The sequence below is a fragment of the Nicotiana tabacum genome, chromosome 16 (genome assembly GCF_000715075.1).
Source record: "Nicotiana tabacum cultivar K326 chromosome 16, ASM71507v2, whole genome shotgun sequence".
NCBI lineage: Eukaryota > Viridiplantae > Streptophyta > Magnoliopsida > Solanales > Solanaceae > Nicotiana > Nicotiana tabacum.
Genome location: NC_134095.1, coordinates 154,080,925 through 154,153,013, shown reverse-complemented (window position 1 = coordinate 154,153,013; position 72,089 = coordinate 154,080,925). Strand labels below are relative to the sequence as shown.

The window sequence follows — 72,089 nt, the reverse complement described above, 5'->3', positions numbered from 1 at the left end:
TTAATTGTAATTGTGACGACTTGGCTGGTCGTCTTAAGAATTAATACCCCGATCCCCTATTAACTGCTTTCCCCTAAGTTTATTTCTAATATTTTGATTGGCCAAGATATTTGGTGTCGAGTTTCGGAGAGTTTTGGGACACTTAGTCCCTAAATGAGAGCTTAAGTGTTGGAAGTTGACCGTAGTCAGAACAGTGTAAAGACGACATCAGAATAGAAATATGATGGTTCTGTTAGCTCTATTGGGTGATTTCGGGTTTAGGAGCGTGTTCGGATTGTGTTTGGGAGGTCTACAACTAATTTAGGCTTGAAATACCGAAAGGTCGAATTTTGAAGTTCCCGGTTCGATAGTGAGATTTTGTCCAAGGGTCAGAATGGAATTCCGGAAGTTGGAGTAGCTCCGTAGTGTTAAATATGACGTGTGTGCAAAATGTTAGGTCATTCGGACGAGGTTTGATAGAATTTTTTATCAAAAGCATATTTATAGAGTTTTTGGAATTCTTAGGCTTGAATCCTATGAAAAATAGGTGTTTTGATGTTGTTTTGAGCGTTCCGGAGGTTGGAACAAGTTTGAATGATATTTTAGGATTGGTTGGCATGTTTGGTTTAGGTTTCCGGGGCCTCGGGGTGATTTCGGATGGTTAACGAAAAGATTTTTGGAGTTTGAAGTTTGCAGCTTCAGCTGTTATCTATCATAACTGCACCTGCGGTTTGGGTCCCGCAGGTGTGGCACCGCAGAAGCAACTCAGAGGTCGCAGAAGCGGAAATGAGAAAGGGGGCCAGGAACCGCAGAAGCAGCATAAGGAACCGCATCTGCATGACCGCAGATGCAGAATTTGAGGTCGCAGGTGCGAGATTGGGATTTTAAGTAAGAACCGCAGAAGCGGTATCACAAATGCGATTATTTGACAGCAGATGCAAAAATAGCTGGGCAGAAATATGAAATTTCGAGGGTTTAGTTTCAAAAGTTGGAAATTCAACTTGGAGTTCGGGAGAGGGCGATTTTGGGAGGAAATTGAAGAGGAGATCATTGGTAACAATTCTTTAACCCTTTCTAGTTTTATTCCATCAATCTATAGTTATTTTTATCATTTAATTTCGGATTGAAGATAAAAATTGGGAGGAAATGGAAGAAAGTTCTTAAACTTTGAATTCAACTTTTGATTAAGAATTTGACCTTCGATTTGGATAATCGTGGTATGCATGAACTTGTGAGAGCATGAGGATTCTGAAAATATTAATTTTACCCGATTCCGAGACGTGGGCCCGAGGGGCATTTTGGTCATTTTACCTAATTGCGCGTATTAGCGTAGAATTTAATTGCAGAATCAGTTACTTGAAATGATATTTATATTATGAAATTGAATTGAATAGATTTGGGCTATTTGGAGTCTAGTACTCGTGGCAAGAGCGTGGTTTCAGATTGATTTTTGAGCCGGTTCGAGATAAATGGCTTGTCTAACCTTGGGGGGGACCTTCCCCTTAGGATTGGTATATTTAGTAATTGAAATGCCTTGTAAGTGAGGTGACGAGTGCGCACTTGTACTAATTGTTGGAAATTCGATTTTCTTTAAGTAATTACTAGCATGTTTTCCTTTCCTGTCTCTATTACTTGCACTATTAATCATGTTATTAACTTAGGAAAGCATGTCTAAGAGACTTAATTGTCTTATTTGCTCAACCTGCCTTACCTGAATTCTGTGCAGCAGAATCACTTGTTGCCTTAATATCAAATTTTACCATTTCTGTATATTTTCCTGTTGCTGCTATGTATTTATTTTGGGACTACGGATATGGGATTCCGGTAGCTCCCCCTTGTCTATTTATTTTGGGACTACGGATATGGGATTCTGGTAGATCCCCCTGCACAATTATATGGAACTACGGGAATGCACCCGGTAGATTTCCCCAGTACTAGGTATTTACATTTAGGACTATGGAACGGGATTTTCGGTAGATCCCCGCGCACTATGAGTTGGACTACGGGACGGGATCCCGGGATATCCATTGGATATGTACATATGGGACTGTAGGACGGTATCCTGGGAGATCCCCGATTGTTATTATTGGTGCTGAGTTGTATTTCTTTTCCGTGTTTACCTTGCTTCGGTATAGTTGTTGTTGTCCTGTACATCCTGTTTTATTTTACTGTTGTACTATTTATACCGTTCTGTTCTATACTGTTGATATTTATATTTTATTTAACCTCAGTAGGGCTCTGACCTTCCTCGTCACTACCCGACCGAGGTTAGGCTTGACACCTACTGAGTACCGCTGTGGTGTACTTATGCCCCTTCTGCACATGTTTTTCATGTGCAGATCCAGGTACTGTGACTCAGTCTTATCACCCATAAGGCGAGGCGACTACTCTAGAGACTTTGAGGTACATCTGCCGCGTTCGCTGGTCGAGGAGTCCCTTTCTATTCTAGCTTTTAAACATTTGCCCTTCTGTATTTCTTTCCCTTGTTAGATATTCTAGAGTTAGACATTGTAGATATCCAAAGGCTTGTGGTTCCGTGAGTTTCCAGGTTTTGGGATAGTGTACTTAATTTTGAGAATGTTGTGTTGTAATGCCGAGCGGCACTTTTAAACACTATTTTTATCACTCTTCATTCTCTTTTAATTTGTTTTTATTCCGCGTTTTGGTTACCTTCCACAATTTATGCTTACCTAGTCGTAGAGGACTAGGTGTTGTCACGATGCTTCACGGAGGGCGAACCGGGGTCGTGACAAGTTGGTATCAGAGCTCTAGGTTCATAGGAGTCATATATCACAAGTCGGTTTATTAGAGTCTCGTTGATCGGTATGGAGACGTCTATACTTATCTACGAGAGGATATGTAACTGTTAGGAAAATTTCACTTCATTTGATTTCCTTGTCGTGCGATATTTTGACGTCACAATTCTAAATTTATGTCTTCTATTCTCTCACAGATGGTGAGGAAATGTGCTACTTGAGATGATCAGGCACCCACGCCCCCTACTGTAGCCGTTAGAGGCCGGGGCCAGGGTAGAGGCCAAGGACGCGCACGTGGTGTAGCCAGAGCACCTACGCGAGCTGCCGCCGAGGTACCACCAGCAGTTCCAGTCGGAGTCCAGGCACCTGACACGCCTACTGCTACCACTACTCCAGCTTTTCAGGAGACTTTGGAATAGTTCATGAGCATGTACACTACTCTAGCTCAGGCAGGGTTGTTTCCCCTTGCTGCAGCTATATCTCAGGCCAGGGAAAGAGCACAGACTCCCGCCACCCGCACTCTTGATCAGTGAGTACATGTTGAGCAGGTCCTTGTGATTATTCCTGTACCGCTTGCAATGCCAGTTCAGCCTGAGGGCAGGGCAGCAGCTTTCGAGGAGGAGGAGCTAAGGTTTGAGAGGTTCAAGAGGTACAAGCCTCATGTATTCATCAGTCTAGCATCAGAGGATGCTCTAGGATTTCTAGATGAGAGTTACCGCATTCTCCATACCATAGGTATATCAGGATCGAGCGGGGTTTCCTTCACTACTTTCCAGCTTCGAGGAGCTGCCTATGAGTGGTGGTGCACCTATGGGTTAGATAGTCCGGATGAGGCTGCTTCACTGACTTGGACATAGTTTTTAGATTTGTTCCTGAGAGAGTATGTTCCTCAGAGCCTCAAGGACGCATAGTGCGCAGAGTTTGAGCATTTGCGCCAGGGTGCTATGACTGTCTCAGAGTATGCTGTCTGTTACACTAGTTTGGCTAGGCATGTACCAGCCTTGGCTTCTATTGTTCGCGAGAGGGTTCTCCAGTTTATTGAGGGCCTTATTCCCAGCATCAGGTCTAGCATGGCTCGTGAGTTGGAGATGGATATTTCTTATCAGCAGGTGGTGAGCATTGCTAGGAGGATTGAGGGTATGCATGCTAGGGAGAGAGAGGAGAGGGAGGCCAAGAGGTCTCGAGAGTCAGGCCATTTCTCTGGTGCCCATGCCGCAGCAGCAGGTCGTCATGGTAGGGGTTATATGAGTCGGCCTGTTCATTTAGCTCTTCCATCAACCAGTAGTATCCTAGCTCCTCCTAGGCCTCAGGAGCCTTATTATGCACCACCGGTATCTAGCGCGCCTCCTGCAGGGTGCTTTCATAGGTCAGTCCAGCAGACCTGGCCCGAGCCAGTCACAACCACCACATCCTCCCAAAACTTGTTTTGAGTGTGGTGACACACGCCATATAGTGAGGGATTGACCCAGACTTGGGAGGGGTGCACCTCTATAGACTTCTCAACCACAGCGTGCCCCGCAGAGTTCTCAGGTTATGATTACAGCTCCAATTGCTACCCCACCTGCTCAGCCAGCTAGAGGTGGAGGTCGGGGAGGTAGAGGTTTCCCTAAAGGGGGAGGCCAGACCCGATACTATGCCCTTTCCTGCCCATACTGAGGCTGTTGCCTCCGATTCTGTCATCACAGGTATTATACTGGTTTGTCACAGAGATGCATTGGTTCTATTCGATCCAGGCTCCACTTACTCTTATGTGTCTTCTTATTTTGCTCCGTATTTGGGTGTATCTCGGGATTCTTTGAGTTCCCCTGTTTATGTTTCTACTCCTGTGAGAGATTCTCTTATTGTGGACCGCATTTATCGGTCATGTTTGGTTGCTCTTAATGGTTTTGAGACCAGAGCCAATCTATTGTTCCTAAGCATGGTAGATTTTGACATTATCTTGGCCATGGACTGGTTGTTGCCCCATTATGCTATTCTTGATTGTCACACCAAAACTGTGATACTATGTCAGGTGTACCGCCTATTGAGTGGCGGGATACTTTAGATCACACTCCCAGTAGAGTTATTTCTTTTCTTAAAGTTTAACATATGGTTGAGAAGGGGTGTGACGCGTATTTAGCTTATGTGAGAGATGTCAGTATTGATACCCCTTCAGTTGATTCCCAGTAGTACGGGATTTTTCCGATGTGTTTCCAGCTGATCTTCTAGGCATGCCGCCTAATAGAGATATTAATGTTGGCATTGGTCTATTGCCGGGAACTCAGCCCATTTCTATTCCTCCGTATTGTATGGCTCTTCCTGAGTTGAAGGAGTTGAAAGATCAGTTACAAGAATTGCTTGATAAGGGTTTTATTTGGCCCAGTGTATCACCTTGGGGTGCTTCTGTCTTGTTTGTGAAGAAAAAAGATGGTTCTATGCGTATGTGTATTGATTATCGCCAGTTAAACAAGGTTACAGTGAAGAACCATTATCCTCTGCCTCGTATTGATGATCTGTTTGACCAGCTTCAGGGCACACATGTGTTTTCTAAGATAGATTTGCGCTCAGGTTACCATCAGTTGAAGATTCGAGAGCCAGATATCCCAAAGACTGCTTTCAGGACTTGGTACGGTCATTATGAGTTCCTTGTTATGTCATTTGGGCTGACCAATGCCCCAACAACCTTTATGCATCTGATGCACAGTGTGTTCCGGCCGTATCTTGACTCGTTCATCATTGTCTTTATTGATGATATTCTGGTGTATTCCCGGAGTTGGGAAGATCATGAGCAGTACCTGAGGACTGTGCTTCAGACTCTGAGGGAGAAGAAGTTATATGCTAAGTTCTCGAAATGTGAGTTCTGGTTGGGTTTAGTGGTATTCTTAGGCCACGTGGTATCGAGTGAGGGTATTCAGGTGGATCCGAAAAAGATAGAGGTTGTGCAGAGTTGGCCCAGACCATGTTCAGCTACAGAGATCCACAGTTTCCTTGGCTTGGCGGGTTACTACCGTCGTTTTGTGGATGGGTTTTCATCGATTGAAGCCCCTATGACCAGGATGACCCAGAAGGGTGCTCCGTTTCAGTGGATGAAGGAGTGTAAGGCGAGCTTCTAGAAGCTCAAGACAGCTTTGAATACAACCCTAGTTTTGATATTGCCTACAGGTTCGGGGTCTTATACGGTCTATTGTGATGCCTCGAGTGTTGGCCTCGGAGAGGCGTTGATGCAGGATGGTAGGGTGATTGCCTACGCGTCCAGACAGTTGAAGATACATGAGAAGAACTAGCTTGTTCACGACCTTGAGTTAGCTGCCATTGTTCACGCCCTGAAGATTTGGCACCATTATTTATACGGGGTTCCCTATGAGATTTATACTGACCATCGGAGCTTGCAGCACCTGTTCAAGCAAAAGGATCTAACGCCAGATGAGGTGGTTAGAGTTGTTGAAGGACTATGATATCACTATTTTGTATCACCCGGGAAAGGCCAATGTGGTGGACGATGCTTTGAGTCGCCGGGCAGAGAGTTTGGGGAGTTTGGCTTATTTACCAGTATCAGAGAGGCCTATGGCTATGGATGTTCAGGCCTTAGCCAGCCAGTTTGTGAGATTGGATCTTTCGGAGACCAGTCGGGTTCTAGCTTACATGGTTTCTCGGTCTTCCTTATTTGATCGTATCAGGGAGCGGTAGTATGATGACCCTCATTTACTTGTTCTCAAGGACAAGGTTCAGCACGGTGATGCTAAAGATGTGACTATTGGTGATGATGGGGTATTGATAATGCATGGCCGAATTTGTGTTCCCAATGTTGATGGGCTTCGGGAGTTGATTATGGAGGAGGCTCATAGCTCGCGTATTCCATTCATCTGGGTATCGCAAAGATGTATCAAGATTTGAGGCAGCACTATTGGTGGAGGCAGATGAAGAAAGATATAGTTGGATTTATAGCTCGGTGCCTTAACTGTTAGCAGATGAAGTATGAGCACCAGAGACCGAGTGGGTTGCTTCAGCAGATAGAGATTCCGGGGTAGAAGTGGGAGCGGATCACCATGGACTTTGTAGTTGGGCTCCCACAGACTTTGAGAAAGTTCGATGCTATTTAGGTGATTGTGGATCGGCTGACCAAGTCCACTCACTTTATTCCTGTGTGTACTACTTATTCCTCGGAGCATTTGGCGGAGATCTATATCTGGGAGATTGTTCGTCTGCATGGTATTCCGGTTTCGATCATTTTAGATAGAGGTACTCAGTTCACATCACGGTTCTGGAGAGCCCTTCAGTATGAGTGGGGTACTCGGGTGGAGTTGAGTACAACATTTCACCCTTAGACGGACGGACAGTCAGAGCGCACTATTCATATTCTTGAGGATATGCTCTGTGCGTGTGTGATTGAGTTTGGAGGGTCTTGGGATCAGTTCTTGCCATTGGCGGAGTTTTCTTACAACAACAGCTATCAGTCCAGCATTCAGATAGCACCGTATGAGGCTTTATATGGGAGACGGTGTAGATCCCCGATGGGTTGGTTTGAGCTGGGTGAGGCTAGATTGTTGGGCAAAGACCTGGTTTAGGATGCTTTGAAGAAGGTTAAGGTGATTCAGGATAGACTAGGTACAGCCCAATCCAAACAGAAGAGTTACGCGGATCGGAAGGTTCGTGATGTTTCCTATATGGTTGGAGAGCGGGTCCTGCTTCGGGTTTCGCCTATGAAGGGAGATATGAGATTCAGGAAGAAAGGAAAGTTGAGTCCGAGATTTTTTGGCCCTTTTGAGATATTGAGGCATGTTGGAGAGGTTGCTTATGAGCTTGCCTTACCTCCCAGCTTTTCCGGAGTTCATCCGGTATTCCATGTTTCGATGCTCCGGAGGTATCACGGTGATCTGTCACACGTGTTGGATTTCAGTTCAGTCCAGTTGGACAAGGATCTATCTTATGTTGAAGAGCCAGTAGCAATATTGGACAGATAGGTTAGAAAGCTAAGGTCAAAGAACATTGCATCGGTAAAGGTTAAATGGCGGGGTTAGTCGATCGAGGAGGCGACCTGGGAGACTGAGCAGGATATGCGCAGCCGTTACCCTCATCTTTTCACTACTTCAGGTATGTCTCTATGCTCGTTCGAGGATGAACGAATGTTTAAGTGTAGGAGGATGTGACGACCCGGCTGGTCGTCTTAAGAATTAACGCCCCGATCCCCTATTAGCTGCTTTCCCCAAGTTTATTTCTGCTATTTTGATTGGCCGGGATGTTCGGTTTTGAGTTTCGGAGAGTTTTGGGAACTTAGTCCCTAAATGAGAGCTTAAGTGTTGGAAGTTGACCGTAGTCAGAACAGCGTAAAGACGACATCGGAATGGAAATATGATGGTTCTGTTAGCTCTGTTGGGTGATTTCGGGTTTAGGAGCGTGTTTGGATTGTGTTTTGGAGGTCCATAACTAATTTAGGCTTGAAATACAGAAAGGCCGAATTTTGAAGTTTTCGGTTCGATAGTGAGATTTTGATTCGAGGGTCGTAATAGAATTCTAGAAGTTGGAGTAGCTCCGTAGTGTTGAATGTGATATGTGTGCAAAATTTCAGGTCATTCGGACGAGGTTTGATAGACTTTTTGATCCAAAGCGTATTTTTAGAGTTTTTGAAATTCTTAGGCTTGAATCCGATGAAAAATAGGTGTTTTGATGTTGTTTTGAGCGTTCCGAAGGTTGGAACAAGTTTGAATGATGTTTTAGGATTGGTTGGCATGTTTGGTTGAGGTCTCGGGGGCCTCGGGGTGATTTCAGATGGTTAACGGAAAAAATTTTGGAGTTTGAAGTTTGCAGCTTCAGCTGTTATCTGTCATAACCTCACCTGTTGTTTGGGTCCCGCAGGTGCGGAGCCGCAGAAGAGGCTCAGAGGTCGCAGAAGTGGAAATGAGAAAGGGGCCAGGAACCGCAGAAGTGGCATAAGGAACCGCATCTGCGTGACCGCAGATGAGGAATTTGAGGTCGCAGGTGCAAGATTAGGCTTTTAAGTGAGAACAGCAGAAGCGGTTCCCCAATCGCAGAAGCGGTATCGCAGATGCGATTATTTGGCCGCAGATTCAGAAATAGTTGGGCATAAATATGAAATTTCGAGAGTTTAATTTCAAAGGTTGGAAATTTAACTTGGAGTTCGGGAGAGGGAGATTTTGGGAGGTAATTGAAGAGAAGATCATTGGGTAACAATTCTTTAACCCTTTCTAGTTTTATTCCATCAATCTATAGTTAGTTTTATTATTTAATTTCGGGATTGGAGATGAATATTGGGGAAAAATTGGAAGAAAGTTCTTAGACCTTGAATTCGACTCTTAATTGGGAAATTGACCTTGAATTTGGATAATCTTGGTATGCATGAACTCGTGAGAGCGTGAGGATTCTGAAAATATTAATTTTACCCGATTCTGAGACGTGGGCCCGAGGGGCGTTTTGGTCATTTTACCTAATTTCACGTATTAGCTTAGAATTTAATTGTAGAATCAGTTACTCGAAGTGATATTTACATTATGAAATTGAATTGAATAGATTTGGGCCATTTGGAGTCGAGTACTCGTGGCAAGAGCATGGTTTCAGATTGATTTTTGAGTCGGTTCGAGGTAAGTGGCTTGTCTAATTTTGTGTGGGGGACCTTCCCCTTAGGATTGGTATATTTGACATTTAAAATCCCTTGTACGTGAGGTGACGAGTGCGTACTTGTGCTAATTGTTGGAAATCCGGTTTTCTTTAAGTAATTACTAGCATGTTTTCCTTTCCTGCCTCTATTACTTGCACTATTAAGCCTGTTGTTAGCTTAGGAAAGCATGTCTAAGTGACTTAATTGCCTTATTTGCTCAACCTGCCTTACCTAAATTCTGTGCAGCATGCTAGGCTAGAATCACTTGTTGCCTTAATATGAAATTTTGCCATTTCTGTATATTTTCCTGTTGCTGCTGTTTATTTATTTTGGGACTATGGATGTGGGATTCTGGTAGATCCCCCTGCACAGTTATATGGAACTACGGGAATGCACCTGATAGATTCTCCCAATACTTGGTATTTATATTTGGGACTACCAAACGGGATTTTCGGTAGATCCCTGCGCACTATGAGTTGGACTACGGGACGGGATCCCAGGAGATCCATTGGATATGTACATATGGGACTACAAGATGGTATCCTGGGAGATCCCTGATTGTTATTATTGGTGCTGAGCTGTATTTCCTTTCCGTGTTTACCTTACTTCGGTATAGTTGTTGTTGTCTTGTACATCCTGTGTTATTTTACTGCTGTACTTATTTATACTGTTCTGTTCTATACTGTTGATCTTTATATTTTATTTAACCTCAGCAGGGCCCTAACCTTCCTCGTCACTACCCGGTCGAGGTTAGGCTTGGCACTTACTGAGTACCGTTGTGGTGTACTCATGCCCCTTCTGTGCATATTTTTCATGTACAAATCCAGATACTATGACTCAGTTTTATCACCCGTGAGGCGAGGCGACTGTTCTAGAGACTTTGAGGTACATGTGCCGCGTCCGCAGACCGAGGAGTCCCTTTCTATTCTAGCTTTTAAACATTAGCCCTTCTGTATTTCTTTCCCTTGTTAGATATTCTAGAGTTAGACATTGTAGATATCCAAAGGCTTGTGGTTCCGTGAGTTTCCAGGTTTTGGGATAGTGTACTTGATTCTGAGAATGTTGTGTTGTATATGCCGAGCGACACTTTTAAACACTGTTTTTATCGCTCTTCATTCTGTTTTAATTTGTTTTTATTCCGCATTTTGGTTACCTTCCGCAATATAGGCTTACCTAGTCGTAGAGGACTAGGTGCCATCACGATGGTTCACGGAGGGTGAACCGGGGTCGTGACAGTAATAGGCATTCTAAGAATGATAGTACTCACTGTGGGATGAGTATCATTATCAGCACTTTCTTTGTTTTTTAAAGCACTAGAATTTCTGGAAGAAGAGGCGATTGTTATCAGAAGAGAGGAAGAGTCTTTTCTCTGAAGAAGAAGGTTAGAAGAAGTGGAAAATGAGTATGAGTTAAGTAACAAGAGTTTGAAAAATTATGAAGTGTAAAACGAGAAGGTTGATGCGGATAAGTAAAGAAATAAACGACTAAAATCGTGGCCATAATTACCTTGATAACCGGCAAAAGTTTTGCTAAATCGAGGATGACGCATGTTCGGGGCATTAAATACGGAGAGACGTGTGTCTAATCAACTGTCAAAAACTTTTCAGAGGGAGTTAGAGAATTTTCCGCCAAGCAAGGTATCTTTACCAACGTTCCGATGACACAAGGTTATGCCACAGGAAAGCAGATGTATTGTCTATATAAGGTAAAATATGTTCATATTAAATGCTCACATGATAAAGTGACACATGGAGCCGAAGACAGAAGTCGATCGGGTCCGAAGGCAATTATCTTGTTTGTTCCCGAAGAAAGTGGTGTTCATGAAGGTGAAATAAATGCTTGCCACCCGATAACATTTAATGGATAATATTTTATAGCATTACGTACATAGTATGTTACAGAGAATATGGCATTTATAGCCGACCATTACACATTCTTTAATGTCCCTCATAATTGTCATTTAAGAAGGGCTTGATCCTAGGACCTTGTTCCTTAGGCACCATTATAAATAGAGAATTCAACAACTATTATAAGGACACGAATTTTTTGACAAGCTAATACTATACTTTGCTCAAAAGCTCAATACTATTTTGTCACATTGCTTATTAATATTGTTCTTACTGCCTCCGGGAACCGAAATTTCTATTGTTTTATTTCAATTTCAATGCTAAGTCTTACATTCTTGTTTAATTCATTTATCATTTTAGGATCAAATCGATTCACTTTTCTATAAATCACGTATAAATTTAATTGTATCGTTTTACGGATAAACACTTCTACAATTATCGAATGTAAATTATTCGCATTTTATATACTTTTACGGTTATCAAATATGGATTATTCGTGGGCTAAAAATGATCTTTGCGCTAATAGAACATATGAGAGCTTCTTGCATTTGTTTATTAGTTTTTTCCTCTTCCAATATGGGACAATGTCCCTTTATCAAGGAGAGAATCTCAAATGAAACTCAAATATTTCATTTTTTCTCCATTCCACATTTACCCTCTTTTAAGCTACATTAAGCTTAAAACCCCAACAATGTTTAGTTTGTCTTGTCACTCTATATTTGATAAAAATAGTATAAATGTAAAACACTTCCTACATAGAGGGATCAAAGACACACGTTTTAATGAATTAAAGAATAAATATTTTTAATCATATATTACAAGGACAAAGTTACAAATTATTAAAGTGAGGGACCAAAAGTGTTATTGTTCCTTATTTTATTTGTATTTCAGTGCTACGTCAGTGTAAACTTCACGAGTTTAAGATAATGTTTATCAGCATTTCTAAAAATAGGAAGTATCACCGTTTTGATTTTATATTGGTTTTTCATTATTATTTTTCCAGGTTTCTTAAGGAGTCGTTTATATTTTTTTATTTGTCGACAATTTGGTTACGCCTTTAAACATATTGTTGTTAAATTAAACTTATAAAAAAACTAAAATAAGAATATTATAATTCATAGTAGATCATAAGTCCGTCCATCTGTTCAATTCTTTAGTTCACAAGCTATTAACTTATGGAAATTAAATTTCATCTACAGCTCTAGTAAATTAAATAGAGTAAATTTGTGTTTCATGTGACAAAAAATTCTCAAAATATAGCATAATTGGTATAGTTCATTTTAGATAAAAACCAAATCAAATTGAACCATAAATACTTATTTGGGAAGCAGGCAACATGCCGAATAACTAAGTAGAAAGGATGATTTCGTATGATTGCTTACAATATTGGTAGTGAACACTTGATGGGAAGAAGCTAACAAGGGGATTGTTACACATATCTGACGCGAGACAAATAAATATGTTGATTTTTTGGCAAATAAAAATTATCGACATAAAGAAGATTTGCTTGTATGCGACAATACGATAAAAAAAATAAACTTTTTGCTTTTAAATATTGATTTAACTAATGTAATTTATAAGAAAATATAATCTTACTAGTTTTGATGTAAAAAAACACTATAGGAGCAATGATAAAGACATAAAAGTTTCATTCAATGGTTCTGATTTAAGGGCCCGTTTGGCCCTAAAAAAAATCACTTTTTTGGCAATTTTTTTTTTCCTTTTTCAGAATTAGTATTTGACCATTAAAATTTCAATTCTCACTTGAAGTTGAATTTCAGATTTTTTTGAAAATTTAAAAAAATTCAAAAAACTATTTTTCAAAATTTTCACTTCAATCACTCACAAAAATTCAAAAACAGCTCCAAATTATATTCATATCCCAACACAACTCTAATTTTCAAATATCATTTTTATTTAAAAAATAATATTTTTTTAAAAAAAAATCCCAATTCTTATGTCCAAACGCCCACCAAGTATGATCCAGTCAACTTCGTTGCTGGATAAGAGTATGAACTTGTTTTACTTAAACGAGGGCTGGTCAAACAAATGGTGATTTAAACATTTTTTAATTCAAACTTAGCTTTTGGGTTTAGGGGGCGGACGACTTTTGGCCGTGGCTCTTGCCCGTTGGTATAACCTTTAGGTTCAACTAGAAAATATAAATATATATGGGGTATTTGTATCTATACACGCTTTTTGTGTCACGTTTTAACTTGTGCCGGCTTTGCAAAAAAAATTGCAAGCGTACCCGCTTTTCGCATAACTTCAGCATACGAGGCTGAAGTAGCAAAGGCAATCACGCAAAACTTCAGTATTCTAGTAGACGAGCCTGAAGTAGCAAGTGTGCTGAAGTTTTTATTTTGTAACTCGCGAAGTTTTTGTTTTTGTAACTGGCGAAGTTTTTGTTTTGTAACTCGCGAACTTCAGCTCTAGAGCTGAAGTTATTTAGTTCATTTGTAAAAATTTCAGCACTATTTATGTTTGTTTGGGATCTTGGTCATCTGTATTTTGTTTGTAATTATGCAACAAGAAAAGAAAACGAAAGTATGCACAAATCTAATAACTCATCATCATTCACTGATCAGTAAAGTCACCAATTTCAACAAAAATCTTGCAACTAAAATTAACGTGCCTCTGAACTAATTGGTTACATCAACAAGTAACGCAGTATAAATTTACTATTACATAGCTTTGAAAGAAGAAAAAAGGGAATGATAATACAAGGGTCAAAATACAGATGACCAAGATCCCAAACAAATATATACACCAAGAATCTACTCATCTAATATAGTTACAACTAGTTATTTAGTTCATTTGTAATTATTTATAATTTGTTTTTAAATAGTCTGATAAACATATTTATGGCAATAATCACATGAACTGAAGTTCCATAGCAGCACCAACAGCAGCAGAAGAAAGAAGAAGAAAACGAAGTAGGAGAAGGAGGAGGAGAAAAGGGGGCTGAAGTTATTTAAAAAGTGGGTACAAGTTAAAAGTTTTTAAAAAAATGGGTATAGGTTAAATGAGGGCGACCAAATAGGACGCCCCGTGCAATTTTTACAAATATATGTAAGAAATTATTAAACATTTAGCTAAATCTCGAACTTATCTATACTATATTAAAAGCACGAAGGCCCTTAGAAATATTGTTCGCCTTTTTTACCCTTTAAAAATAGATTTCACATTGAATTAAATTGTAATTTAATTATATTTCCTAATATTTAGGAATTTAAAATTATCTAAAATTATGGTTATTAAATTTTTCCTTATTTGAGTTAAATAGAAACTCCTAATATTTAGGACCATAAATTCTATTAAGATTTTACCTTGATATTTTTCATAATATTTATGTTATTTTTAGCAAAATATATTAGTAATACCGAAGAATCATGAACCTACTATACCTTATATACTTCTAATAAATACGAAGGAGTCCTTCAATAACCACTTTTTATTTTTACAAAAATAGAAATAAGTAGCGAATTCACAACTATAGTCAAGGTACAAATTGTGGACTTCAAAATTTGGATTTTAAGTCCTTGATACTAACAGGAAAAAAGTCCTTGACTTTTGGTATAATATTTCTCTCTCTCTCCCCTCTCTCTATATATATATCAGAGAATCATACTAGTTATCATTTTATCCAATTTGAAAGTAAAAAGTTAATCAAACATATTGTTTAAATCTTCCTAAGTTTACAGTATATAGATAAAATGTATTCATCGAGACAGGTAAGACACAATTTTTTTGTATATCATATTATAAGATACGTATAATTGCAAAACAATGTACAATTAATTTAACTGAAGTTATTATCTGTGCATATTCAGAATATATTAAATTCAACTGTTGTGTAATGTGATAACATTTACTTTCATCATTTAAACAAATATTGCATTTCATTTTTACGTTAATGTGCTTTAGCGAAATATCGTTCTTCTTTTTACCCCTTTAAAATAGATTTTATACTGAACAAAATAGTCATTTAATTATGTTTATAATATTTAGAAATATTCATTTAAGAAACTTTTTACTATTTATAAATAGTCATTTAATTATTCTTCTAATGTTTAAAACGTTGGTTTGCAATCAACTCCTTATTTGAACTATATAAAAAATTTAAATATTTGAAACTTGAAATACTTAAATCTGAAAATCAATTCAATTTTTACTTTGTGCACATATATAACTTTTTTTAACATAAAAGCACGATAATTATATTACTTAAAATATATTATAATAAGAGGACATAGTCTTTAGGGCATTACTATTGCCCATACTTTCTAAGTAAGTACAAACATCGCTAGAGATAGTTTTAACACTATTACAAACTGAATAAGTATGAATTCAAACAAATATTTTTTCTTCCTACCGAACTCAAGTAATTAATCTAAACAATTATATTTTTTTAGTATTTTTATGTAATATAGTGAAAAGATGAATTACCATCGTGATCGTGAATCCAAAACTTAAATTGTTGGCTCGAACTTTTAATCTCTTATTAATTTAGAAAACTATAACCCTTCTTATATTAATTATTTTTTACCATTAAAAAAAGAAATAATTGGATAAAATAGTAATTACTAAATATTTAAAATTTGGTACGAGGTAGCATTAACGATTCGAATCAACAAGAAAATAAAGTATTTTCTTATGTGAGAACAAATATTGAGAATTAACTAATTAGCAAAATAATCCAATTCAATTCTTCTAGAATTGATCATACAAGTAAAATTATTTTTTTAAATTAACATGATAAGATCCGTAAATTGTGCCCCTAAGAAGAGATTCAGTAGCAAAATAAATCAAAAAATAAGAGAAATATCATTTTTAGTATAATATTAAGAGTCAAATTAATAAATTGCTATGCATTTAACTGAATTAACCTTCTTCACTTAGTTTCTTATCTTTTATTTTATAACTTAAGTACGGAATATAATTTTTTGACACAATATTTTGATATTTTAAAAAAATCTATATTTATTAAGTTGGGTACACGCGCAACGCGCGTAGCCTAAAACTAGTAGTTTTAAAAGTAAAAAATGAGTTTAATTGTTAAAATTGAATTTAAATGTTATACTCGTTTTAATACGCTATCAACCCTATCTTCCAAGTTCTATCTACTATTCTTGTAACAACAAAGGAATGGTTGGCCAAACACACAATTAAGTGGACAATTGCCTTACAGTTTTAAGAAATACTTAAGGGCGTTTGGTTCAAAACAAGGTTATCATGAGACTATAACTAAAATTATAACTCTGAGATTAAGATTATCTATTCCATCTTTTATATGTAATACATAATCTTGTTAATATGGTATAAAAATTATCCTGATTTTAACTAATACCCTCAACTAAATAAATGGTAAATTTAATTTTAAATTTTATAACAGGATAATCCACTTAGTAAAGGTATTATTCGAAGTACGCGTAAGCTAGCTAAGGCTGAACATTTATAAATAAAATGAACATGTTCAAATTAACTTAATAGAAATGTGTAAAATCTTCTAAAATTATTTTTATATTAAATAATATATAAGATTAGAATCATTGTAAATAAGGTAACTAGATTATCTTGTATTAATTATGTTATTCCTGCATATATCTTTGTAAAAAGAACTTAATTACACTAGGATAGGCATAGGCAAAACTCTTATACAAAGAGCCATAAGATTAACTATTGAAATAGTTTTATCTTTTCTCATTTCTCTTTATCTCTTAACAAATGTAATTAAATAAGAAATATTTTGTGACTTTATGCCGCATATCTTAATTTATTTTTCCCTAAATTCTTATAATGAGAATTTTGTACCTATTGCCAAATCCACCTAACACCTAAACAGTAGACAGTGTGATAGTTGTATTAGTTAATGGATTATTATAATTCCAAGATCACCTTCTTTTCTTGGCTTTTACCTACCACCTAAAGCCAACCCCAATCTGAAAACAACCCTTTATCTTTTCTTTATTAATATAATTTTTCTGAACATTATCAAACGCAAAGCCTAAGGGATTGTTTTTTGTTTCTAGCTCGGTGTTTGGTATCCACATTGGAGTCCGACTATATCTGGATTCATGTGCGTATGACTCCATTCATGGGGACGCGTTCCATACCAAGAATTTTTTCATACCCAGAGGTCGAATCCAAGACCTCTGGTTAAGAAAAACAGTCTCATCCATTGCACCACATACTTTGGTGGTAAGTCTAAGGATCGTTTGGTTACTTGATTAGAGATATTATTTCAGCGTAAAATGTCACATACCTGATATAAAATGTTTGGGAGGAAATGGTACAAAATACAAGATTATAATTTGAATAGAAAAAATAATCAGGCAAATATTTTATGTGTTTTATATTATTAATATCAAGCATAAAAGATAAAGTTTCATTGAAAATAAATCATATAATTAAAATAACATTTACAATGGACAAATATATAACCACTAAACTCCAATGTTTGGTTGGAGGAATTAGAAAGAAAAAAAAAGAACCTGCATAATTATTGCGGTGTTTCATTAGCCATATAATAAAAATTTAGCTCAACATAACTAATGCAACATTTGATTGACAATATTAACAGTATTTGTATTAAGTTATACGAATATTTATGTGTCAGTTTGTATGTAATAGTATATATGTATTACCACCAAAGATTGTGGTGAAATAGTAAGTATTTCTTCATCCATAATTATAAATATCGGGTTCGTATCCTGAAACAAAGTTACATTTAGCTCTACCACCTAAAATGTTTTCGGTGGAACACAGATTAGTCGGGCTCTAAAGTATGTATTGAATATTAAGTAAAAAGATCCAAAAAAATGCATCCACTCCTTATTAGTTTTTTTTTAAAAAAAAAAATAAGAATAATTTTATCAATTATTATTCAAGATATAACAATCCTTTTATTATTAAATTAAATATAAAAACACATATTCTAACCAAACAACCCCTAACCAGCCGCACCAACCTTTCCCCTTAAACCCACATTTCATCTTCGTTTATATCGTCCATCGTCAAAACTATAAACACTCACCAACCCATTTTCGTAAACCCTCTCCTTTTCTCTTTTCTCTCAGCTCAAATATGGCTACTATTTCTAAGCTCTCAAATCCAGCCCTCAACTACTCTTCCTCCACTTCTTTTACGACCAGATCTTCATCTGCACCCAAATCCTTTCTTGATCTTCGTACCAACAAAACCACCTCCTTTGACCATAGATTTTCTGCTTCTAAATTGTCACTCGTTTTCAACCCTTCGATCAGAGGCTCGTTGTGGTAATTTTTTTTCTCTATTTATTCATAGGATTCATTAAAATTAGATCATTTCATTTGGATCATATTTTTTTTTAATTACACATAGCAGAGTTTTAGTTATTGTTACTTGTCTTATTTTATTCATTCACTTGTTTCTATTTACTATGCTTCTATTTTCTATGTTTCGATTTGATCTCGGCTATATTCTTTCTATAAAAATGGTTTCTTGCCCATGTTTTTTAGACTGCCTTTGACGTAAAAAGCTTGCTGCTTTTCATTTTCATGTGATATGCATATTTATCAATTTTTTCTGCAAGGGTGCAGAAACTAGAAAAGTTAATTGAATAGTCCGTTGGTTTTTTATTTCTAAAAAAATTAAATTCTTGATTGCGTAGAGCTCGTTTATGCCAAAAAAGTGATTTTTCTCCACACACACACACTAAAAAAAAAACACAGTTTAAAAAAAAAAATTATATTCAACTCTAACTTTGGTGCTAGTGGTGCTTGGATGAATGACCCTTCAAACTCTTGCTTTTTGTATCCCTATTTAAACTTATCAAAAAAAAATCTCTAATTAGATTGAAGTTAGAAATATATAGTCAGATATTTCAAATCTTTACAAATGTGCAGAGAGGCGGATCTAGGATTTCTAGAATATGGGTTCACCACTAAAGCAAAGAGGAAAAAAAAGTAGAGAATCAATTCTTGTTCCTTTGGATATACTCCCTCCGGTTCACAATAAGTGACCAGTTTCCTTTTAGCACGCCCATCAAGAAAATGCTAAATCCTATGCAAAAATACCTAGTATGACTAAACTATCTTTATTAAATATTGGTCACATAGTTATAGTGAGGAGTGAGAAAACATTTTAGGTATATGCACATGAGAGTAAAAGAGTAAAAACAAATTGAATTTTTTCTTGATTACCTAACTGAACACTTATTTTGAACCAAAATGAAAAAGTAAACTGGTCACTTATTGTGAACCGGAAGGAGTATAACTCAGTATTCAACCAAGTCCACCATTTAGCCTCTTTGGTGCATGGGGGCAGCAGATAATATTAGACCAATTCTCAAAATACATACATAAATACCTAGTTTAACGGAGAGACCATGAGTTCACGTGCCCCATAATTTGGGCTATAAATCTGCCCCTGCAGATGCACATAATTGTTACCATGTAGAGGCCATGCCAATTATTAGCTCTCTACATAATCTTGGAAACTTTATTAGCTCTCTACATAATCTTTGGAAACTGTTTCTGTTGTACTCAATTGTTCGTAACAGCATGCCAATTCTGCTGATAAATTTCTACAATGTCGCTTAATATTAAAAAAAGAAGATATTTCAAATCCTTATGTGTACCCTTCTGCCTTAGTTTAGTTTGTCTTTCTAACACATGTTATGCATTACTTTGTCTTTCTAACGCATGTTTTGCATTTGTACTGGCACAAATTGGGTAATATTTAATCATCAATTTATTTGACAGTGTCAAATGCTCTCAAGCTGATGGAAATGGAAGCACAGTGAAGAGAACAACTCTCCATGATCTCTACGAGAGGCAAGGCCAAAGCCCATGGTATGACAATCTCTGCCGTCCTGTTACGGATTTGCTTCCACTGATTGAAAGTGGTGTCAGAGGTGTAACCAGCAATCCTGCGGTAAACTATTAACCCCTTGTCGTTATTTCTGTGCTGTTCTCTTATTTGAATAAAATTTCTACTTTTTTTAGTTTCTAGTTGTTAGTCTACAATTCCATCAACCTACCTAACTGTTAGTTTGATGATTGCAGATTTTCCAGAAAGCGATATCAACATCAAATGCATACAATGAACAGTTTAGGTAATGTAGATTTTGAAATGTTTCTCATTAGCAGTTGTGCTTTTTTGGCAATAGTTTGTTGTTGAATGCTAGGGGTTTAGAAACCATTTTATTTGATTTAACGTGAATGCCAAAATTGAAGAGTAAAGGAGGAGAGGAGGCACAATTTGAGGAAAGTTATGAGCATTGGATCTTGGGAAAGTAAAGATAAATATTTTTGTTTTCCAAATGAATGTTGTTTGATCAAATACCCATTTAAAGGTTGGGTTTGTTATGTGTATTACACCCTCTGACTCTTCCTTGGAGCTTTATATCAATGCCATTTTCAGTGTTTATCACATTGTAATAGTGTTTGATGGACTTGCGGTAATATAAGATGTTGTTTACCTTTTTCTTTTTAAAGGGTCCTTTCAACAACATATTACAGGAAATGAATATATGATTTCTTCACCTGTGACTATTCGTTTTGCCTGTTTTCCACTCTGCGTATCTTCATTCGCTGCTATTTTTAGGGAACTTGTTCAAGCTGGAAAAGATATAGAGAGCGTATACTGGGAACTTGTGGTAAAGGACATCCAAGATGCATGCAAACTCTTTGAGTCAATCTACGATAAAACAGATGGTGGCGATGGGTACGTTTCCGTTGAAGTCTCACCTAGACTTGCTGAGGATACAGAGGGCACTGTAGACGCAGCAAAGTGGCTTCATAAGAAGGTTGAGCGGTCCAATGTGTATATAAAAATTCCAGCTACTGCTCCATGCATTCCTTCCATCAAGGAAGTCATTTCACTTGGAATAAGTGTTAATGTCACGGTGAGTTGATTCCTTGTTGCCTTTTTGACAACTTGACGTTTCATGCATGAGATTAAAGATTGCTTGTCTTCTCTTGCTTATAAGAGAGATAATTGTATGGCACTGGATTAGTAAGTGATGAAGGGAATTATTTAATTAAATAAGGATTTATTACTACTGAACAATAAAAAAAAACACAAAAATCCATTACTACTTAAGGTCCATGTTTGTTTATTTAAGAAACTGCTTAAAATAGTATGATGTTTCATGTGATTTTCTTCCATTTCCTGTTTGTACTTTAGTGGCTTCTGAATACTGAAGTAGCTCCTATGTCTATGCACAGCTCATCTTCTCTCTTGCAAGATATGAAGCAGTCATTGATGCTTACCTCGATGGCCTTGAGGCTTCTGGGCTAAGTGATCTCTCCAGAGTCACAAGTGTTGCTTCATTTTTCGTCAGTCGAGTAGACACACTTGTCGACAAGATGCTTGAGAAAATTGGAACTCCAGAGGCTCTTGATCTTCGCGGGAAGGTAGCTAATACAGCTATGAATTTGTCTATTCTTTTTGGGATGTTAGAGAAATACAAGTGACAGATAACCTCATGTTGTCTTACTTCCATTACAGGCTGCAAATGCGCAGGCAGCTCTTGCTTATAAGCTTTACCAGAAGAAATTTTCTGGTCCTAGATGGGAAGCTTTGGTAAAGAAAGGTGCCAAGAAACAGAGGCTATTGTGGGCATCAACTAGCGTTAAGAACCCAGCATATCCTGACACTTTATATGTGGATCCTCTCATTGGACCAGACACGGTGAGTCATCTTATTGCCTTCTTGTTTGTGGTGATTGTGGCGCTGTAGCGTTGACGTCAAATCACTTTCTTGAATGGTGTTTTTGAGGCCACTATGTAAGTTCTCTCCTGTTAGCCTAGTGGGCTATATTTCTCTGCAAAAAGAATAATTCATCAAATCACTTTTCTTGGAGTGACCTCTAATGAAATATTACTCGAGGCATTTGCACAAATGGCCTTTTTTGAGGCAACTATTTTAATTATGTCTTTAGCCCAATGGGCTATATTTATCTGCAAGAGGAATAATGAATGCAATTACTTTTAAAAGGCAAATTGAACCCACTGGGCTAATGGGGACACAAATTTAAGAGATGGCCTCCGAAAATGCCATGCGAATAATCCATATTACCTTGTGTTTGCCTGATGGTTGACCTCTAATTAAATGTCTGTTAGGTTTCAACGATGCCCGATCAAGCTCTTCAAGCATTTATCGATCACGGTTCTGTTGCAAGGACGATTGATTCAAACGTATCTGAAGCCGAGGGTATTTACAGTGCCCTTGAGAAGTTGGGGATTGACTGGAGCTTTGTTGGGTCTCAACTTGAATTGGAGGGTGTGGACTCTTTCAAGAAGAGTTTCGATAGCTTGCTCGACAGTCTGCAGGAGAAGGCAAACACCCTCAAGTTAGTGAGTCTGTAAAACAAGTTTTATTGCTAGGGACTGAATAAATGTTAAGTCCAGTTGACTGAGTTTGCTGGATTTTGTAATGTATAATCTAAAAATGTTTGGTGGTAATACTATTTCGTGATAAGGAATTTGATATTGATTTTGGATTTTGTGGTGGTTGTCACTTGTCAGCATTCTTGGTTGATTGCTCCAGTTGCAAGGATATGAGAATACAAAATGGGTATCATAGTCGAATTGGGGTTGACTATATAAATTTTCTATTTTTATTTTGTTTTATTTGGATTCATTTCACTCTAAGTAGGCGTTTGGACAGGAATTCCATTTTTTTTTTCAAATTTGAAATTTCACTAAAATTTGAATTGAAGATGAAGTTGTGTTTGATTATAATTTTTGCAACATATTAAAATTTTTTTTTTTCAAAACCATGAAACATGATTTATACCCCACAACTTGTAAAAAATAACAAAACCATCCCAATTTGATTATCCTATTCAAAATTTAAAAATATGGGGTAAATTTGTAAAACTAAAAACTAACAAATTCCCATTTTCAAGTGAAATTGGAAAAAGTGATAAGATTTTGATAACCAAATATTGTTTTCAAAAAAAATTCAAAAGAGGAAATTTTTTGTATGTCCAAACGAGCTCTAATACAGTCAGACCTCTCTATAACAATATCGTTATATAATAGTCATTCACTATAAAAATTAATTTTTTTCGAAATTGATTTTCATTATGTTATATTATATGTCCTTAATACAACACTTCACTATAGCAACCAAAAAATTTCCACCGGTATAAAGAAGTTTGACTGCGCTGCATAATTTTTCTTTCAAGGGAAATTAATGGTTTTAGTTTACTTTTGTGAATCTCATTCTTGTCACTGCACGGACGTCCAAATTTCTTATCAGATTAAAGAAAAACTTTCGCAAATATGGATTTCTTAGGTTAGTCTTTTAATTCTATTGGTCAAGCACATATTAACACATATTCTTGTTAATCCAGCTACAACTATTTAAATGGTAATGGTTTGTATCACTAGAGCATTCACAAGTGAGAGGGTATAGGGATTAGAAACAAAACCATGATTTTTTTATGTATTCGGTATGATGAAAGTTTTATAGTATTTTCATCTTAGTTTTTATTCTGGTATTTTCATACCTATTTTCAAAATACTCTTTTGAGCCGAGAGTCCATCAAATATAACCTTTTTGATATTTGGTATAACAAATTTATTTTTCAAGAAAAATATTTTGCATCAAAGGAGGAAAAATGACTTTTCGCTTGTGGGCGAACGTCATATCATTTACACCTATCTTATCTTAGTATTTCATATTACTTATTCCAACTAATACCTATACATTCTTATAAATATCTAATACTTACAATTATCATCAAACACTCGAATTTTGCTATATTTAATATTTTTTTTCCTTCGAAAAATATTTTTCACTCACCAATTAAAAAAAAATTCTTACCTTGAAAAGGGGCTTCTTTGCATTAGAAGGGTAAGATGGTCAAATGAAGGGCAAAAGAAGAAGAAAATCTGAGGCCGTTATTTCCTTCCCGCGAAGCTTCTCTCTCCTTCTACTATCAATCAATCCATATCCGATAGCATCAGCTGCTAGTTTTGAGCTGATTTTACTAAAATGGCGACGGCGTCGTTTTCATCTCTGGGATCATTCCCAAATTCATTAATCTTTAGCAAGATTTCTTCTTCTAGTTCTTCATCCACGGTAACACTTACTAACTACTATCTCAGTTTTCAATTTCTTCTTCTTTTTCTTTTTACTCAAATTGTACTACTAATTTATTGGTTTTATTAGTTGGGGCAACGGCAAATTGTATGTACAGCATTTAGGGAGCCAAATGTTGACTTACCCAGTTCCTCTGGTTGGTGTAATATTTTTAGTTTTCTTGTTCTTTTTCTTTCTTTTATTGTAAAATTTTAATTAATTCAATTCTTTTTAATTGGCCTCAGATGGTAATGAAATCTCGGATTGTAGAGCTGTAGTCGATCGAAGGGAAGTGTTGTTATCATCAGTGGGATTTTTAGCAGTAGCCATTTGTAATGCTGGGAAGGCGGCTGAATTTGCTGACAGTAATGTCCTCTCCTATATATCTACATTTTATTTTATTTCTATTTTTTCATATTTATCAGAGGCGGAAGCAAGATTTAAACTCGATAGCTTTAACCTTTAAGATTCTTAGGATCGAACTAATTATACGTAGGAGTTGTTGAAAATGTCAAAAGTCCCACATCGGTGGGTGACATATTTGGTTGGGATTTTTTCCCTATAAAAGGAGGCCTAATGTTTAGGATCCAAAACACCTCTCATTTGCCTTCTTCTTAAGGTATTTGTATCTTCTCTCTTTAGTATTATTTCACTTGTATTTTTGGAGTGGAATAAAATATTGGTTGTGTCCGAGTAGGTAGGCAAAATTGGCCGAACCTCGTAAATTCTGGTGTTCTTTTATTGTTGTCTTATTGTCTTATTTATTATTTGGTGACTGTCATAATTTTTGGGGTAGTAGTTGTGACTCATTCACACTATATACATTTGGCTTCCGCAACAGTTGGTATCAGAGCCAAGGTACTGTCTAAGTATGCTCTGTGGTTGCAGCATAGTCTGATCTTCCACATCAGAAAAGATTTATCTTGGTAATTGAGTCAAAGTTCTGTCTGAGTATGCTCTGTGGTTACAGCTTAGTCTGATATCTCACACCAGAAAGGAAATAATTTTGATTTGTGTCGTCAGCTATTAAATAATATTTGTGTCAAAGATGGGAGACAATAAACAAGAAGAATCTACATCAAGTGTCAACAATACGTCATCATTGACATCTTCGCTTATGACAAGAATTGTGTCAAATGCGAAATTTGCAGTAGAAATTTTTTACGGGTCAGGACATTTTGGGATGTGGCAAGGCGAGGTTCTAGATATCCTTTTTCAACAAGGGCTAGATCTTGCTATTGAAGAAAAGAGACCAAATGTTATTGGAGAAGAAGATTGGAGAATTATCAACCGTGTTGCTTGCGGTACCATTCGATCCTACCTTGCTAGAGAGCAGAAATATTCATACACAAAGGAAACTTCTGCAAGTAAATTATGGAAAACACTGAAGGATAAATTTTTAAAGAAAAACAGTCAAAATAAATTGTACATGAAGAAGAGACTGTTTCACTTCATCTATGTTTCTGGTACCACGATGAATGAACATATCACCAGTTTCAATAAGTTGGTCACAGATTTGCAAAATATGGATGCAACTTTTGATGATGGTGACTTGGCCTTGATGTTGTTGGGGTCACTTCCTGATGAGTACGAGCACCTTGAAACTACTCTACTCCATGAGAATGACGAAATTTCTCTCAGAGAAGTTTGTTCGGCTTTGTATAGCTATGAACAAAGAAAGGGAGAAAAACAGAAGGGCGGAGAAGGAGAAGCACTGGTTGTGAGGGGTCGTCCTCAAAATCAAAGAGGACAAAGAAGGGAAGATCCAAGTCAAGATCTAGACCCAGCAAAGATGAATGTGCCTTTTGTCGAGAAAAGAGGCACTGGAAGAAAGACTATCCGAAGTGGAAGAATAAGGCCAAACATAACAATAGAAAGGTCATTATGGATTCAAATGTAGCTGATGGTGATGATTCAGACTTCTCATTAGTTACAACAGAGTCATCAACATCATCAGACATATGGTTGATGGACTGGGCTTGTAGCTATCATATGTGTCCCAACAAGGACTGGTTCGTGGAATTTCAAGAAGGAGAATATGGAGTCGTCCACACAGTGGATAACAGCCCTCTTACCTCATATGGCATTGGTTCAATACGATTAAGGAACCATGATGGAATGATCAGAACATTAACAGATGTTCGATATGTACCAGGTTTGAAGAAAAATCTCATCTCTGTGGGGGCCCTAGAATCAAAAGGGTTCAAAATCATTGCAGAAAATGGAGTGATGAGAGTATGCTCTGGTGCACTAGCGGTAATGAAGGCTAATCGGAAGAACAATAACATGTACCGTTATCGCGGTAGCACAGCTATTGAGACAGCGACAGTAACATCCAGTAACGAAAAAGAGGCAGAAGCAACCAGGCTATGGCACATGTGCTCATGACATGCTGGAGGAAAATACTTGAAAACTCTATCAGATCAAGGATTGTTAAAATGAGTAAAGGTTGCAACTTGGAGTTTTGCGAGCATTGTGTCAAAGGAAAACAGACAAGGGTTAAATTTGGTACAACGTCCATAATACTAAAGGCATTTTGGATTATGTACACTCTGATGTTTGGGGTCCTTCCAAAACACCTTCATTTGGGTGGGAAGCACTATTTTGTAACCTTTGTTGATGATTTTTCCCGAAGAGTGTGGGTGTATACAATGAAGAGCAAAGATGAAGTGTTGGAAATTTTTCTCAAATGGAAGACGATGGTGGAGAATCAAATAGGCAGGATGATCAAGTGTATTCGTACGGACAATGGAGGTGAATACAAAAATGATCATTTCAATAAGGTCTGTGAAAAAGATGGCATCGTCCGACACTTCACTGTCAGACATACACCACAACAGAATGGAGTGGCAGAACGTATGAACCGGACCTTGCTGGAGAAGGTACGGTGTATGTTGTCCAATGCTGGCTTGGGCAAAGAATTTTGGGCTGAGGCAGTTACATATGCATGCCACCTCATTAATCATCTACCATCTGCTGCTATTGACGGCAAGACACCATTTGAAAAATGGTATGGAAAGCCTGCTGTAGATTATGACTCTTTGCACGTGTTTGGGTCAACCGCATATTATCATGTGACAGAGTCAAAATTAAATCCAAGGCAAAGAAGGCTATTTTTATGGAGATTACTTCTGGAGTCAAAGGATATTGCTTATGGTGTCCTATGACAAAGAAAGTAATATTCAGTAGGGATGTTACCTTTGATGAATCTGCTATGATAAATAAGGTAACAGAAGATACCAAACAAAATGATGGTGCTTCTAAGCAGGTGGAGTTTGAGGGAAAATTTATTTTTCCTACACAAGAAGCAGAGGAGGAAACAAATGAAGATTATCCTCTGGAAGAAGAGCCAGTAGAGAGGGAGATTCCAACTCAGGAACCTCAATAACAACTTGAATCAATTGCAACTAGCAGGCCAAAAAGGACAATAACAAAACCTGTTCGTCTTATAGAGACGGTTGCTTGTGCCGCTTCAATTGTAGCTGATGGTGTTCCTACCACTTATATAGACGCAGTCCAAAGTTCAGAAGAAGATAATTGGAGGATTGCCATGAATGATGAAATACAATCCCTTCATCAGAATCATACATGGAGATTGGCCAATCTCCCAAAGGGAAAGAAAGCAATTGGGTGCAAATGGGTATTTGCAAAGAAATAAGGATTTCCTAACAAAGAAGATGTTCGCTACAAAGCAAGATTGGTGGCCAAAGGATATGCTCAAAAGGAGGGAATTGATTACAATGAAGCGTTTTATCCAGTTGTAAAACATTCCTCCATTAGAATTATGTTGGCTTTGGTAGCACAGTTGGATTTGGAACTAGTTCAGATGGATGTAAAAACTGCGTTTTTACATGGAAACTTGGAGGAGGAAATCTACATGACTCAGCCAGAAGGATTCAAAGTTGCTGGAAAGGAAAATATGGTGTGCAAACTTGAAAAATTATTGTACGGATTGAAACAATCTTCTAGACAATGGTACAAACGATTTGACAAGTTTATGTTGCGGCAAGGGTACAAGAGAAGCAAATACGATCATTGTGTGTATTTGCGCAAGCTTGAAGATGGTTCCTTTGTATATCTTCTCCTATATGTTGATGATATGTTGATAGCTTCCAAGAATTCAGAAGAAATTGATAAGTTGAAGATTCAACTGAAGAAGGAGTTCGAGATGAAGGATCTGGGTGAGGCAAAGAAAATTCTTGGCATGGAGATAATAAGAGATAGACATTCAAAGAAACTCTGTTTATCTCAAAAGGAATATTTGAAGAGAGTACTACAACGTTTTGGCATATATGAGAAGACTAAGTCAGTTAGTACTCCACTTGCTCCCCATTTTAAGCTAAGTACTACTATATCGCCAAAAGATGAAGCCGAACAGGAGTATATGTCAAGGGTACCATACGCAAATGCTGTTGGTAGCTTGATGTATGCAATGGTCTGTACGAGACCTGACATTTCACAAGCTGTTGGAGTTATTAGCAGATATATGCATAATCCAAGAAAGGAGCATTGGCAAGCTGTGAAGTGGATTCTACGGTATATTCATAATACTGTAGATGTTGGGTTAGTTTTTTGAGCAGGAAGGCAATCAATGTGTAGTTGGATATTGTGACTCAGATTTTGCGGGTGATCTGGACAAAAGAAGATCAACTACTAGTTATGTGTTTACTTTTGCAAAGGCACCAGTTAGTTGGAAGTCTACTTTGCAGTCAACAGTTGCTTTGTCTACAACAGAGGCAGAGTACATGGCTATTACGGAGGCTGTGAAGGAGGCAATTTGGCTTCAGGGGTTGATAAAAGAGCTTGGCATTGGACAAAAAAATATCACAATTTTTTGTGATAGTCAAAGTGCTATTCAATTAGCAAAGAACCAAGTTTATCATGCAAGGACGAAGCACATTGATGTTCGGTATCATTTCGTACGAGAAATCATAGAAGAAGGTGGAGTCACGGTGAAGAAAATTCATACTACAGAGAATCCTGCTGATATGCTGACAAAGGTGGTGACTGCGGTCAAGTTTCAACATTGTTTGGATTTGATCAACATTGTTGAACACTGAAGATTGAAGATGAAGACACAACCAAAATTTGTTATTGAGAGAAAATTGAAGATGTGGAATTTTGCCAAGGTGGAGATTTGTTGAAAATGTCAAAAGTCCCACATCGGTGGGTGACATATTTGGTTGGGATTTTTTCCCTATAAAAGGAGGCCTAATGTTTAGGATCCAAAACACCTCTCGTTTGCCTTCTTCTTAAGGCATTTGTATCTTCTTTCTTTAGTATTATTTCACTTGTATTTTTGGAGTGGAATAAAATATTGGTTGTGTCCGAGGAAGTAGGCAAAATTGGCCGAACCTCGTAAATTCTGGTGTTCTTTTATTGTTGTCTTATTGTCTTATTTATTATTTGGTGGCTGTCATAATTTTGGTATAGTAATTGTGACTCATTCACACTATATACATTTGGCTTCCGCAACAGGAGTTGTCGCCATGTGACCAGGAGGTCACGGGTTCAAGCCTTGGAAACAACCTCTTATAGAAATACAAGCTAAGGTAGCATAAAGTAAAATAGACTCAATGTGGTTCGACACTTCCCGGACCCCACTTATAGAGGGAGCTTAGTGCATTGAACCCCTTTTCACACACACACACACACATATGCTCCACATTGAAAATGCTCGTTCTGATGAACCATTTTGCCCATGGGGGGTATCGGACTCTGCATATTGTCAATAAAGTTTCTATGGACCTACCCCCAAGCCTTTTTAATCTATTGGCGGGGGAGCGTGTCGTCAGTATTCAATCCTTCAATCTACTGTGACTCAATACCAAGCTGGTTGAGTTTGATTATATGAATCCTCTGAATCCATTCCTCTCTATTTGGGATTATTTTCATATTAATATTAAATAACTTGATTTATTTTGGCCATGGGACGTGGCGACTCAGAGGCAGATGGCGCCTATTTTAATGGGTTCAACTGAGCAAATATTTTTGAAACTTAGTATAGATGCATATGCGAACGGGAGCCTTGCGTAACCGGTAAAATTGCTGCCATGTGACTAGGAGGTCACGGGTTCAAACCGGGAAACAACCTCTTGCAGAAATGCAGGTTAAGGTTACGTACAATAAACCCTTATAGTCCAGCTCTTCCCGGACCCCGCACATAGAGGATGCTTAGTGCACTGGGCTGCCCTTTTTTTTTTTTTAAGTTATAGATGCATATGTGAAAACACACTAAAATTTCAACAAATATTAAATTCTAAACCCCATAATTTAAAAGTACATCGTGTTTAGTGCTAAGAACCTTAAAAGTTGAACACATCAAGCTTAAATCTTAGATCTGTATTTGCATGGCGTCAATAAGTGCACATGAATTTGAAGTAAAATATGAGCTGTTGAGAAAGATTTCTCTGTTTTTTTTCCTTTCCTTTTCCAATTGTACATCTGGCAATTGGAGAGAAGAAACTCGGCTTTGCCGATATTTACAACAACTCCTGATTTAAGATGCTCTAGATATGTTGTAGTTTTTCCTTTTTTTTTTCTCTTCACTTCACAAATTATTTGTCTAGTAGATTGGCTATTACTAACTTGATATGGTTTTGTACTGTAGACATAGAGTGCTAGTCATTTTGAGGTTGCCATTATACCGATTGTAGTGCTTAGCTTGTAATTATTCAGCCAGTAGCTTGACCTTCTATGGTTGTTCTTAAGGAAGAGCTGGGACATTTTAGCTCTAAATTTAGGGGGGACATTAACATTTTTTTGATTTGTTTCATAATATAAAATGCCTACATTGAGAGGATACGACTGTAATTCATCGATTTTTTTTGAACATACAGTGCCTGCATTGAGAGGAAAGGACTACGGAAAGACAAAAATGCGGTATCCGGACTATAATGAAACTCAATCAGGTCTCCAATATAAGGTTACTAATATGATAGTATTCATAAACGAGCTCAGTCTTGTTTTTTCATGTATAGGTTGCACTGGATTTTGACTGAGTCTGACAAAACATGCAGGATTTGAGAGTTGGAAGTGGGCCCACACCAAAGATTGGAGAGACAGTGGTGGTAAGCCTGTGATGGCTCACTCTAATTTATCTTTCGCGCCAAATTAGTTGTTTAGTAGCCAGTTTTTAGGGAGAAATTTTGCAGAGAAAAGATAAGGTTTATTAATCAAGTGACTTGGATTTACCTTTATAGAAGCAATTTAGAGAACTGCAGTTCCAAGCTGACATTAATCTAAGTATTGTTTGGAGTTAAATTTTCGTTTCTTTTTTGGTCAACCATCATTTTTATCCATTGGATGCTTTAATTTATGTATCTTTAACAACTGAATTTAGGTTGACTGGGATGGTTACACGATAGGTTATTATGGTCGCATATTTGAAGCTCGTAACAAGACAAAAGGTGGTTCTTTTGAGGTACTAATCTGGATTGAATTTAGTTAAATATGGGGTTCTTGCACAGTCTTAGGAACATTATTTGCTGTATTTTATGGTACAATGTTCGTCATGTTTCATTATGCTGCAGGGAGATGATAAGGACTTCTTCAAATTCAGAGTAGGATCCCAAGAGGTGAGTTTCTTCGACAAACATCCAATGCTTTCCGGACAAGGCGATTTAATAGTAATGCTATATGCCTAAAATATCTCTGGTGTAAAAACCATGTTCTGAAATTGCATTATTATCAGTACGATAAACAAATTATACTGATTCTACCACACTTTGTCGGTTACGCTTGATCTTTTTCTTGTCACTTTTTAAATCTGTTAGAAAGGTTTCCAACAGCATTGCTGTTTATCATATATTCAGGTAATACCGGCATTCGAGGAAGCTATTACTGGCATGGCAATTGGTGGTATCAGAAGGTAATATAGGTGTATTTTACTGAGAACAGATCCATTTACCTTTAGTTTACGATCATTGTATCCTTAAATAGAAGATTGGACTCTTGTAACGTCAAGTTTTGCTAAATTTTGGAATTTTTGCACTTGTAAGACCAAGAGTGTCGAATGCAAAAGAGAAAATCCACCTCTCGCCACTTCAATCTAGGATATGACTGGTGGGATTAGACATAACTGGTCTGACTTAAATGATTCTGTATTCTCATTAATAAGGGCTCGACTTGAATACAGTTACCTGATGAGCAGCAGTGCCTCAGAGAATGGTAGTTGAGTCTTCACAGGTTATACTGATCTCCTATTTATATGGTCAGTGTGGTTGTAGTCGGCCGCCCAAAATGCCTATGTTCTTTATTAAAATACTATTTTGGTTGAATTGATTCTTTTTTACATGCTGCATTTGTTCGTAGTCAACTGAGACCTTATTTAGGTAGGGGCGGATGTAGCCTTATAGCTACGGGTTCATATGAACCCATAACTTTCCACACAGAGTATAGATATATATGTAAAAACCTATTAAACCCATAAATTTTAATAGTATAATGAGTTAAATACCGAAAATCCTAAAAGTTGAATTCATTACATTTAAATTCTGTATCCGCCTCTGTATTTAGGGGTTTTCAAAAATTAGCTATATTTTATCCACTTGTTCCTAGGAACAGCACCTGACAACAATGTTGCATCTCACTGTCACTTCTACTACATAGCTTCTTTATTACTATCTTTGCAATGACTAGTGAGGACTATATCATGTATTCTCTGTTTCATTTTCTCCTCGCAATAGTGCAGGATCATAGTTCCTCCGGAGCTGGGATACCCTGATAATGACTACAACAAGAAAGGTCCAAGACCAACGACATTTTCGGTAAAATCTCAATTCCTTATAAAGCTGTGTTCTATGGCACACATCCGTTTTCTCTTAAAAAGTTCCATTTTTTATATTTTACAGGGACAAAGAGCTTTAGATTTTGTGCTGAGGAACCAAGGATTAATTGATAAGACTCTCCTGTTTGATATTGAGCTCCTCAAAATCGTACCAAAATGAAGTTGCATGTTCAACTTTTACTACGACACCCTGTTTAGCTGCATCAGCAAGTTTAACTTCCACTTGGACAAAAGGAATATCAGCTTAATGAACGACTGATTCGTCCCTTATAGAGACTTTACTGTCTTGTTTGAACGCATTAAATTGTCGATAGATTCATTTTGAAAATCAATGTAAACAATGATGGGTCTAGGTACTGTTGTTGTAATGATGTAACGACATCTCTTATGTTCATAAATTTGACTATTTCTTGTGAAGTTGATATTTCAGGACAGCATTGGTTTGTGAATAAGATTGTTGATTACTGTGTATTTCGGAGACTAGTTGTTTGAATTTTTATGTTGATAGTGGACTAGTAGTTGTTTGAAATTTTACTGTTCCAACCATAGCTCCATATTGTTTTTATCTGCAGATATGCAAATGGTTCCTCTAAGCAACTAGGTTGCATATTTATGGCTGATGTGCGAACAAAGTGAAAATAGCATGGGCTAGCCAGTTTTCGGATTGGTAATCGAAAAATAGCCAGCATTTGCAAAGTCATTGAAAAATAAACATTATCTTAGCTGAAACACGAAAAGTTCTAGCATAATATGGTAGATTATGGACCCACGAGCAAACCAAGCTTTAGTGTCTGAATCATTTGTGGTAGACCACAGCGGAACCTCATTAATATTCTATTAATTGACTACAGAGCAAATGTATTAGCCTGGAATAACATTGAGGAAGTAATTATTCCTGTATTCATGGTAGAATCTCAGAACTGTTTTTTAAAAAAAAAAAAAAAAAACTCATTATTTAATTGGAATCCAATGCGATTTCCGGTTCTTTGAACAAAAAAAAGTGCTGTAAGTTTGTTCAAAAGACTCACTCCCCAAGTATATTTATTTTTGCAATTTCTTGGATATACATAATAGTCAAGATGTTACCTTACTACAGATATCAGTAACTCTGTCTACCAGAAAATAGTAGCATGAGAATACAAGGTTCTCTACAAAGTGAAACCATTGATTTCGCCAACTGCTATTTACACAAAGAGTTGTGATGACCCCAATGAAAAAAACTGGAAAAGCCACTGAAAAGCTTATGTAGAATATCTCCATATCTATGAATCCATCTTCTCCTTCTTCTTCGTTTCCATCGTTTGATTGAATCGGATGTTCCAATTGAGCATTGGTGCAATTGATATGCAATGGTGGTCCGCAAAGAAAAGGATTGCCCTCATAGCTGCTTTCGTCAAATGTACTGAACTGACCTTTAAGCTCGGGTACAGCACCTGATAAATTGTTGTGTGCTACGCTGAAGACTGCCAACGAATGTAGCTCTAGTAACTCATCAGGAATTCTTCCACTCAACTTGTTGTAGGAGAGATCTATGCATCCAATTTCGTGCAAATTGGAGAATGTCTTTGGAATTGATCCAATGAGATTGTTATGCGAAAAGTTTAGTACTTGTATCTCACTTAAGTTGCCAAGCTCAATAGGAACTTCACCGCTTAAGTGATTTGAAGAAAGATCAATTCCAGACATGTAAAGTAGGGGGCCGCCTTCATAATTAAAGGAAGAGCTCTTTGTTGTAAACTCTACCTTCATTCTTACCGCGTCAAACATAGTGTATACACTCGTAAATGCTACACTTTGAAAGGCAAAACTTTTCAGTGCTGGTAAGCGAAACATTTGTTGAGAAGTCACCTCTTGACTTATGTTACTCAAGCAGCTAGGAATTGATTCTGTGAGATGATTATGAGACAAGTCGAGCATTCTCAATCTTTGTAGATGACATAGGTGGTTTGGAATTTCACCTTCAAATTTGTTGTTTTTAAGAAGAAGAATGTTGAGTGCAGGAAGGTTGCCAATCCATTGTGGAATGGTTCCTACAATATTATTATCACTGAGATCTAGAGTGAGCAAAGCTGAGTTGTTCGTCGATCCATGGGTAAGGTTTCCACTCAGGTGATTCTTGTTGAGAAAAAGGTGTTCCAAGTGGCTGAAACAAGATGGAACCAATCCGGAGAACTGGTTCTCCGACAAGTCTAAGAACCTAAGACGATCAAGATTGCACAATTCCACGGGAATAGGACCTCGAAGATGATTATGAGACATGGCAAGTAGGACTAATCCTGACATCTGACCCATCCACTGCGGAATCATGCCAGACAAACTATTGTTGCTGAGTTCGAGCACTGCCAAATTAGTGGAAGAAAGTGACTTCGGAATTTCGCCTGTGAAGTTGTTTCCATTCAAATGCAAATATTGCATTGACTGTGGAATGACAACTTCGGTTGGTAATTCTCCTGAAAAGTGGTTGTTTGCCAAATCTAGTGCTTCAAGACGTTTCATTTGCCAAACGCTAGCAGGTATTTGTCCCTCGAGATAATTTCCACTCATTTTCAAAAGTACGAGATTTGGAATCACTGAACTTATATTTGCTTGAAGTTGCCCACTTAATCGATTCTCTGATATACCGATGTACTTGACACTAGGATGGGCATGTAAAGGCAGGTTGAAGGATCCAATGAAAGCATTACCACCCAGAGACAATCCTGTAAGTTGTGTGTTATTTTGGAAAAGCCAATTCGGGAAACTTCCTCTTAAATGGTTCAATGAAAAATCAAGGAACGTCAACTGATTTTGGTAGTGAAGAAATCTAGGCAGCGTTTGAAGGTGAGTACAATTCGACATGGAAAAGATTTTCAGTTGGAACGTTGGAACCCAAGCACGACTTTCAGTTTCTGGAACACCGATATTTCCATCAGTATATACCTCTATAAGGCTAGAATGATTAGCAAAGGCCTCAAAGGAAACCGGGACTTCTAAGTTGTTATTCAAAACGTTTAGAGATACGAGAGATGTGAGTTTAGAAAGTGGAGAAGACGCAATATTTCCAGTGAACCGATTGTTAGAGATATCGACACTTTGAAGAAAGGTTAAGTTTGCAAGACAAGAGGGAAGCATTCCATCAAAGTTATTACTACCAACTCTGAGCTCTTGGAGGTTTTTAAAATGGCACCAGTCTGCAGAAGAGCAATCGACGAATATAAATCAAAGAAATGAAATCAGACTAATTAAGCTAATGTAGAGAAAACTTGAAACCAACATACCGTAATCAAATGATCCAAAAGTATGTAAATGATTCCCGGATATATCCAGATACTTCAATCTGGTGAAATCATTTAAATCTGCTTAAATGAAGAACGATGTCACTATACATTAACAACTCCATTTGTACTTCACATACCACAAAACATATTTCTATAACAACATCTCTATATAACAATCATTTGCCAGAAAAATCAAATGTTTCTCGAAATCAATTATTATGTTATATTATAGTATATGTCCTCTATATATAACAGTACTTCACTGTAACAACCAAAAAATATCAGAATAAACGAGATTGTTATAGAGAGATTTCACTGTATAATATTTCGGATGTAAATCGAGAAACTCACTTAAGATTGATTGCAGATCGTTGTGATTTCTGAGAGTATATCCTAAGTCAAGGACTTCCAAGTTGCTCAAATTTGTGAGTTTGTCAAAGCCTGTGAGAAGTATACAAAGATACTACTAGTGCAAATTAGGCAGCAATTAATATAATATGGACTTATAGATATATTCAACAGCAAAAAAAAGCAGCCCGATGCACTAATTTCACGCTATGCATGGGGTCCAGAGAAGGGTCGGACCACAAGGGTCTATATTCGTAATCTTATCCTACATTTCTGCAAGAGACTGTTTCCACGGCTTGAACCCGTGACCTTCTGGTCACATGACAACTTTACCAGTTACGCTAACTTTTTCGGTGCACTAAGCTCACGCTATGCGTAAGGTCCGGGGAAGGGCCGGACCACAAGGGTCTATTGTACGCAACCTTACTCTGCATTTTTGCAAGAGACTGCTTACACGTCTCGAACCCGTGACCTCCTGGTTCATGACAACAACTTTACCAATTACGCCAACTTTACCGGCGTACTAAGCTCTCGCTATGCATGGGGTCCGGGAAAGAGTCGGACCATAAGGGTCTATTGTACACAACCTTAACCTGCATTTCTGCAAGATGTTGTTTCCACGGCTCGAACCTGTGACCTCGTAATCACATGAAAACAACTTTACGAGTTAGGCAATAGCTCCCCTTCTATAGATATATTCAACAACTTTCGGGAAAACAAACTATAACACTCAAGCATTTAAATTAAAGTAATCAAGAATTGTGAATTGAGAAAGAAATTACTGTAGGTACATACTAGGTTTAGTAGGCACACTGTCCAAAGGATTGCCGCTGAGAATTAAAGACTTGAGAGATGTAAGCTGACTGAGAGACGAGAGAACACCAAGATTGAACTTATTACCACTTAAATCAAGAACCTTCAAATTCCTTAACTCAGACAACTTATCAAAACCTGTCAAATAATCTCGAACATGTGAGTTAAGTTGAAATAGATTGACTAAAATAAGTATTCCACTAAAAAAAAAATTAATCCGATGCACTAAGCTCCTGCTATGTGCGGGGTCGGGATGGGCCGGACCGCAGGGGTCTATTGTATGTAACATTTCCGCAAGAGGCTGTTTCCACAATTCGAACCTGTGACCTTTTTGTCACATGGTAGCCCGGTGCACTAAGCTCCCGCTATGTGCGAGGTCCGGGGAAGAGCCGGACCACAAGGATTTATTGTACGCAGTCTTACCCTGCATTTCTGCAAGAGGCTGTTTTCACAGCTCGAACCCGTGACCTCCTGGTCACATAGCAGCATGGTGCACTAAGCTACCGCTATGCGCGGGATCCGGGGAAGAGCCGGACGACAAGGGTATATTGTACGTAGCCTTATCCTGCATTTCTGCAAGAGGCTGTTTCCATAGCTTAAACCCGTGACCTCCTGGTCACATGGCAGCCCGGTGCACTAAGCTCCCACTATGCGCGGGGTCTAGGAAAGGGCCGAACCACAAGGGTCTATTATATGCAGCATTCCTCTACTTTCTGCAAGAGGCTGTTTACGTAACTTGAACCTGTGACCAGAAGATCACATGGTACCAACTTTACCAATTACGCCAAAGTTTTCCTCCAAAAACAACTATTCCACTAGTATTCTCAAAATACAAGAAAATCCATACCTTCATTTTCAAACCAACCTACTAAGTAGTTGTTAGGCAAGTTTAGAACCACAAGACTTTGAAATGGCAGAAACATAGACGCATTGAAATATATAGTATTCTGTTTTGGGTCTGTCCCATGGACAGAGAGTTCAATTACTTGCATTGTAGTACTGTTACTACATTTTACACCTTCCCATTTACAGCAGTCACTTTTCTTATTATCCACCCAAGTGGAATAATGAGTATTTTTAAAGGCTGCTTTGATATGCAACAGAGCAATTCTCTCTTCTTCCAAACAGGTTGAATTACCATAAACCAAACCAACCAAAACAATTACCCAAAACCATAGTAAAGTACTGATCTCCATTTTTCTGAACACAGTCAGGATTTTTTGTGTTATAGCATCTCTTAAATAAGAATTGGATGAGTACATATTGTCTACTCAAGTCATTTTCAAAGTAGTAGTGTCACGTTGTCAGTCATAGGTCAAATAATTAATTACACTTGACTAATTCAATAGTAGTATTTTCTACAGTACTGTAAGTCATTATCTTACGATAAATGGAGACTACTAGTCAAGACTCCATATATATATATATATATGTTTTTCTCCATATTGCTTCCTTTATGGTATATTCACGTAGATAGGGGTGTACATAGGAAGGGTCAAATATGCCCCTATATTATTGAAAAAGGTCTAATATTGCCCTCCGTTATACCATCAGTCCAAATATATCCCTAACGTCATACTATCGGTCCAAATATATCCCTAACATCATAAAATGGTACAAACCTGCTCTTCCTCTGTTAACTGCTTCCATGTGACAATAATTCATTTCCAGCTCACCATTATACTCCCATTTTCATCCCTTTCCCACAACCTTTCTTTCCCGTTCATTTGAAGAAAAATCACAGATCATAGATATACAAACAATGTGAACCGAGAAAATTCTGATTCTGCTATTCAAACTTCATGCTTATACAAACGAAAATACATTTTGTTTTATATAAAAAAACTAAGCAAAGACACAGGCGAACTAGTTTAAGGTTTCAAAATTGACCATGGTGAGAAAGAAAAACAACCTAGACACGAGAGTTAATTTTTTTTGTTTCTTTCTCTTCAACCACATTTCTGGAAGGCTACCATTTTTTTCACTCTTTACGTTTTATGTTAGAATAAAAGTACTACTAAATTTTTCCTAAATAGGTCTTACAAATTCAGCGGCAACACAAGAAAATGCAAAATAAAACACAAAATTGTAAGGTCAAGTGAAAGGTACGTACAATTCCAGGATCGACCGGAGAAGCAACAAGTATTTTGAAAAGCAAGAGGAAATAGAGGCAGTGAAGTCTTCAAAATAATGATAGAACTTCAAAGTAATTGAATTTGGTAGTTGCAAACAGGGTGAAATGGTGAGGTAACAATAAAATGTGTTCATAGAGGAGGCAGTTAACGGAGGAAGGGTAGGTTTGTACCACTTTCATGATGTCAGGGATATATTTGGACCAATAGTATGATATTAGGGGTATATTTGGATTGATAGTATAATGAAGGATAATATTAAACCTTTTTCAATAGCATAAAGGTATATTTGACCCTTTTCTGTTTGATTTTTATCAAAACCAAACCAAACCTATCGGTTTGGATTGGTTCTGTTTTGTCGGATTTTTTGGGTTTTCGGATTTTTTGTTACTTATTATTTCAATCTTACTTTGTTAAATATTTGATAAGTAAATATATATTTAGTAAAAATATAAAAAATTGACAAACATATTATCGGTTAAAATATTCTTATGGGAGAACTCTATTAGTAACAAACAATAGTTATTTTTTAGTCTTCTGACAATAATTTTTCATTGATATACACTTTCAGGTTAACCAGATTTAGTCATTAAACATAAAAATCATATGATACCTAAATATTAATAATCACTTCATTTTCGAAAAAGATATAAGAATTTAATAGATCTTAACATATGATATGAATATGGAAGAACAAAGAAATAGACATATTTTAATAACACTTGATAAGAAAGTTATCATACAATCCAATATTTAAGGTCAATAAATATGGAGCACTTCATATTCTATTAATATTTATATCCCGCAAGAGAATCCCAAATATTTCTAAATATTTTTTAAAGAAAATTCTATATAAAATCTTAAAAGTATATATAGAAGTTATATATTTATATATCGGGTTGGTTCGAATTTTTTTACTCAATACCAACCCATGATCAAACCAAACCAAACCAAGTCGGGTTTTTTAATTAGTTAGGTTTGACTTTTCTGTTTGGTGCGATTTTTCGGTTCGGTTTGTACACCCCTACATGTAGATCAATAGATGTATAGAGATAATCGAACAATTATCTGATTCTTAATTTTGACAAATAAAAGGTATTTCTTCTTACTAATTCTTTTTCGATAGGAAAATAATTGTGTTTTGTTAATAGATTTTCCTTAACAATCAAGTTACCATACAATGATCCATATCGATTATTTATAGAAATTTGTATTGTGTTCTTTCGTCTATAATTATTTAATCAAAGATTTAGTTTAAAAATATTATTTTACAACATTTTATTCTACATAGCTCGAAATACACGTGCAACGCACGTATAGAGAGACTAGTATATATGTATATGTGTATATATATATATATTCTGTGTGTTATATCAATTTTTTCTTATAAATTTTATATACTTTTTCGATTATCGAACGTAAATAGTTCTGGCGCATGCTAAAAGTGAAAAAAAAATCCAAATAATAGCTGAAAAATGTATGTATGTATGTGTATACATATACACACACACACACACACATATATATATATATATATATACAAAAATTATATAAATTTTATATATTTTTTCGACTACCAAATAGGCCGAAAAAAACCTTGAATTAAAATAAGTATTAAATCGGGTAGTACACGTTAAATTATTTATTACATACGACACATATATAGGGAACTTAAATTAGTTTGTTCGTCTTCACTCAATGAAGACTAATTTTATATTCTGCTGATATGACTTTGATGAATATTTTAGGGGGTTCGGTTGGTGAAATAGAGTCAGTCTTCCATCTACATGTGTTTTAATTTACATGATAATATATATATATATATATATATATATATATATATATATATATATAATTAAAAAAATTAGATAAATTTTATATATTTTTTTGTCTGTCAAATATTAATAATTTCTGTTATGAGCTAAAAGTAAAAAAAAAACTTGAATTAAAATAAGTATTAAATCGGGTTGTACACGTTAAATTATTTATTACATACGACAAATATATAGGGAACTTATTAAATTAATTTGTTCGACTTCACAAAATGAAGGTTAATTTTATATTCAGCTGATATGACTTAATGAACATTTTAGTGGGTTCGGTTGGTGAAATGGAGTCAGTCTTCCATCTACATGTGTTTTAGCAAATGGATTGGAATTAATTTACTGCAACAAATTTGTGATGACCAATATGCCATTTTTAATTTTAGATATTTATTTTTCTATTTTGAGACCTCGAATAGTAACATTCAACATTCTTCGATTTACATGCGCAGTCCGTAAAATTTTCATGTGAAAAATTGATTAAAATGTAAAATATAGCTTTAAAACTCAACTAAATTGACTTCGGTCAACATTTTGAGTAAACGGACTCGGATCAATATTTCGACAGTTCCGATAGGTCCGTATCGTGATTTAGGACTTGGACGTTTGCCTAGAATTTAATTTGGAAGTCCCTACCTTGAGTTATCGTAAATTGTTGAAAATTAGAAGTTGAAAGCTTAAAGATTTGAGAGCTTTCGGCACTTGTACAACACCATTACTTTGCCTTAGGCATTAACAACTATAGCAGGGCAATCCGGTGTACTAAGTCCGGCTATGCTGGGTCAGAATGAGGACCAGACTACATTGGTCTATTATACGCAACATTGTCTTACATTTCTGCAAGAGGCCATTTCCACTGCTTGAACCCGTGAACTCTTGGTCACACGGCAACAACTTTACTAGTTATGCCAAGGCTCTGTTAGGTCGTTTGGGACTTGCCTGCAAAATTTGAAGTCATTCTGAATTCATTTAATACATTTCAGCAAGAGTTTTGTAAATTGGAAAGTTTGAGACTCATAAGTCCGAATCGAGGTGCGATTCGTAATTTCGATATTATTTGACGTGATTTAAGATTCCGAGTCAGTCTGTATTATATTACGAGACTTGTTGGAATATTCGGACGAGGTTTCGAGAGGCTCGGGTGAGTTTCGAACGAGTTTCAGACCATTTTTGTTCAAGAACACAAATATGGTTCTGGCGCGTTGCACCCGCGCAATTTTGGCCATAGGTGCGTGATCGCTTCTGCGGAGGCAGTGTCACTTACGCGACTTTGAGGCCAGCGAAGCTTGGGATGCAGGTGCGATGCCCGCTTCTGCTGTGCCATTATCGTAGATGCGATCTTTCTCGCTTCTGTGGCTTCCTTCGCGCTTCTGCTTAGTCGCTTCCGCAGATGCGGTCCTCTGATTGTCTGCCCTGTTCCGCAAATGCGAGCTCGCAGATGCAAAAATACGGTCCGCAGATGCGAAAATGCTGGACAAAATACATAAAATCAGGTGTTAGCCATTTTTTTGCTCATTTTTGAGATTTGAGTCTCGGATTTGGGTGATTCCAAAGGAGTTTTTCACGATTTCGACTTGGGTAAGTGTTCTATATTCAAAAGTGATTATATTTCATAAATCTATGGTTAAATTCATCGTTTAGTTCGGATTTAATTGGAGGAAAATGAGATTTTTTTGTAAAACTTTTCAAAAACGAAAATTTAGGATTTGAAGGCCCATTTGATATCAGAATTTGATAATTTTTGTATGATTGGACTCGTCTCGGAATGAGTTTTCGGATTCTGCTAGTTTTTTCGAGATTCAAGATGTGGGTCCCACTGTTGATTTTTTAGATGAATTTTGGATTTTAATTCAAAAAATTAGTAATTTCATATGAAATTAATTCCTACGATTCATGTTGAGTGTATCGAATTGTTTGTGACTTGATTTGAGGCTATCAGACACCAATTTGTGCGACGAATCTTGAGTTTGTTGCAAAGTGAGGTAAGTGTCGTGGTTAACCTTGACTTGAGGATGTAAGACTTGTTTGCCTATTTACTATGTGATTTAAATGTGCGGGTACAACATATATGTGAGGTGACGAGTACTTATGCGTTGTGGTTGAGTTAAAGCACGCGGATGGAATTTGTTCTTGTGAATAATTGCTTATTTAATTAGATATTCCTGCTTAAGTTTACTATTATTCAGTTGATCATTATTCATGAAATTATTGCTAAATTAATTATTGTTGAATATTTTTGGAAGGTGAGATCAATATTCTAGAACTAAATTGATTGATAAGTATAAATCCCCCCATTTAAAATACTCTTCCGAAATTATATTATCACTTTCATGGTAAGGAAGAGTGTAAAAGCATGAAGGATGATGTCATGCCATTTATATTATTTATATTATCATTGTCATAGTAAGGAAGAGTGTTAAAGAACGAAGGGTGATGCCGTACTATTTTCACATTATTATTTATTGATTTATAAAGAGAGGAAGAGAGTTAAAGCATGAAGGGTGATGCCGTGCCATTTAAATTACTTATTCATCATACTGTGGCAAGAAAGAGAGTTAAAGCAAGAAAGGTGATGCCATGCCATTCAAATTATTTATTTATCATTTCATTGGGGGGATGAGAGTAAAAGCACGAAGGGTGGTGCCGTGCCATTTTATATTCCAGCTACCTATTTTTATTTTTGATGAGTAATTTGGATGTTACGTGACACTTCTCCTGCTGGAATTATTATATCTTTCCCCTTCACATGTTCCCTCCCAAATTTGTAAATTGTTAATTACCGTGTCCATTATTGCTTCGTATATGTATATACTTGTACAGGTTGTTCATGTATGTGTCTTGTCATAGCCTCGTCACTATTTCGTCAAGGTTTGGATCGACACTTACAGACTACATAGGATTGGTTGTACTCATACTACACTCTGGACTTCTTGTGTAGAGTTTGGAGTTGATCCTAGCAGCGTACCATAGACTTCCTCGGATTCAACTACCCAGAGAAGACTTGAGGTTTATCTGCATATTGTTCGCAGTTTTGAAGTCCCCTTCTACTTTATCTTAGTTGTATATTTCCTTTCAAACAACTTGAATTTTATTCAGACCTTTATTTGTATTATTCTAGTAGCTCGTGCACTTGTGACACTAGATTCGAGATGTATTTGGGTGATTCGATTGTTATGGTCTTCCGTACTTTATTTTAGTAATTGACATCCATTTAATTTGATTTGTTTAAAAATAGTTAAGATTATTCTAACATTGGCCCTCCTTTCAAGTGAAATATTAAGCGTCATCACGGTCTCGAAGGTAGGAATTTCGAGTCGTGACAAGTTGGTATCAGAGTACTAGGTTACTTAGGTCTCATGAGTCACGAACAAACTTAGTAGAGTCTAAAGGATCGGTATGGAGACGTCTGTACTTATCTTCCAGAGGCTATGAAGTTTAGGAACAATATCACTTCTTTCTTATTCTGTCATGCGATTTTATTCTATCATCGATGATTGAACCATTCTATTCTCGTTCTCTTGCAGATGACAAGAACATATACTACATCTACCGCCGAACAGGAGCTAGAGCCCCAGTGGCAACTATGACCAGGGGCAGAGGTCGAGGTCGCGCCAAAGGCCGAGGTAGAGGCAGAGGTAGAGCTTATTCTAGAGCTCGAGCAGCAACACCTGTTGTATAACCTCAGGTGGATTTAGAAGCGGAGGTTCCAACTCAGAACGTACATGTTGGACTAGTTTATGTTCCAGAAGGATTCATAGCTACTCCAGTGCTTCAAGACACTCTAGTCCATTTCATGAGCCTTATTAAGGGTGTGGCCCAGAATGGTACATTTCCAGTGGAACCAGCAGTCTCACGGGCTGGGGGAGGAGCACAAACTCCCACTACTCCTGCTCCGGATCAGATGGCTCCCTAGTATTAGGCTCCAGTAGCCTGCCAGTTAGAGTAATTTTGCCGGTTGTTGTGGCACAGGCCGATAATAGGCCCGCTATATCTTCTGAGGCTTTATTGAGAGTGGACAAGTTTACTAAGATCTTTCCAATTCACTTTAGTGGTGTACCTTCTGAGTACCCATAAGATTATCTTTATCGCTGCCATGAGGTGCTAAGAACATGGGTCTCGTCGAGACCAATGGGGTGGATTTTGCTGTGTTTTGGATGATGGATTCTGCCAAGAGGTGGTGGAGAGATTATATGTTGACCAAACCAGCTGGGTTGCCTGCACTTATCTGGGATCAGTTCTCCCAACTATTTCTATAGAAATACCTCCCTGTCACACTGAGAGAGGATTACCGCATGCATTTTGAGTGTCTCTAGTAGGCAGTATGACTGTTACTCAGTATGAGACCCGTTTTTGGATCTATACCGCATGCTACCATCTTGCTCCCTACTGAAAGGGAGAAAGTGAGGAGATTCATTGAGGGACTCACTTACCTTATCAGGCTTCTGATGGCTAAGGAGACCGAAAGTGACATTTCCTTACAGATAGAGATGATTCTTGCTCAGGAGAGGGGACATGTGTCTGATAAGAGACCTCGTCAGTTCGATGGGTTTAGTGGTACCTCGTCTGGAGGCAAATGTAATTTTGGTAGAGGACATCCTCCCAGGCTGTTTCAGTCAGCACTCCAAGCATCTCATGGTGCTTCAGGGAGCCGTGGTCCTATTGCATCTTATCCTGACCAGTTAGCTTACAATGCATCACCAGCTCCTATTAGTGCAATTCCGATCCAAAGTCATCAGGGTGGTTATCGAGGTCGACATGGCCAGTTCTAGGGTCAGCAGTCACAATAACTGAGTGCTTGTTATACTTGTGGGGATCTTAGACACGTTGCTAGATTTTGCCCCAGGTCTCAGGGCAACATGCAACAACATGGTTCTCATGCCATGATTCCGGCACCAGTTGTTCCGACACCCGTCCAGCCAGTTAGCGGCAGGGGTCAGACAACTAGAGGTGGAGGTCAAGTCGTTAGAAGTGGATGCCAGCCAGTTAGAGGTCGTCCTATAGATGTAGCTCAGAGTGGTGGGGCCCGACCCTAATTTTATTCTTTCCCAACTAAGACTGAGGTCGAGTCGTCTGATGCTATGATCATATGTATTGTTCCAATTTACCATAGGGATGCCTCAATTCAATTTCATTCGGGATCTACTTATTCCTATGTGTCCTCCTATTTTGCTTCATATTTGGTTGTGCCTCGCGATTCTCTGAGTGCTTCTGTATGTGTCCACATCGGTAGGAGATTCTGTTGTGGTATATTATGTCTGTCGTTAATGTGTGGTTACTATTGGGAGTCTTGAGACTAGCGTGGATCTTTTACTTCTCAATATGGTAGATTTTGACATCTTTTTGGGTGTGGATTGACTGTCACCTTATCATGCCATATTGGATTGTCATGCCAAGACGGTGACCATAGCTATGTCGGGATTGCCTCGATTAGAATGGAAAAGAACTTCTAGACATTCTACCAACAGAGTTATCTCTTATATGAAGGCTCGGCGTAGCCACAAATAGTTTGATACAATCAACACGAGCTAAAGGATCACTTCCATAAGAAAATACTAAGAGCCCGTTTGGACATAATTGTTTTTCCTTTTTTCCAAAAAAAAAATCACTTTTTTTTCGAAATTAACGTTTGTTCATAAAATTTTCAATTTTCACTTGAAGATGCATTTTGAAAATTTTCGAAAATTTAAAAAACTCGAAAAAACTATTTTTCAAAATTTTCACTCAAATCACTCATAAAACATAAAAAAATAACCCAAACTGAAATTTATGTCCAAACACAACTCCAAATTTCAAATACCATTTTCACTTGAAATATATTTTTACCATTTTTTGGAATTTTACAATTCTTATGTCCAAGTTCCTACTAAGTTATTAATCAAAAGTCAAAAGTCAACTCAAAAGTTGACCCCCGGGCTCACGTCTCGAAATCCGATAAAAGTCATAAAATACGAAAGCCCAATCAACCACGAGTCTAACCATACCAATTTTATTAAAATCTGACACTAAATCGACACTCAAATCCCCAATTTAAACTCTCTAAATCCCTAACCTTAAACTTCAAAATTACACCTCAAAACCACACAATCTAGGTGGGAAAATCAATGGGGAAACATCCGCATCTGCGAAGGCCACTTAAGGGACAACCAACCGCTTCTGTGGTCACAAATCCCGCTCATGCGGGTGCGCATCTGTACAGAACCATCCGCTTCTGCGGACTAGCTCCCCAAGTCCTTTTCCGCTTCTACGATCCTCCACGCGCAGGTGCGAGTCCGCACCTGCGGAATTCCTTCCGCATACATACTCCACAACCCCCAATCCAAACTTCTCTTCTGCGCTTCCCAACTCGCACCTGTGACAAAGTTCCGCAGGTGCGATTGCACCAGAAAACTTCAGCTACATCAATGTTTCAAACTCCAAATTCGATCTGTGAACCATCCGAACTCCACCAGAAGCCCCCGAGACCTCAACAAATTATACCAACAAGTCCTAAAACACGATACAAACATATTCGAGCCCTCAAATCACATCAAACAACATAAAAAACACAAACCGCACCCCAATTCAAGCCTATTGAAACAAGGGAATTCCAACTTTTACAAACGACACCGAAACCTATCAAATCATGTCCGATTGACCCCAAATTTTGAACACAAGTTACAAATGACACCACAGACCTACACCAACTCCCGAAACTCCAATCCGAGCCCGATAACCACAAAGTCCACTCCCGGTCAAACTTATAAATTTCCAACTTTCCCCATTTCAAACCTAATTCAACCGCGGACCTCCAAATCACAATCCAGACATGATACTAAGTCCAAAATCACCCAACGGAGCTAACAGAACCATCAAAACTCCAATCCGGAGTCATTTATAGATAAGTCAACATCCACTCAATCTTTTCAACTTAAGCTTCCAACCTTGAGACTAAGTTTCTCAATTCATTTCGAAACCACACCGGACCCGAACCGACTACCTCGACAAGTCACATAACAACTATAAAGCACAAAATTAAAAGTAAATGAGGAAACAAGGCTACTAATCTCAAAACAACCGATCGGGTTGTTACATCCTCCTCCTCTTAAACAAACGTTCATCCTCATACGGGTCTAGAAATATACCTGGAGTCTCAAATAGGTGTGGTTATCTACTCCGCATCTCCCGATCGGTCTCCTAAGTAGCCTCCTCAATTAGCGTACCTCTCCACTGAACCTTCACTGAAGCTATGTCTTTTGACCTCAACTTTCAAACCTGCCGATCCAAAATGGTCACCGGCTCCACATTATAAGTCAAATCACCATCCAACTGAACCGTGCTGAAATCCAAAACATGAGACAAATCGCCGACATACTTCTAGAGCATAGAAACATGAAACGCTGGATGCACACTCGACAAACTAGGTGGCAAGACAAACTTGTAAGCCACATTTTGATCCTTTAAAGTACCTCAAACAACCCAATATACCAAGGGCTCAACTTCTGTTCTTCCTGAATCTCATAACACCCTTCTTGGGTGAAACCTTGAGCAATACCTTCTCCCCAAACATGAAAGCAATATCATGAACCTTCCTATTGGCGTAACTTTTCTGTCTAGACTGCGCCGTGCGAAGCTGATCTTGAATCAATTTAACATTGTTCAAAGCATCCTGAACCAGGTAAGTACCCAATAACCTAGCCTCACCCGGCTCAAAACAACTCACTGGAGATCGACACCGCCTCCCATACAAAGCCTCATACAGAGCCATCTGAATGCTTGACTGGTAGCTGTTGTTGTAGAAAACTCTGCGAGCAGCAAAAACTGATCCCAAGAACCCCGAAATCAATGACACAAATGCGTAGAATATCCTCCAATATCTGAATAATACGCTTAGACTGCCCGTCCATCTGAGGGTGAAATGATGTACTCAACTCAACATGGGTGCCCAACTCTCACTGCATGGCTCTCCAAAACTCCAATGTAAATTGCATGCCACGATCCGAAATGATAGACACCGACACACCATGAAGGCGAACAATTTCGCGGATATAAAGCTCAACCAACCGCTCCGAAGAATAAGTAGTTCCAACTGGAATAAAGTGCGCGAACTTCGTCAGCCGATCCACAATCACCTAAATAGCATAAAATTTTCTCGAAGTTTGTGGGAGCCCAACTACAAAATCCATGGTGATACGCTCTCATTTCCACCCTGTAATCTCTAGCCTCTGAAGCAATCCACTCCGTCATGACACTTATACTTCACCTGCTGATAGTTTAGGCACCGAGATACAAACCCCACAATATCCTTCTTCATTCTTCTCCACCACTAGTATTGCATCAAGTCCTGGTACATCTTTGCGGCACCCAGATGAACAGAATACCGCGAACTGTGGGCCTCCTGAAGAATTAACTCATGCCACCCATCTACATTGGGCACACATATCTGGCCCTGTATCCTCAACACCCCATCATCCCCGATAGTAACATCCTTGGCATCTCTATGCTAAACTGTGTCCTCAAGGACAAGCAAATGAGAATCATCATACTGGCTATTTTTGATGCGATCATATAAGAAAGACTGAGAAACAACACAAGCTAGAACCCGTTTGGGCTCCAAAACATCTAATCTTATGAACTGGTTGGCCAAGACCTGAACATCAACCGCAAACAGTCTCTCGCCAATAGGAATGAATGCAAGGCTACCCATACTCACCTCCTTCCTACTCAAGGCATTGGCCACCATATTAACCTTCCCGAGATGATACAGAATAGTAATATCATAGTCTTTTAGCATATCCAACCATCTCCGCTACCTCAAATTTAGATCCTTTTGTTTGAAAAAGTGTTAGAGACTCTGATGATCTATTAATACCTCACAAGATACGCCATAGAGATAGTGCCTCCAAATCTTTGAATGCATGAACGATGGCAGCCAACTCTAAATCGTGGACGGGGTAGTTCTTCTCATGAGGATTCAACTGACGTGAAGCACAAGCAATCGCTCTACCCTCCTACATCAAGGCACACTCAATACCAATCTGAGAAGTATCAAAATACACTATATAAGAGTCTGAAGGTGAAGGCAAAACTAGAACTGGAGTTATGGTCAAGGCAGTCTTGAGCTTCTGAAAGCTCTCTTCACACTCATCCGACCACCTGAAAGTAGCACCCTTTTGGGTCAATTTGGTCAAAGGCAATGCAATAGATGAAAAGACTTCCATGAAGCGATGATAATAATCGGCAAAGCTGAGAAAGCTCTGAATTTCCGTAGATGAGGACAGTTGGGGCCAACTCTGAACTACCTCTATCTTCTTTGGATCCACCTGAATCCCCTCACTGGACACCACATGCCCCAAGAACGCCACTGAACTAAGCCAAAACTCACACTTGGAGAACTTGGCATAAAGCTTCTCATCCCTCAACCGGTGCAACATAATCCTCAAATACTGGGCATGCTTCTCCTGGCTATGAGAGTAGACCAGGATATCATCAATGAATACAATGACAAACAAGTCGAGATAAGGCTGAAATACATTATTCATCAGATGCATGAATGCTGCTGGGGCGTTGGTCAATCCAAAAGACATCACAAGGAACTCATAATGACTGTAACAGGTCCTGAATGTTGTCTTTAGAATATCCGAATCCCGAATCTTCAACTGGTGATACCTAGACCTCAAGTCAATCTTAGAGAACACCGTCGCTTCCTGAAGATGGTCAAATAGATCATCAGTGCACGACAAAAAATACTTGTTCTTGATTGTAACTTTGTTCAACTACCTATAGTCGATGCACATCCACATAATACCATCCTACTTCTTCACAAATAGAACCGGTACACCCCAAGGCGATACACTAGGCCTAGTAAAACCTTTATCAAGAAGTTTTTGAAGCTGCTCTTTCAATTCCTTCAACTCAGCCGGTGCCATACGATACGAAGGAATAGAAATGGGTCGAGTGCCCAGCACTAAGTCAATACCAAAGTTAATATCTCTGTCGGGCGTCATGCCCGTTAGGTCTGTAGGAAACATATCCAGAAAGTCTCGTACCACCAATCGGCCTCCCTCTCTAGAGCGACCTCTAGCTGCCTAGGCCCCACCTCGAGCTGGCTGTATGGGTGGTGAATAACTAGTATGAAAGTTGTAGCCTGACTCTTCTGTTGTACTGGACCTCCCGGGCAATGAGGACACTGCCTCCACATATGCCCAAACTCCCTACACTCGAAACAGCTCCCTAGTGATTATGGTAGGGATTGAAGGGGGCCTTGAGTACCGGGATAACAATTAGAAGGACCTAGCATAGATGAACCCTGAGCCAAAAGAGCACAAGATGAACTCTGAGCTGGAAGGGCACTGAGATATGACTGACCTTGATGAGAATTGTGTAAACTATGACTGGATGATGCACTACGGTGAACTAGACGAGTCATTTGAGTGGGCCTATAAGGATAAACCCTGCTATGGTAGGACTGCCCTCCAGAAGGAACACCACAGAAGCCACCGAACCTAGAGGCCTCTTGGCTTCCCTCTCCTCATGCTCCTGACTACAAACCATCTCTATCTATCGAGCAATATCAACAACCTCATCGAAAGTAGCACCAGATACCCTCTCCCAAGTCATAAACAATCGCAGATAATATGTGAGGCTATCTATGAACCTCCTAATCCTCTCCCTATTAGTGGGAACCAACCAAACAGCATGACGAGCCAACTCTGAAAACCTCATCTCATACTGGGTCACAGACATGCCATCCAGACATTGCTGCTCAAACTGTCTGCTCAGCTCCTCCTTGCGAGACCGCAACATGACCTTCTCCAAGAAGAGAATGGAGAGCTCATGCCATGTAAGTGGTGCTGCATCAACTGGACGTCGCCTTTCATAAGCCTCCCACCATCTGAAGGCATCCCCAATAAACTGAAAAGTAGTCCGGTGTCTTTAATTTTTACACTTTACTTCTACATTTTAAGTCTGCACCTCTCAATATCCCACTATTACATCTAGTCGACTAATTGAAAAACTAGTTAACTTATAACAATTATTTTTAGAAATAAGCAATTCATCCCCCCTTCTTGTACTTTCAATTGGTATCATAGCAAGACTCACATTTTTCTTTTGCTTAACAGCTTGTGAGAAAAGATCATGGCTAATCAAGTTATTATCAAAGCACTCTTCTAAGAAAGAACATCACAAGTGAGGCCATCGTATTTCAATGGACAACATTTCTCTCACTGGAAAGTGCGTATGGAAATATACGCAAAGTCTTATGATGTCAAAGTCTGGCGAGTTATCAAAAGGGGGAACTTCCCTCTGCCGGCTGCTGCTCAACCACCTGTTGATCCTAAAGACATAGATGAATATACAGATGAGCAAATGGCAGTTGTGCAAGTTAACAATAAAGCAAGGAATCTGCTTTATAATACTATAAGTGGTGAGGAATATGAGAAAATCTCTAGTTGCGACACAGCCAAAGAGATGTAGGATAAACTTGAAGTTACGTATGAAGGAACCAGTAAAGTGAAAGAAATCCATATTGTCACGACCCTAAACCACCCCAGTCGTGATGACGCCTATCACAGTACTAGGCAAGCCGATTCGACATTTATAACATAAACAGGCTTTGCCTTAATTTATTTACTAATAAGATATTATTGCAAATCTTTCTTTTAAATCTTTCAAAAACAAGCGGAAACAAATATGTAAAACATCAACACTGCCCGATCCTGGTGTTACTAGTCATGAGCCACTAAAATACAATCTGATACTGTCTACTCAATACAAAACAAGTCTGATAAGAAAACAAATGCTAATAGATAGGAAGGAGAAAGGCAAGGCTGCGGACGCCGTGCAACTACCTTGCAATCTCCGGAAATGCTCTGAAGGTAGGGAGCAGCTCTCACTCGGATACTCTGGCACCTGGATCTGCACACATGGTACATGGAGTAATGTGAGTACGCCAACTCAGTAAGTGATAATTAGAAATAAAGGCTGAGTGCAGTGACGAGCATTTAAAATCATATACATCTCATAACATAAAATCTCAAAAGAAATAACCAAGTCAAAACAGTAATTCAATTCCCGAACATCTCGTAAAAACTCCAGTTTCAGTGAAAGTTATTTAAAATATTTGTTCAACCTTTTTCAATAGAGGCTCAATATAAAAGAAGAGTGAAAATAGTAATTTCATAAAACAAGCCCCTCGGGAAAAGTATCACTCATATATATATAGCCCCTCGGGCAAGCCTCTCAGTCACTCGTGACTCAACTCTCATCAATCAGCACTCACACTCAGCGCTCACGTCAATTGATATCTCATAATAACCGTTGCGGCGTGCAGCCCGATCCATAAATATATAGTTGACTGCGCTCACTAGGGGTGTGCAGACTCCCAGAGGGGCTTCTACAGCCTAAGTGCTATATCGCTGCAGCGTGCAGCCCGATCCATAAATATATAATCCTCACCATCAGGCCCTCGGCCTCTCTCAGTCATCAACCTCACAGCCACTCAGGCATTTCAGTGAAAAATCAAAGAACTTAGCCCAAACAATTTTCATATATTTGAAAGTTGAGTAATGAAACTGAATCAAACAATAAACAGATAAAAACCATGACTGAGGATATGCTTTCGAGTCAAAATAGTCTGAGGATAGTAGTAAAATACCCCTGAGGGTCCAAACAGTATGACACAAGGCCCCAAATATGGCATTCAGCCCAAGTTAACAGAATTATTTCTATACACGTAGATATCATATAGAGTCTATCAAAATATGCAACTCTACAGTTGCCACAGGACGGACCAAGTAACAATCCCTACAGGTGTACGTCCACACGCCCGTCACCTAACATGTGCGTCACCTTGTTTATCAAAATAGTATGAGATTCCGGGGTTTCATACCCTCAGATCTAGATTTACAGTCGTTACTTACCTCAAACCGGATGAAAATCCACTCTACGATGCTCTTGCCTCTCGACTCGGCCTCCAAATGCTCCTAATCTAACCAAAACCAGTATCACATCATTAATACATGCTAAAGGAATAAAGTCCATGCGAAAATTATCAAATTAAACTCAAAATCCTGAATTGGCTCAAACCTGGCCCCTCGGGCCCATGTCTCGGAATCCAAAAAAAGTTACAAAACTAGAAACTCCTTTCACTCCCGAGTCTGTACATGCCAAAATCATCAAAATCAGACATCAAATGGCCCCTCAAATCCCCAATTTAAACTTTCCAATTTCAAGCCCTATTTTTTCCAATTTGCACCCTTAAATCCCACTTTCATGCTTAATCAACTGAAAATCACCATAGAATCGAGTTTTAGGTTCAAGAACATTACCTCAATGAGTTTCCCCTTGATTCCCTTCTCAAAACCCTCCAAAAGCTCCAAAACCGAGTTGAAATTATGAAGAATTACCCAAAATTCGCGAAGGGTCCTTTATATACTTTCTGCCCAGTGCTTTCCGCATTTGCGGTCCAAATGTCGCTTCTGCAATGCCGCACCTGCGGAAAATCCATCGCAGGTGTAGTGTCCACTTAAACCTCAATTCCGCTTCTGCGGTCAAGCACCCGCATCTGCGGTCTAGCAGGTGTGGTCCTTAGTGCGCATCTGCGGCTTCGCCTCACTTCCAAATCCTCCGTATCTGCGGATTACCTCACGCACCTGCGGTCCCCAATCAGCAGGTGCGGTTATGACAGAAGCAGTAGCTTCAGCTACTCAAACCAAGTTCCAATCTTCCTGTTAACCATTCGAATTCATCTTGAGGCCCCTAGGGACCTCAACCAAACCTACCGACAAGTCACATATCACCATTCAAACTTATTCCAACCTTCGGAACACTCAAAACAATATCAAAATACCAAATCACCCTCGGATTCAAGCCTAAGGATTTCCAAACTTCAAAATCCCGCAAACAATACAAAAACCTATCAAACCCCATCCGAATGACCTGGAATTTTACACACACGTCACAAATGACACAACGGACCTACTCCAATTTCCGAAATTCCATTCCGACCTCGATATCAAAATTTCCACTGCCGACCAGAAATGCCAAATTTCCTATTTCGCCAATTCAAGACTAAATCTACCAAAATACATTCTGAATACGCTCCTAAGTCCAAAATCACCTAAAGAAGCTATCTGAACCATCAGAATTCACATCCAAGACCTTCTACGCATCAGTCAACATCCGATTGACTTTTCCAACTTAAGTTTTTAAATAAGAGACTAAGTGTCTCATTTCACTCCATGACTACTTTAAACACAGAACAACCAACACGATATAATGAAATACAACTGAACAACACATAAAGAAGCAGGAATGGGGAGAACGGGACTGTAACTCATGAAATGACCAGCCAGGTCGTTACATCCTCCCCCTCTTAAACAAGCGTCCGTCCTCAAACGAGTCTAGAAATATACCTGAAGCCTCAAATAGGTGTGGATATCTACTCCGCATCTCCTGCTTGGTATCCCAAGTAGCCTCCTCCACGGGCTGACCTCTCCGCTACACTTTCACTGAAGCTATATCCTTTGATCTCAGCTTCCGGACCTGCCGCTCCAAAATAGCCACTGGCTCCACATCATAAGTCAAATCACCGTCTAACTGAATCGTGCTAAAATCCAATACATGAGATAGATCTCCAATATACTTCCGGAGCATTGAAACATGAAATACCGGATGCACACTCGACAAGCTAGGTGGTAAATCAAGCTCATAAGACACCTCCCCAATCCGCCGAAGCACCTCAAAAGGCCCAATGAACCGAGGACTCAACTTACCCTTCTTCCTAAATCTCATAACACCCTTCATGGGTGAAACCTTCAGTAGAACTTTCTCCCCAACCATATAAGACACATCTCGAACCTTCCTTTCAGCATAACTCTTTTGTCTTGACTGAGCCATACGAAGCTGCTCCTGCATCATTTTTACCTTGTCCAAAACATCCTGTACCAAGTCTGTACCCAAAAACCTAGCCTCACCCGGCTCAAACCAACCTACTGGAGATTTATATTGCCTCCCGTGTAAAGCCTCATATGGAGCGATTGATAACTGTTGTTATATGCAAACTCCACGAGCGGTAGAAACCGATCCCATGAACTCCCAAAATCAATGACACAAGCGCACAACATGTCCTCCAATATCTGGATGGTACGCTCGGACTGCCCGTCCGTCTAAGGGTGAAAAGTTACGCTCAACTCAACCTGAGTACCCAACTCTCTCTGTACGACCCTCTAGAACTACGATGTAAACTGAGTACCTCTATTCAAAATGATGGAAACTGGGACACCATGCAGGCGAACAATCTCTCGGATATAAATCTCTGCTAACCGCTCTGAAGAATAGGTAGTACACACAGTAATGAAGTGCGCGGACTTGGTCAGCTAATCCACAATCACCCAAATAGCATCAAACTTCCTCAGAGTCCGTGGGAGTCTAACTACGAAATCCACGGTGATCCGCTCCCACTTCCACTCTAGAATATCCATCTGCTGAAGTAAGCCACCCGGTCTCTGATGCTCATATTTCACCTACTGATAATTGAGACATCGAGCTACAAATCTCAATATATCTTTCTTCATCTCCTCTACCAGTAGTGCTGCCTCAAATCCTGATATATCTTTGCAGCACCCGGATGGATGGAATACCACGAGCTATGACCCTCCTCCAGAATCAACTCCCGAAGCCCATCCACGTTTGGCACACATATTCGGCCATGCATCCTTAATACCCCATCATCACCAATAGTCGCATCTCTGGCATAGCCACACTGAACTCTGTCCTTGAGGACAAGCAAATGAGGATCGACATACTGGCACTCTCTGATGCGATCAAACAAAGAAGATCTAGAAACCACACAATCTAGGATCCGACTGGGCTCCGAAATATCCAACCTCACAAACCGATTAGCCAAGGCCTGAACATCAACTGCAAGAGGTCTCTCCCCAATAGGAATATATGTCAAGCTACCAATACTCACCTCCATCCTACTCAAGGCATCGACCACTACATTGGTCTTCCCCGGATGGTACAAGATAGTAACATCATAATCCTTTAGCAGCTCCAACCATCTCCGCTGCCTCAAATTGAGATCCTTCTACTTGAACAAGTTCTGGAGGCTACAATGATCAGTAAACACCTCACAAGACACACCATAGAGATAATGCCTCCAAATCTTCAACACGTGAACAATGACAACCAACTCAAAATCATGAACATGGTAGTTCTTCTCATGGGGTTTCAACTGACGAGAAGCATAAGCAATCAATCTACCCTCCTACATCAACACACACCTAATACCAACTCTGGAAGCATCACAATACACTGTAGTGTAACACTAGAGTTGTGGTCAAGGCAGTCTTGAGCTTCTGGAAGCTCGCCTCACACTCATCCGACCTCCTGAATGGATCACTCTTTTGAGTCAATTTGGTCAAGAGTGATGCAATAGATAAAAATCCCTGAATGAACCGACGGTAATAACCCGCCAAACCAAGAAAGCTGTGAATCTTTGTGGCTGAGGACGGTTTGGGCCAACTTTGAACCGCCTCTATCTTCTTCGGATCAATCTGAATACCCGCACTAGACACTACATGCCCCAAGAAAGCCACTGAACTCAGACAAAACTCACACTTGGAGAACTTTGCATAAAGCTTCTCCTCCCTCAACCGCTGCAGTACAACTCTCAAATGCTCGGCGTGCTCCTCCTGACTATGTGAGTATACCAGAATATCATCAATGAATACAATAACAAACGAGTCTAGATAAGGCCTAAACATGTTGTTCATCAGATGCATGAACGCTACTGGGGCATTAATCAGCCAAAACGACATAACAAGGAACTCATAATGACCATATCGGGTTCGAAAAGTTGTCTTAAGAATATCCGAGTCCTTGATCTTCAACTGGTGATACCCTAACTGGAGATCAATCTTGGAGAACACCCTCGCTCCTTGAAGCTGGTCAAATAAATCATCGATACGAGGCAAAGGATACTTGTTCTTGATTGTGACTTTGTTCAACTGCCTGTAATCAATGCACATCCTCATAGTGCCATCCTTATTCTTCACAAACAAAACAGGTGCACCCTAAGGTGACACACTAGTCCTGATAAACCCATTCTCAAGGAGTTCCTGAAGCTGCTCCTTTAACTCTTTCAACTCAGCCAGTGTCATACGGTATGGAGTAATAGAAATGGGCTGAGTGTCCGGTACCAATTCAATACCAAAGTCAGTATCCCTGTCCGGCAGCATGCCTGGCAGGTCTGCAGGAAACATATCCGAGAACTCTCATACCACTAGGACAGAATCAATAGTGGGAGTCTCTGCACTAACATCCCTCACAAAGGCCAAATAAGAAAGACAACCCTTCCCAACCATCCGCTGGACCTTCAAAATGAAATCACTCTACTGAGAACAAAATCAGTCGAACCTCGCCACTCAATCCGTGGCACACCCGGCATAGCCAACATCACTGTCTTAGCATAACAGTCCAAAATAGCACGACACAGAGACAACCAATCCATGCCCAATATCACATCGACATCGACCATACTGAGCAACAAAAGATCCACTTGGGTATCCAAACCCCCAATAGTCACCACACACGATAGATATACGCGATCCACAATAATAATATCACCCACCGGAGTAGATGCACGAACAAATGAAATAAGAGACTCGCGGGGCATATCCAAATAATGAGCAAAATATGATGACACATATGAAAAAGTGGAACCAGGATCCAATAATACAGAGGAATCTTTATGGCAAACTGAAACAATACCTATAATGATAGCATCGGAAGCAATAGCATCAGGTCTAGCTAGAAGTGTATAGAAACAGGCTTGACCACCACCTGATCGACCTTTCCCTCTAGGGCGACCCCTAGCTAATTGACCCCCACCCCTAGCTGCCTGAGCGAGTGGTGAAGTAACTGGAGCTGAAGTCGAGGGCTGACTCCTCTACTGAGATGGACCCCTAAAAAGATGAGGACATTGTCTCCTCATATGCCCAAACTCTCCACACTCATAATAACTCCCTGGTACGGGGAACAGGGACTGAAGGGAACCCCTAGCACCGAGATGACTAGCAGAAGAACCTGGCATGGAAGAGCCCTGAACTGATGGAGCACAGGATGAACTCTGGGCTAGAAGGGCACTAAGTGATGAATGTCCCTGATGAGAACTGTGAGAACCATGTCTCGATGATGCCCCACGATGAACTGGGCGAGCTGACTGAGTATGTCTGAATGGATGACCTTTGCCATGCTGAAACTGACCTCTCGAAGGAACACCACCAAAACTACCAGATCCCCGAGACCTCTTGGCCTCCCTCTCATCTCACTCCTGACGGTGAACTGACTCAATCTCTTGGGCAATATCAACTGTCACACCTACTTTTTCCGCTACACCCCCGCTAAGGGACGTAAAAGGAGTTTTTCCAATTAAAGGACAATCAAAATGGGATTTATTTATTTATTTCAGAGTCGCCACTTGGGAGATTTATGGTGTTCCAAGTCATCGGTTTTAATCCCGAATCGAGGAAAAGAATGAATCTGTTTAACAGTCTGCACACCAGAAATCCGGATAAGGAATTCTGTTAACTCGGGAGAAGGTGTTAGGCATTCTCGAGTTCCGTGGTTCTAGCACGGTCGCTCAACTATCATATTTGGCTTATATATCTGATTTTTGATACATGTTGAATCTATGTGCAAATTTTAATTGTGTACCACTTTTATTATTATTATTTTTACCGAGAATTTGCAACCTCGTGAAAATACATCTCGAACCACGTCACATCAATGCACCCATGGTTATTGATACATTTCAACTCTGTTGAGATTTGGATTTGGGTCACATAAATGTGCACCCGAGTTTAAGAAGATAACATTATTAACTACGCGCCTAAAGCGACTAGCGTGTCATTATTTTGGGTAGGGCCGTGAAATTTTGATAAACGGCCCATCCTGAAGTCTAAGTAACTTTACCAACACGTATAGAGGGCCCCGCAGCTTGCGTATTTTTGTTTGTCGAGGCTCGTCTCATTAATTATTTTTAAAAGGAATTTGCAACGTCGTGGAAATGCATCTCGAACCATGTCACAATCAATGTATTTGTGATTAGCGACACATTTCGACTCCGTTGAGATTTGGATTTGGGTCGCATCAATGCGCACCCGAGTTTAGGAACGTAATTTTATTAAAGTCATGCTTAAAGAGTCTAGCGCATTATTATTTTGGGGAAAGCCATGAAATTCGCTAAACGCCCCATCTTGAATTCTAAGTATTTTTAACACAATATTCATTGAGGGCCCCACAATTTATGTTCTATATAATTACATGGCAAACCTAAAGCAACTACGATTTTCTATATTTTTGTTCCTAAGAATAAAGAAAAAGAGGCCCTAAATAATTGGGGTTACTTAAACAAAACATATTAATAAAGACCCTTTAGCAATTCTGGGCTCAAGTAATTAGCCCAATCCCTGCTGAATTAAAACCAACCAGCGAGTTGGGCCTTGAGAACATGCTGCCCAGTCTGAGTTCCCATTGCAGAGCGTGAGCCACACCTTGTGCTCAGCTTGGCCCATTAGCAAAAATCAGGCGAGATCAACAGCAGCATTAACGTATCCGTGTTATAATTCAGGGTCTAATTTTGTGTTAACACACACGTGATGCACTTAACATGCTGAGTTTGAAATTCTACACTAATTCTATGCTAATAACGTTCAGCCCAGTTTTGCTTCAGTTCCTAGTTAATAATACTTCCTAACTCATGTTGCAATTAACCTTAACTAATTATCCACAATCATTCAAATATCCAATTATCAACTAAAAATGCAAGTCCAGAATCAATTTTCAAACTTATGTCTTTTAACAGAGTTAATCAACAAACTATTCTAGGCTAATTAGTGATAAGCAAATCCAACAGTCAAATTACACGTCCAGCTCTAAACTAACTCACAATTACCATTACTAAATACAAAACAATGTGACTCCAGGATTACACTGCCATTTGTTAAGACGAGTGAGGACTATGAATCACAAGATCGCTTTATGCTTTGAATAACTTCTGATTTTCAAAACTTAACTACACTAAATGAAATTAAACTACCACATGTCTAACAAATGATCAAATGTCCCGAACAGTCCATGAGTTTAACAGTCCAAACCAATCTAAGTCATTGTAAAACAATTTTAATTACAGTCCAAACTAATACAATCAACTATGATAAAACACGGCAAGAACTAAAGCTTCCAATGAAGTTATACTTCCATTTCATTTCATTCCAACTGGACAGCTACATGATTTGAGATTCAGGACATGTACATGGTATAGACAATACAAGAAGAGGAAGAAGAGGGTCAGCAGCAGCAGCAGTAACCAACAGAAGTTGCAACAACAGTGCAGCAACAAAATCAGCAGCTATAAACCTCCCCAAGTATAGAGCAGAAGTATAAAGAAGAAATGCTCTAGCCTTTTCAGATCCTAAGTGAGGCGATGAAAAACAATAGCTATTCTTTTCAACTCCTAAACTCTCAAAAATTAATCCCCCTTCTACAGACCTCCTTCTGCCCTCTTATACAAACCTGCCCGACCCCCTTCTCCCACTAAAAATCTGAATTTTTCCACTTAAAATCTCACTAAGGAAAACTTTTCCTTATTTTCAGCCCCCCATTCCCTTTTGTTCCACATTACCATATTAATTTAAAGACATTAACATCCCACTAACAAAATACTAACATTAAAATATTATCCTAACTGTTTCATTCCCAAATCACCCCTGAAATCCCTTAATATTACTGCCCCTAATACAATTATTCAACTGTATTAAAACGTTTAATTCTAAAAACTATTCAAACTAGCAATTATCTAAAACTAATTCTGATTAACAGCTATAACCAATTCTCCTAAGTTCTGAATGCAACCTTATGACTCACTACTATCTAGTTGACATTATCATACCAATATTGAATTCAAATCAGTTGTCAGATTCATTTCAGACCCTGGACAGTAGGATTCGATTCATCAATTGCTTAAACTTGAATCAGATAGCAACAAAATAAAGGCTAAGACTATTAATGACTCAGAACACCCTTACAGGGCATGACACAGCAGGTTTAGGTGACAACCAAAATAACAGTTGTGATAAAGCAGTTCGATTGACCAAGCAATTCAGAACATTTCAAATGATCAAGCAAAAACAATGTGACGAACTGAATATACCCACAGGCTCAGTACTAAGTTCAACTTATACCAACAGGCTCGTTTCAACACAACATTTAGGACAGAAACGAAGCAGGAGGGGAAACAGACTAGCATGAACCATGAAATCAAAACCAACATTACACTACTATCATGTTAAACTAACACTCAAACCTACCGGACTAATCGACGATGCTTATGCAAATTATGACATATAACATTCGAAAACAAACAACAACAAATGATGAAATTGGACCAAATAAAAGGTATGATGAAGAAGGACATAATCAATCGACAAAAACTGAAAAATCAATAAAGCTACATTTAAACAAAGTAAACTAAACAAACAAACACAAAAATGGAAAAAAACAGGAAAAGGAAAAATACCTCTATAACTCAGAAACTGGACGACCCTGACTTGGACCTTTAATTGAGGTCGAACGGACCTTAATCGAGTGTTCTCAACTGAGAACACTTCGACTAAGGTCCACTAGACACCCAACTTCCTTTGATTTAGACAGATTTCAGTCTTTGGTTTTCTAAGGTTCTTGGGGGTTCGATTTGGGGTTCGAGTGTTTCTAGCCAGATTCGAACCAAACCCACGGTGGTTTGGTGACGAGGGAGGTCAGGGACATGTCTGGTATGAGTTTGGGATTGGTTGGGATAGATCTAGTTTTTGCTCGAATCTTCAGAAGTTGGAGGTTGATTCGAGGCAAGCAGTCAACTGATCCGTAACAAGGGTGGTCAGGGGTGCCTTGGTGTGGATTTGGGACTGGTTGGGGTGGGTTTCAAGTTTGCTCGAATCTTCAATTGAAGATTCGAGAAGCTGGAGTTTGATTCGAGCAAAACGGTTAAGGGATTTGTGGAGAGGGTGGTTAGGAGGTTCAGGGGTGTTATTTTGGTGGTCACCGGCGTTGTTGTCGCCGACTTTCAAGCGAAGGGGTTTCAGGGCGGCTAGGGTTTGGGAGGGTTGCTTGGGTTCGTCTCTGAAAGAGACGTTGAACAGGGTATGGCTTAGGGGGGGGGGTGAGGAGAGGGGGTAGGTTTATATACGGAGGGGATGGTCTAATCATGGCCGTTATATCAGGCACGATCAATGGCCTAGATTAGTTCATTTAAGGGAGACGTTGTCGTTTTGAGGTAGTGTTGGGGCGGTTCGGGTATTGGAGTGATGGGTCGGGGTCGGGTTTGGTCAAAGCTTTGGGACCGTTTGATCAGCTGAGATCAACGGTCCAGATGGAAACGCCTGAAACGACGTCGTTTGGTTGAGTCGCAGGTGGACTGGATTTGGGGCGGGTATGGGCTGTTTTTTGGCCTGGTTTGGCTGTAAGGATTTGGGCTTGGCCAAATTGGCCCAACTGAATCTTCCTCTTCTTATTTATTTTAATTATTATTTTTTCAATTTTTCTTTTCAACAATAAAACTAAAAATCCCAATTAAATTATAAAATCGACAATTAACTTAAAATATTTACTCTTAAAAATAACTATCACACGAAATTAAACATCAAATAAAGATAAAATTACACAATTCGGACATTAAATGCTAAAAATGCAAAGCATATATTTTTTGTGATTTTTCTATTTTTGTACAGCAAACTTGCTTAATTAAATCCTAAATTGTAAAATTAAATCCTAATTTGCAAAATTAAATCGTAAATGCACATGCAACACATATTTTTGCATTTTTCTCATTTAAAATAGAAAATAGACAAAATACACCTAAATTACAAATAACGCAAAAACCATTTTATTTTGAATTTTTTGGGAGTAGTTCTCATAGGGCAAAAATCACGTGCTCACATCAACAACTAGCTCAAAAGTAGAACCTGACACCTTCTCTCTGGTCATAAGAATCTGAAGCTGATATGTGAGGCCATCCACGAACCTCCTGATCCTCTCTCTATCCGTAGGAACCAACCAAATAGCATAACGAGCTAGCTCTGAAAATCTCATCTCATACTGCATCACAATCATATCATCTTAACGCAACAGCTCGAACTACCTGCACAGCTCCTTCCTACGAGACTGTGGCACATATTTCTCCAAAAAGAGAGCGGAGAACCGCTGCCAGGTAAGAGGCGCTACACCAATAGGACTATGCCTCTCATAAGACTCCCACCAAGTAAAGGCAGCTCTTAAAAATTGGAAAGTAATGAACAGGACCCCGCAGGTCTCCAAAATACCAGCGACCCGAAGCATCCTCTAATACTTATCCAAGAAACCCTGAGCATCCTCGCCCTCTGCACCACTGAAAGTCGGAGGCTGAAGTCTACCAAACCTCTCCAATCTACCATACTTGTCATCTGGCATAACTGGTACCATATAATCCTAAGAAGACGCAACCGGCTGGGCTAGAGGTGCCCCTGGTGTCTGAAGTCCCTGGACAACCTTCTCGGGCGTACGAGCGGCGGGAGTTTGAGTGCCTCCCCGACCTGAGAAGTAGTTGCTGCTGTAGTAACTGAGATCTCCTGAACCAGGCCAGTGCACACTGATAGAATCTGGGTTAGGGCCTTCTGAAGGCCTGGAATAACAATCGGCAGAGTCAGTGCCTGAGCTGGTCCTGCTGAAGCGTCCGCAATTAGGACCTGATCATGAACTGGGGCGGCTGGTGGATCTGCAGGTGCTGCCCTAGCTACTATACGGGCTACACCCCTGCCCCTACTACGGCATCGACCGTGATTTTGACCTTTGGCGGCCCCAACTAGTAGTACTGGTGGCTGTCCGTCCTGATCGGTAGCACGTGTCCTCACCATCTGTGAACGTATAGAATAACAGAAGTTTAGTTACTAGAATCAATAGATTCGCACGACAGGAATTCAAGAATGTGAAGTTTTCCCTAAAGGCTCTGCAGCCTCTCGAACATAAGTACAGACGTCTCTGTACCGATCTGCAAGACTCTACTAAACCGGCTCATGACTGGTAAGACCTATGTAACCTAGGCTCTGATTCTAACTTGTCACGACCCTAAACCACCCCGATCGTGATGGTTCCTATCGCAGTACTAGGAAAGCCGGTTTGACATTTATAATATAAACAGGTCTTTTCCTTAATTCATTTACTAATCAGATATTATTTCAAATCTTTCTTTTAAACCATTCAAAAACATGTGAAAACAAATATGTAAAACATCAACACTGCCCGATCTCGGTGTCACTAGTCATGAGCCACTAAAATACATTTGATACTTTCTACTCAATACAAAACGAGTCTGATAAGAAAATAAATGCTAATAGATAGGAAGGAGAAAGGCAAGGCTGCAGACGTTGTGCAGCTACCTTGCAATCTTCGGAAATGCTCTGAAGGTAGGGATCGACTCTCACTCGAATGCTCTGGCACATGTATCTGCACACATGTTGCAGGGAGTAATGTGAGTACGCCAACTCAGTAAGTAACAATTATAAATAAAGGTTGAGTGCAGTGGCGAGCATTTAAAATCATATTCATCTCATAACATAAAATCTCAAAAGAAATAACAAAGTCAAAACAGTAAATCAATTCCCGAACATCTCGTAAAAACTCCAGTTTCAGTGAAAGTTATTTTAAACATTTGTTCAATATTTTTCAATCGAGGCTCAGTATAAAAGAAGAGTGAAGAGAGTAATTTCATAAAACAAGCCCCTCGGGTAAAGTAACTCTTATATATTTATAGCCCCTCGGGGAAGCCTATAAGTCACTCGTGACTCAACTCTCATCAATCAACACTCACACTCAGGGCTCCCGCTCAATAGATATCTCATAATAACTGTTGCAGCGTGCAACCCGATCCATAAATATATAGTCGACTGCGCTCACTGGGGGTATGCAGACTCTGGAGGGGCTCCTACAGCCCAAGCGCTATATTGCTGCGGTGTGCAGCCCGATCCATATATATATATATATATATATATCGTTGTGGCGTGAAGTCCGATCCATAAATATATAATCCTTACCATCAGGCCCTCGACCTCTCTTAGTCATCAACCTCACAGCCACTCGGGCATTTCAGTGAAAAGTCAGAGAACTCAACCCAAACAGTTTTCATATATTTGAAAGTTGAGTAATGAAACTGAATCAAACAATAAACAGGTAAAACTCATGACTAAGGATATACATTCGAATCAAAACAGTGTGAGGATAGTAGTAAAATACCTCTGAGGGTCCAAACAGTACGGCACACGGCCCCAAACATGGCATTCAGCCCAAGTTAACATAACTATGTCTAAACACGTTGATATCATATAGAGTTATCAAAATATGCAACTCTACAATTTCCACGGGACGGACCAAGTCACAATCCCTACCGGTGTACGCCCATACGCCCATCACCTAGCATGTGCGTCACCTTGTTTATCAAAATAGTATGAGATTCTGGGCTTTCATACCCTCAGATCTAGATTTACAATCGTTACTTACCTTAAACCGGACGAAAATCCACTCCGCAATGCTCTTGCCTCTTGACTCGGTCTCCAAATTCTCCAAATCTAATCAAAATCAGTATCACATCATTAATACATGCTAAAGGAAATAAGCTCATGCAAATATTATCAAATTAAACTCAAAATCCCGAATTGGCTCAAACCCGGCCCCCCGAGACCATGTCTCAGAATCCAAAAAAAGCCACAAAACTAGAAACTCCTTTCACTCCCGAGTCTATACATACCAAAATCATCAAAATCGGATCTCAAATGGCCCCTCAAATCCCCAATTTAAACTCTCCAATTTCAAGCCCTAATTTTCCCAATTTTACCCTTAAATCCCACAAATATCATGCTTAATCAACTGAAAATCACCATAGAATCGAGTTTTAGGTTTAAGAACATTATCTCAATGAGTTTCCCCTTGATTCCTTCTTCAAAACCCTCCAAAAGCTCCAAAATCGAGTTGAAATTGTGAAGAATGACCCAAAATTCGCGAAGGGTCCTTTATATACTTTCTACCCAGCGCTTTCCGCATCTGCGGTCCAAATGATTCTACGACGCCGCACCTGCGGAAAATCCATCGCAGGTGTGGTTTCCACTTAAACCTCAATTCTGCTTCTGTGGTCAAGCACCCGCATCTGCGGTCTCGTAGGTGCGGTCCTTAGTGCGCACCTATGGCTTCGCCTCACTTCCAAATCCTCCACATATGCGGACTCCCTCACGCACCTGCGGCATTCGCAAGTGCGGTTATGACAGAAGCAACAACTTCAGTTGCTCAAACCAAGTTCCAATCTTCTCGTTAACTATCCGAATTCATCCCAAGGCCCTCGGGACCTCAATCAAATCTACCGACAAGTCACATATCACCATTCAAACTTATTCCAACCTTGAGAACACTCAAAACAACATCAAAACAACAAATCACCCTCGAATTCAAGCCTAAGGATTTCCAAACCTCCGAATCCCGCAAACGATACAAAAACCTATCAAACCTCATCCGAATAACCTAAAATTTTGCACACACGTCACAAATGACACAATGGACCTACTCCAATTTCCATAATTCCATTCCGACCTCGATATCAAAATTTCCAAGTGCCGACTGGAAATGCCAAATTTCCAATTGTGCCAATTCAAGCCTAAATCTACCACGGACCTCAAAAATACATTCCGAACACGCTTTTAAGTCCAAAATCACTAACAAAGCTATCCGAACCATCAGAATTCACATCCGAGACCTTCTACGTATAAGTCAACATCTGGTTGACTTTTCCAACTTAAGCTTCTAAATAAGAGATTAAGTATCTCATTTCACTCCATGACCACTCCGAACACAGAACAACCAACACGATATAATGAAATACAGCTGAACAACACATAAATAAGCAAAAATGGGGAAAACAGGACTGTAACTCATGAAATAACTAGCCGGGTCATTACACATATCAACATGTTGGTTCATGACTACGAACTCTTCCAGATGAAAGAAGGAGAATCCATCGAAGAGATGTTTGCCAGATTTAGCAAAATCATGAGCAATCTAAAAGCTTTTGGCAAACCATACTCAAGTGGTGATCAACTTAGAAAAATTCTTAGAAGTCTACCCCACTACCTAGCAGACAAAAGTGGTTACGCTTGAATCACAAGATTTGAACAAATTATCATATGATGAACTTCGAGTAGAACTCATAGCTTTCGAGAAAACTTATCTCAAGAAAACAAGCCAGGAAGAAAAGAAGAAAGCAGTTGCTTTCAAGGCTACAACTGAAAAAGCAAAAAATGATATTGATGACGACCCTGAAGCTCTTCAAGAAGAAATTTCCATGGTATCAAGGAATATGGATGGTTTAATGAGGAGATACAGGAATACTAGAAGAGGAAGGATACCACCCAGGCGAACTAGGCAATATAATGAACAAGAAAAAAATGATGGCAAATGCTATGAGTGTGGAAGATTTGGGCATGTTCAAGCTGAATGTCCTGATCTTAAAAGAAAAGTTTCTAGAGGATTTAACAAGAACAAATCATTTGGAAGCTGGAGTGATGAAGACAGTTCAGAACACGAAGAGATAGCAAATCTTTGCTTTATGACAATTTTGGAAAATGACATGAACAAACTCTCAGGGTGTTGGACAGATGAGGACACTTCAGATGATGAATGCAAAGATGACAATGAGACTTGTTTCATGGCATGAGGTGAAAAAAGCGAGGTAAGATCTTATAACTGTGAAAGATGTAATGAATTGCAGGATATTCTTGACCTTACTTTGAAAGAGTCTCAAAAAATGATGAATGAACTGAAGAGACTTAACAAAGAAGTAAAAGACGGGAAACTCAAGCTTGAACCATGTGAAATTGAAAAAGAATTACTTCAAGAAGAGTTTGAGGAATTGCAAATGCAACTCAATGGCATGCGCAAATCCACTAGTCATAGTTCTGTCAAGTCGAACAAGGTGACTTATAAGTCAACTGGAGAAGGACCGGCCAGAACAGAGTCCACTAGTACTAACACAAATGAAAGATCCAAAAATAGATCAGGAGTTACATGTCACTACTATTACAAAAGTGGACATAAATATTCCTTTTGTCTATTTCGTAAATCAAATGTCTTAGGATGGATTTGGAAACCTAAAAACAATCCTGAATCCAGTAATACTAACCAACAAGGATCCAAGCAAGCTTGGGTACCTAAAACAAAGTGATAACTATGTTTTACAGGAACACCACAGAAGGAGTCGCAAAGGAAAATGGTACTTAGATAGTGCGTGTTCCAGTTATATGACAGGTGACAAAAACCTATTTAAAGAAGTTACAAAAATAGACCGAGGAACTGTCAAGTTTGGTGATGACTCAAAATGAAAAATAGTCGGTACCAGAACAGTTCCTTTCAATAATAACTGTAATATAACTGAGGTTTATCTTGTTTATGGACTTAACAATAATCTTCTGAGTATAAGACAGCTATGCGACTCAAGGTATGAAGTAAAGTTCAAAAAAACAGGTTGTGCTATTGAAGATGAGATAGGTAAAAGGTATGAAAATGTCTATATTCTTGATGGTTTTGAAAATATAGATGGTCATATCTATTTAACATCCATATCTAATGATCCATTTTTATGGCATAATAAACTTGGTCATGCAAGCATGCATTTGATAGAGACACTTTCTAAGCATGATTTAGTTATTGGTTTGCCTAAACGCAATTTCTCTACAAATCATATATGTGATGCATGTCAAATTGGTAAACAAACTAGAAACTCTTTCAAAAATAAAGATATTGTATCTAATTCAAAGCCTTTAAAATTGCTTCATATGGATTTATTTGGACCTACTAGAACTGCTAGCATAGGAGGAAAACGATATGCTTTTGTTATTGTTGATGATTACTCACGCTTTACTTGGGTGATTTTCTTGTCTCACAAAGATGAAGCTTTGAAATTTTTTGAGATATTCTGTAAAAAAGGTCGAAAGAGAAAAAGGGTATCTTATTACAATTCAAAGTGATCATGGAGGAGAATTTGAAAGTAGAATATTTGAAGATTTCTATAATGATCAAGGATACACCCACAATTTCTCTACTTCAAGATCACCCCAACAAAATGGAGTCGTTGAGTGGAAAAATAGGATTTTGCAAGATATGGCAAGAACTATGATACTAGAATATTCATTGTAAAATCACTTCTGGGCAGATTGAGTAAGTACAACATGTCACATTCTCAACCGATGTCTCATAAGACCCATTTTGAAGAAGACTCCTTATGAATTATGGAAAGGTAAACGGCCCAATATTAGTTCTTTCATCCGTTTGGAAGCAAGTATTTCATTCACAATAATGGTAAGGACAATCTTGGAAATCCGATCCAAGAAGTGACAAAGGTATTTTTCTAGGTTATTCATTAAATAATAGATCCTTTAGAGTCTATAATAAACTCACACTGTGTTTAGAAGAATCAGTACATGTTATCTTTGATGAGAATAACACCTCTGCCGAGAAAGGAATTATTGTAGGTAATGAAGATCAAATTCAAGAAATTCAGGAGTCAAGTAAATATCAAGAGTCGACTAATAAACCTGATGGTGTAATGGAGTCAACTAATGAGATTTGCAACAGTCAATCAGAATCTCCATAGGAGTCAACTACTCATACAAGTACAACTCGTCCAAATGAATGGAGAAGTGAACCTGAATATCCTCAAAAGTTTATCATAGAAGATCCAAGCGAAGGAATGAAAACCAGGGGAGCTCTCAAGAAGAAAGCTAACATAGCACTGATTTCCCAGATTGAACCAAAGAAAGTAGAGAAAGCTCTGAAAGACTCAAGTTGGTTACAAGCAATGTAGGAAGAGCTAGATCAATTTGACAAAAATTAAGTATGGAAACTGCTGCCTAACCCTGAAAATGCTCCCGTAGTTGGAACAAAATGGGTTTTCAAAAATAAGCTAAATGAGGATGGAAAGGTTGTTAGAAACAAAGCCAAATTAGTAGCTCAAAGATACTCACAATAGGAATGAGTCGACTACGATGAAACTTTTGCTCCAGTAGCTCGATTGGAATCAATACAAATTCTTCTTGCATATGCATCCTTTAAAAGATTTAGGCTCTTCCAGATGGATGTCAAAAGTGCCTTCTTAAACGGTTTCATTGAGGAGGAAGTATATGTAAAACAACCTCCAGGATTTGAAGATTCAAAGTTTCCCTACCATGTGTACAAATTAACCAAAGCATTGTATGGACTTAAATAAGCTCCACGAGCATGGTACGAAAGACTCAGCTCATTTCTTATTGATCACGGATTCTCAAGAGGTAAAGTAGATACTACCATTTTTATTAAAAGATCATCAAAAGGTAATCTCATTATTCAAGTTTATGTTGATGATATTATTTCGGTAATGCTAATCCTCTTCAATGCAAGGAATTTTCAAATCTTATGTAAAGTGAGTTTGAAATGAATATGATGGGAGAGCTAACGTTCTTTTATGGACTTCAAATTCAACAATCTGAAGAAGGAACGTTCATATGTCAGACAAAATACACAAAGGAGTTGATTCAGAAGTTTGGTATGAGTACTGCTAAAGCCATTGGCACACCAATGAGTCCTTCAAC

At 38.6% G+C, this 72,089-nt stretch overlaps 3 protein-coding genes across 3 annotated transcripts; 2 read left to right on the top strand and 1 right to left on the bottom strand.

Moving 5' to 3' along the window:
* The first annotated feature begins 18,260 nt into the window (after positions 1-18,260).
* On the top strand, positions 18,261-22,528 carry LOC107792012 (transaldolase-like). Its single transcript, NM_001325530.1, has 7 exons — positions 18,261-18,451; positions 19,919-20,090; positions 20,222-20,271; positions 20,763-21,063; positions 21,386-21,574; positions 21,669-21,851; positions 22,283-22,528. Exons 1-7 carry the CDS (start codon positions 18,261-18,263, stop codon positions 22,526-22,528), a joined length of 1,332 nt encoding a protein of 443 aa, NP_001312459.1.
* Positions 22,529-24,011: 1,483 nt separating this feature from the next.
* On the top strand, positions 24,012-33,582 carry LOC107829571 (peptidyl-prolyl cis-trans isomerase FKBP19, chloroplastic-like). Its single transcript, XM_075233492.1, has 10 exons — positions 24,012-24,251; positions 24,342-24,408; positions 24,497-24,616; positions 31,091-31,176; positions 31,271-31,321; positions 31,594-31,674; positions 31,784-31,828; positions 32,066-32,121; positions 32,944-33,019; positions 33,104-33,582. Exons 1-10 carry the CDS (start codon positions 24,165-24,167, stop codon positions 33,197-33,199), a joined length of 765 nt encoding a protein of 254 aa, XP_075089593.1. The 5' UTR covers positions 24,012-24,164; the 3' UTR covers positions 33,200-33,582.
* A 467-nt stretch (positions 33,583-34,049) lies between these two features.
* On the bottom strand, positions 34,050-38,673 carry LOC107829570 (cuscuta receptor 1-like). Its single transcript, XM_016657017.2, has 5 exons — positions 38,305-38,673; positions 37,440-37,595; positions 36,648-36,737; positions 36,297-36,374; positions 34,050-36,209 (listed from the first exon to the last, which is right to left on the bottom strand). The coding sequence occupies exons 1-5, from the start codon at positions 38,651-38,653 to the stop codon at positions 34,114-34,116; spliced, it is 2,769 nt and encodes a 922-aa protein (XP_016512503.2). The 5' UTR covers positions 38,654-38,673; the 3' UTR covers positions 34,050-34,113.
* Between the last annotated feature and the right edge of the window lie 33,416 nt (positions 38,674-72,089).

Coding starts and splice junctions, on each gene's coding strand:
- LOC107792012 (NM_001325530.1), top strand. CDS start 18,261: ATGGCTACTATTTCTAAGCTCTCAAATCCAGCCCTCAACTACTCTTCC. Junction 21,064..21,385: donor GAATAAGTGTTAATGTCACG/GTGAGTTGATTC, acceptor GTCTATGCACAG/CTCATCTTCTCTCTTGCAAG. Junction 21,575..21,668: donor CTCTTGATCTTCGCGGGAAG/GTAGCTAATACA, acceptor CTTCCATTACAG/GCTGCAAATGCGCAGGCAGC.
- LOC107829571 (XM_075233492.1), top strand. CDS start 24,165: ATGGCGACGGCGTCGTTTTCATCTCTGGGATCATTCCCAAATTCATTA. Junction 24,252..24,341: donor CTTCTAGTTCTTCATCCACG/GTAACACTTACT, acceptor TGGTTTTATTAG/TTGGGGCAACGGCAAATTGT. Junction 24,409..24,496: donor TGACTTACCCAGTTCCTCTG/GTTGGTGTAATA, acceptor AATTGGCCTCAG/ATGGTAATGAAATCTCGGAT.
- LOC107829570 (XM_016657017.2), bottom strand. CDS start 38,653: ATGGAGATCAGTACTTTACTATGGTTTTGGGTAATTGTTTTGGTTGGT. Junction 36,738..37,439: donor CAGTGTGCCTACTAAACCTA/GTATGTACCTAC, acceptor TACTTCTCACAG/GCTTTGACAAACTCACAAAT. Junction 36,210..36,296: donor TTTTGGATCATTTGATTACG/GTATGTTGGTTT, acceptor GCTCTTCTGCAG/ACTGGTGCCATTTTAAAAAC.